Genomic DNA, 60948 nt, shown 5'->3' on the forward strand with positions numbered 1-60948 from the left:
CTCCCTAATCCATGTGCATGCGTTTCCTTGAATCCCTACTGTGTTCAGTTTGAGAATTAATCTTGTATGCAGGACTTTCTCAAAAGCTTTCTGGAAATCTAAATAAACCATGTCATATGCTTTGCAATTATCCATTGTCAATGTTGCATCCTCAAAAAAATCAAGCAGGTTAGTTAGACTCCCAGGATACTGTTACCATATAGGTAATTTTCCATTTTGGATCTTATTATAGTTTCCATAAGTTTACATATAATAGAAGTCAGGCTTATTGGTTTGTAGTTACCTGGTTCAGTTTTGCCTCCCTTTTTGTGGACCGGTATTACGTTTGCAATTCTCCAGTCTGTCGGTACAACCCCTGTGTCAAGAGACTGTTGCATGATCTTGGTTAGCGGTTTGTAAATAACTTCTTTCATTTCTTTGAGTACTATTGGGAGGATCTCATCCGGCCCAGGGGATTTGTTTATTTTAAGAGCTCCTAGTCCCTTTAACACTTCTGCCTCTGTTATGCTAAAGTTATTTAAAACTTGATAGGAAAAGGTCAACATGTGGGGCATGTTGTCCGTATCCTCCTTTGTAAAAACTTATCATTTAGTATATTTGCTATTTTTTTCTCTTCGTCTATGATTCTGCCATTTGTATCTCTTACTTCTCTGCAGTGCTTTGCCGCTGTAGTTCTGAAATATGCTTCTTCTTATGCTATTACACTGAGCACTTACAATCACGGGTAATGTATAGTATAGAGAAGGGTCTAATTAAGTAATTGAGAGCTCAGTTAGAATGAAAACCAGCAGACACAGGGGGTCCCCAGGACCGGTTTGAGAATCCCTGGTATAGATGGCCTCTCTTGCCCCTTATAAAAGAGTACAAGAGTAAAAGCAGAGCAAACTGTAATAAAGCACAGTGAAAGCAAGGTAGAATATAGGAGGGAATGAGGGAGGGATGGAGGGAGGGAGGAGAAGGAGGGAGGGAGGAGAAGTCTCAGTCTCTATGTTTGCAATGCTTGTGTCCTGCTTGCCTCTGGAACGCTGCTCAGTCTGGATCTCCACAGTTTGGTCGGAGCTACTCTTTAAAAAGATTGGATTTTACAAAAGAAATCCACAAAGCGTACCTGCCACGCACGAATGAACTGTGCAGTTCTGAAAGAAACACATGCTGTAATGAGCAATGCATTTTCATTTAAAACATGATCCACACTTGGCTGAAGAAATCTCTGTTTGCAAGCCTTGCTTTCAGGTAGTCTCGCACTTCCCTGGTTTAATTCCTAGAAATATTATATAAAAGCATAAAGTACATAAAGTATTGGCTGTGTATTTTTTTTTAATTATTCATGTCATATTTTAAACACGTTATTATTATTATTATTATTATTATTATTATTATTATTATTATTATTATTATTATATGGAGGGAATATTGACAGCTATATAAATGTACATTCAATTATTATTATTATTATTATTATTATTATTTTTACACTCACTATGCTCTCACAAGACTTACAAAGCAGGACCCGGTCTATAAAACTAGTGGATAGTGTTCATAACAATAATAACAGAGATGTTCAAGCAGTTGGCCGTTTCCTACAGAATCTGATTGTACTTCCCCACAATGTCCGCCAGAGGTCAGTAAACCCTCGCCGGATCAGGAAGGAAGGAAGCGTTCATGTTGTGTAACTCGTGTCAAAACAACAACAACAACAATGATAATATAATGCTCAATCTTTGGCTCTCTACATGAAAAAATCTCCTTCTCAATTACTTTAAACCAGGGATGGAAATAAGACTTCCATTGCATTTTAGTTTGCACATTCATTTATTCCAGCACACTCACTTAAACAAAAAAGCCATTGGAATACATTTTAATGGAAGAACGAAACCCAGCAGGACTTTACATAGATTACCCTTAACCACTGCCGCTCCCTTTGTTGCACTGCGTCCAGTTGGACGCCCCTCTACCAGAGTTTCAATATATCAAATACAGTAAAGCACAGTAATGCTACATTATACAGATATGTATTGTTCTTTTATTTAAACCTGATTTCAAATGAGTTTGTACGCACAGTTGACCAGGTCTCTTGTGGTGGAAGCACGTCTTCTCGTTTTGCACTTTGGATTCAGCTTCACAGTCCTTTTGTCCAAATGAAGTTCTCACAAGATGATGCTCTCATACCATCACAGACATCCGGCCCACATTAGCAAGCAACAAGTTTGCTAAAGCTTACCCGAATTGTCCGTCAGTGGGTTTGTGTTTGTAAGAAGTGAAGCAATCTGTACAGGGTCCTGGTAAGTTTGTACTGCTTTAGAATAGCTTTGTTTTAAGCTTCTGTTTTGATTGCAGTAAAGGCATCACCAAGTTTGTTTTTGCATTGACTAGGCAAACACTGCTGATTGTAGAGGTCTCATAGAAACTGCAGTTTACACAAGGAGGTGCTCAACCCAACCCAACATGCAAACAAGACATGAAAGCAGTACCACCAGCAAATGTTCCATGTGTATATGGTCAGGAAAGCCATCACAAGACTTGCCACAGCAGCGAGAGGCCATGCACCTTTAGTACAAGAAACAAACAAGTATGTGTTTTTACAGCGAGGGTTCCACAATCTTCTAGGGGCCCCTGGTTTAAGAACTGTGTTAAACCACTCGCTTGCTCGATCCTCAAAACTATTTACTCCAAAATCATTGCAATACATTTATGAAACCAGAAATAACCAACGTCGGGGCTTGTAATAAAACATGTCTTATTTTTTATTCATTTTGGAATGGTAATGAGCATTTTACTTTCAGCGAATCACAATTTGAAGTAAGCAGTGAGTTGCTAAAACATGAGAAAGTGGCTGAAACTGTAGCACGATTAAAACTAGGGGTGTGCGGTTACTCGTGTTCGAATTGCTTTTAGGAAGTATTTATCTGCAGGTATTCAATAACGTGTTGATTTCAAAACAAGAAAAGCTGTCCTTCGCTCACCTTTGCAATAGAGTATCAATCAATCAATGGCAGTTAACTTGTGCAGTGAGTGTTTTAAAAGCCAACTGGAAGTGAATTTTCCTCTCATCCGGGGTGCTGAGATTGTTTACTGTTTACATATCATCACGTTAATGAATGGCATTGAATACTTCTGTAAAGAGAACGAGTATCGGCACACCTCTAATTGATTGGAACCCGGGTCTCTAGAAGCTGGGACAGTGCATCCCCATCACAGATCTGCACTGAGCTTTGGAAATTTGATTTTCTTGTTGTTGTTGCAAATAAGACTTAAGTAAACATGAAACAAGCACTCCCATCCAAGGACACCCATTCGCTACCAGCTATATTACATTCAACAATAGTCTAGGACACAAACACAGTCAAACATTACTTGACACCCCACCGCCCCCACAACAATATATATGGCTTTTTTATATATATCTTTGAACACTCAATCACAATTAGTATGGTTTTTCAGTGTTTGACTAGTGTTTTTGTTTGTTTGTTTTAAATATGTATCTTCTGCTGGTCTGTAGGGAATAGCAATGTTATATATATATATATATATATATAACAAACTTTGTGATACTTTTACTAAGGTTATTCTTTCACCAATTTTCTACATCTTTAAAAAGGTGCACAAAGCAAAACTTAAAAACAAAAATCGCTCTGTTCTCCCGAGGCACTTCTAGTTTTGCTTTAGAGCTTTTTTAAATTTTCCAGACAACTTTCACTGTCACCGATTTATCTCCTGCAAAAACCACTCCTGTCCAGGACTAACGTTATAGAGGACAAGATAGTGTGAGATTCACAGAGCCCGGGTCACAGGCTCCTGTGTTACAAATCGGAGCCTCCCATCGTCTGAGCCTCACACTTGGGTTCCATCCTGCACACACGAGCTTGTATTTTCAATAATGATTCAAAGCAGGAAAACGCCTGGACACCAAAAAAAAAATCAAGAGCCATACGGACTTGTGCAAATTGTGTTTGAGTACCTCGGTGGAATAGCTCAATTATTCTTATTTTACATAACCATACAATTGTGTGAATGCTCCGAGGTATAGGTGCACTTATTTTCCATATATAAATACACATATATATATATATATATATATATGGTTTTTGAATACAGACTACTTAACACACGCTCACTACATATAACGTGTATCGATATTGTATATAATAATATTGTAGGATACAGTAGAATTATATATTATATAATAGAGACTGCATGACACCGAATACTGTACGGTTCAGTAAGCAGAACTTTTTAATACAAGTGCTGAAAGTTCAGCCGTTGGATCTCACTTTTGGTGTCGAGTTCAATCAAACCCGATGACAGAACGACTGGGCGAACAGCACCGTTACAAATTCCATTGCTGAGCAGGTAAAGAGCTTGATCTAATTAAAGTAATTCCCCAAATTCAGTTTCTTTTATTTAGGATTAAATATACAGCGATCCCTCTTCATTTCAACTTGAGAACCAGCGAAGATTCCTTGTAGAGTACAATAAGATAATACAATTTACTATCCAAGAAATCTCCATATGTGGTTATCTCCTGCTTGCTATATAAACAGAATACTCTGTGGACATACGCAGCGCTAGGTGTGGAACTATACACTACTGTCACGATATGGTGTGTATCACAATATGCAGTGTGCTACCAATCATGATACGATACGTATCACAATATGAAATACGAAACGTGTGATGGTCCCGATTGGCTACTTGTACGACGCACAATAAGATCAGATGGTGTAAGGAGTTAGGGAGAAGATGTATTCTTACCAACTATAAAACACACGTGGTCTTCATTTTGAGAAACAATTGGTGAACTGCAATGAACCATGTTGTGCTTTCGGTCTTGAATCATGATACAGACTTCTATTACCATACGATATATCATGCAAAGAAAGAATCGTGATTCACTGACAGGCGGTGAGTCTTTACGCCCCTAGTTCAGCCATGTCACTTGAATTATCAATTATCTTATACAACACATAAAAAATGCACGCGCACCCACATCACAACGGCCACGTATCTGGGAATTTTTTGTTTTGTTTATTATTATTTTATTTTTTTTCTCACATAAAATTCAATCACTGATCATTTTTAAATAAATTGCTGCTTTAATATTTCTTTAATCTTGAAAGCTGACGCGTGTCGCAATGGATGTTAACAGTGACGAGAATCAGTCTGAAGCACGCGGAGAAGTACGTTGGTAACGACCAGCTTGGGTGTCTCCAGTGAGCTTGCTCGGTTACTTTTCAGGTTGTTCTGCATACTGTCGTCCGCTTGTTAAAAGGATGACGCTGCCTTTTTTTTTTTCTCCTTCGGTTAGAACAGGCGAGACAGTTGAGAGACGTGCTACACATCTTTCAGCAGTAGAAATATACCGGAGCGCCGTACCACTGCAGAAATGAACAGGAACATTTGGGAAATGGAAATGTAACACAAACTAATGCCACAGGGGTGTCTACACTGCCTGGTCACTTCATTAGGGCCACTGGGTGCCCTGATCACAATGTGGCATAGACGCCACAAGGTGCTGGAAGGTGTCACATGGGGATCCGTTAAGGGAATGGGGTAGCCCTGGAAGATACCTGCAATTCGGGCACGGTAGAGGGCACATTACCCTTTTGAAAGTAGCCACCAGGGTACAAGTGCAGCATTGTTGGGAAGACTTGATCCACAGCAATCCTTAAGTAAATTATTCATTTAGCCTTCCAGAGTAATGAAGGAACCCAAGCTATGCCAGGAGAAATCCAATAGGGGAGACTGCCAAGTCCTAATAAAGTGACCAGGCAGTGTAATCACAGGGCAGGAAAACATCTCCCTCGCAGTGAAGATCAGAGACGCTTCAGGAGATAACTTGAGTCTTCCATGCAAACAGTGATCTACTGTGAGCAAAGCAGCAAGAGAGAAAGGCATCAAGAGAGAACGGCATCGAGAGAGACGGAGAACATACACAACACAGGATATTAGATGGGTAAGTTTAGGACAATGTAGCAGATAGAGTGAAGAGTCCCGCAGTCAGGTTCAGTGATGCTAATTAGCATGTCGTTGACACCAACACACCCCCCGCCTCATCACCATGACCTACAGCCACTGTAAGCACATGGAAATAAGTATGTTTGGCACAGATACAGCTCGGTACACCCCCTGATCATGATGCACTCAGCAGCGTGTTGCTAAAGAAGGTTCTCATAAAGTCATCACATTCAGACAAGCAGTTCGATCCAATACAATACAGCACACTGTCCAGTCACCTAGAGCACAGTACGTTCCAGTCTCTACGATACCATGACACACTGAGAAAGATTTAAAGTTTGTCAAAGAATATTTTCTTCATCACTACAGTCCAGTCTTTTACAGTTTAGTCAAAAATAGCACAGACCAGTCCAATGCAGCCTAGTCCAATACAGCAAAGTCTAAGATCAACCCAGTCCAATACAACAGCCATCAAAGACTCTGGTCCTAATCTCCTCTAGTCTGCCTTGATGGTCTTCTTGCTGCTGCGGCTCCCGCCCTTGATGTAGGTCTGATAGAAGAAGGAGAGGAAGAGGAACAGGTAGCTGAGGTACATGAGGGAGGCCCACAGGATATTGTCTAGGTAGGAGAAGCAGCGTCCGTCCTGCATCCAGAAGAAGACCAGGCCGCTGACCACCAGCCCCATGACCATCTGTGCGATCTGCGTGGTGGTGATGAGCATGGCGAGGGGGCGGGGCACCCGCACACCGGCCGCCCGCGCCGCATAGTAGCTGTACATGAGCGCGTGGGCCAGGTAGTTCATGGTCATGAACCAGCCCCCTCCTGCCACGCGGTCCTTGTAGGAGTACCAGGAGTACAGCAGCACCGTGATGTGGTGGTACCAGTGCAGGAAGATGAGCCGCTGCTTCCGGAGCACGATGAACACTGTGTCCCCTGCACAGAGAGAGCGAGAGAGAGAGAGAGAGAATCCTAGCAGGGTAAAAGACCCCAAACAAAGACAAACCCTAACGAAGTACAGACTACACAGCCTGGCCATCGAAATAGGCTGCCATAAAGAGCTGGCTGGCAAAGTTTTAACAGAGGTCCTGCTGTCCTGCTGAAAATACTGCCAAATAAGGGACACATACCTCCCTAAATTCTCGAGTCAGTTGACCCAGTTTCCATACCTGCCTGACCCTGAGAAACTGCGGATCCTGTGGGAGATGAGGTAGCCTAGTACGTGTCTTCCTGTCACAGCCTGAGGGACAGTGTGGAGACACTCAACAGAACTTCACTGTTTATTATTACATTAGACCCGGGGGGGGGGGGGGGGTTATATTGTTTACATTCTGTTAAGGAGGGAGGGAGGGAGGGTGATATTATGTGTTAACATTGTATTTTATTTTATGTAACATTTGTGTTGAAATGCTTTGGCAACACTGGATCACTCCTGTCATGCTAATAAAGCCAGTTTCGAATTTGAATTTGAGAGAGACGGGGGTTGGAGAGGGAGAGGAGGGGGATTAGAGTGGCTGAGGGACAGGAGGAGAGGGGTTAGACCGAGATAGCGAGGCAGAGAGTGACAGACAGAGAAAGGGAGCGAGGGGTTGACTGGCAGAGAGAGAGAGAGAGACAGAGGGAGAGAGAGAGAGAAAGATAGAGGAAGAAAGGGAGTGCAGTGCAGGGGTTAGGCTGGGGAAAGGGGAATTCTTACCCAGCTCGGGAGCCTTGCTCAGCACGAAGGCGTACGCCCAGAACTTGCTGACAGGACCGCTGTAGAAGCTCTGGTCACACACGGACTGCTTGAAGCCACTGGTGTCCAGAATGTAGAGCATGTACCAGCCGGTCCGCACAGCCCCGATGATACTGCAGAGAGACAGACAGACAGACACAATGTACAGCATGTACCAGCTGGTCCGCACAGCCCCGATGATACTGCAGAGAGACAGACAGACAGACAGACACAATGTACAGCATGTACCAGCTGGTCCGCACAGCCCCGATGATACTGCAGAGAGACAGACAGACACAATGTACAGCATGTACCAGCCGGTCTGCACAGCCCTGATGATACTGCAGAGAGACAGACACAATGTACAGCATGGACCAGCCGGTCTGCACAGCCCTGATGATACTGCAGAGAGACAGACACAATGTACAGCATGTACCAGCTGGTCCACACAGCCCCGATGATACTGCAGAGAGACAGACACAATGTACAGCATGGACCAGCTGGTCCGCACAGCCCCGATGATACTGCAGAGAGACAGACAGACACAATGTACAGCATGTACCAGCCGGTCCGCACAGCCCCGATGATACTGCAGAGAGACAGACAGACAGACACAATGTACAGCATGTACCAGCCGGTCCACACAGCCCCGATGATACTGCAGAGAGACAGACACAATGTACAGCATGTACCAGCCGGTCCGCACAGCCCCGATGATACTGCAGAGAGACAGACACAATGTACAGCATGTACCAGCCGGTCCGCACAGCCCCGATGATACTGCAGAGAGACAGACACAATGTACAGCATGTACCAGCCGGTCCGCACAGCCCCGATGATACTACAGAGAGACAGACAGACACAATGTACAGCATGGACCAGCTGGTCCGCACAGCCCTGATGATACTGCAGAGAGACAGACACAATGTACAGCATGTACCAGCCGGTCCGCACAGCCCTGATGATACTGCAGAGAGACAGACAGACACAATGTACAGCATGTACCAGCCGGTCCGCACAGCCCTGATGATACTGCAGAGAGACAGACACAATGTACAGCATGTACCAGCCGGTCCGCACAGCCCTGATGATACTGCAGAGAGACAGACACAATGTACAGCATGTACCAGCCGGTCCGCACAGCCCTGATGATACTGCAGAGAGACAGACAGACAGACACAATGTACAGCATGTACCAGCCGGTCCACACAGCCCCGATGATACTGCAGAGAGACAGACACAATGTACAGCATGTACCAGCCGGTCCGCACAGCCCCGATGATACTGCAGAGAGACAGACACAATGTACAGCATGTACCAGCCGGTCCGCACAGCCCCGATGATACTGCAGAGAGACAGACACAATGTACAGCATGTACCAGCCGGTCCGCACAGCCCCGATGATACTACAGAGAGACAGACAGACACAATGTACAGCATGGACCAGCTGGTCCGCACAGCCCTGATGATACTGCAGAGAGACAGACACAATGTACAGCATGTACCAGCCGGTCCGCACAGCCCTGATGATACTGCAGAGAGACAGACACAATGTACAGCATGTACCAGCCGGTCCGCACAGCCCCGATGATACTACAGAGAGACAGACAGACACAATGTACAGCATGTACCAGCCGGTCCGCACAGCCCTGATGATACTGCAGAGAGACAGACACAATGTACAGCTAGGGATGTCACGGTATCAAATTTTGACGGTATGATAATCGTTAAAAAAAATATACCAAGGTTATCGTCGTACCGCAGTACAACGTCATCCGTTTGTAATCCATTTTTAAATGGCTATTTAAAGAAATACACTCAAGTCAAGTCATTTTTAACAAGAAAAATAACTTTAAATTTAAAGTTCTCAAACAAATACAACACACTGGTACTACAGTTCTATCAAGCACTACCTAACTGGAAGTAGTGTTCACTCCAGCTCACACAGGCTCAGCAAAATAATGCTGCTTCTTTATTAGTTAAGAGAAGCAAAGTGTTACCTAGCAATAGCCAATCGAGTGTGTTTTAAGACATGCAGTGCCCGCCCACTGATCTCGAAGCAAAGTGCAAAACTTAATGATGAGAAGACGGTGCCTGCAAATTGTTTTTTGTTTGTTTGTTTTGGACTAACAGCAATGAACACAAAAGACAGAAGAAACGTTCAGGTGGGTATGGCACCGTGGCAAAGTTAATCGGCATCTAGGGGACTTTTTTTTTTTTTAAATGGGAATAAAATTGTATTCATTTTTAAATACATAAAACCAAAACCCCTACAACACTATCAACTCAAGGAGACGGCAACATCTTTACAATACCGTTTAAAATAAAAAATACAAATGCCTGTAGCATCTCAGACTTAGTTATACAGCAGTAAACAGACTTTTTGATTATCTGCATTGGTGTGTGCTTACTGCGTTTCTCTTGACCAATACGACAGATAATAGCTACTGTTACTACTTTTGTTTGGTAAATGAATATGAAGGCAGTGATGAAAAGTTCCAGTGCCTTGTTCTTGCTGATATTTTTGAGTATTTGTGTTTCATTTACCTGACAATCACGTTTGCTAGCGATCATTGTTTAGTCGGGCGGTTTATATTAGACGTCACTTATTTAATATCCTACTCAGATAAACTCATGCATGGCAGTTTTAAGAACTTGAGAAGTATGTGTTCATTAGTTAGTTCTAATGAACACAGTGGCTCACTGATGGACAAACTGTGAATGAAAAACGTGCCCATATCACCTTAAACCGTGTGAACTCAGTAATCAAGGTATAGAAAAATGGTGGCGGTTTCAAAACCGTGGCAGTTTATACCATGGTTTACCGTAAAACCAGTATACTGTGACAGCCCTATGTACCAGCCAGTCCACACAGCCCGATGATACTGCAGAGAGACAGACACAATGAATGAATACTGGCTGTAGATCTGTGACATCACCAGAATGCAGATTTGTGCCCATTAACACACCTATAGAACTGTTCACACTCAATTACTGATGACATTTTATCTCATTATAAAGCAGGTGTGTCACTAAAGCACAGAGAAATCTAGTGTTGCTGACTTCTGCCTAATCACTGCAGCTTGGGTGTGGGTTCTTGAATGAGAAACGTTAATGTGAAATCAATTGTTAACAAGTACAACATAACATAACAAAAAATAACAAAGTTGTCAAATGATTTAATAAAAACGTCAACCCTCACACAAGCAAAGTCACACACAGACAGGTAAAAACGCACACTGAGACAGACACGCACACAAAAAGAAAGACAGACAGACACAATGAGAAAGACACCCAGACAGACGGATAGACAGACATACACACTGCAGGGATGAAAATAAGAGTCCCATTGCATAGCGGTTTGATCCATTCCCTTGTTTTACTCACAGTTTAATAAGACACGCCCAAACTTGTTATTTGTATGGCAAATCAAGCTTGTGGTAAAACTGCTATGCAAACAGGAGTCTTATTTCCATCCCTGATCGAATGTATGAAAGCTCTTGCTACCTGAAGACTGCCAGGCTGACAGACCACAGGACCAGGGGCTTGCGTAGCTCCAGTTTTTGCCTCTCCTTCATAAACTGCTGCCCCCCGAAAATCACAGCGGCGTAGAGGGCTGAGAACACAAAGGACTTGCTCCTGCAAACACAGCAAAAACATGACAAGACCGTCAGTGATGTACAGCACCTATTGCCATGGCTGCAAGTTCAGATATCACAGCTACGGCAGCACAAAGCCCATTATTTGGATTGAGCGCTCCACAGAAATCAGGCGCTGGCAATCAGGCAAGGGGCATTGCTGTTGACTTTACCATTCAAAGTGCCAAGTTTTTCCCCCCATATGGAAAAGAAAAAATAATTGAGCAAGTGTGGCATACAGATATACTGATAGACAAACACTCATTTTTAAATGGAAACCACATTTTTAAAAGCTTTTCAGAATATTGAATTTCTCACTTGTTGTTTATCATGCAATGTGTTTTGCATGTTCAGTATAATTCTCTGTTGTGGTTTCTTATACCAGCAGTTAACCAGCCTACCAAGTAAACAAACTTCTTCAACCACAGAGGTGGGACTGCTTCTGAAAACATTCCAAAAAGCCGAATTTAGTTGGAAGCTTCAGAAATGTCCTACCCTTGTAATACTGGCCGACATTTTCCTTTCCCTTTCATTGAACCCGCACCCCTGTGCTAGGGCTGCACATCAGTTGTGCACACAATGTGTGCTGAAGGATTTTCTTCCAGCTAGAATTATTTGGGAGCTGACAGGAACGTTATCAAGGTCAGCAGCAGCATCAGCAGCAGCCGCAAACCCACTTCTTAGATAACAGAAATATTAAGCAGAGTCTATAACTTGTCTTTTCCAAATTATGAATAAATAATTATTTGTCCGGAAGGTTTGGAGTTTCCAGGAAGGTTTGGAGTCTGTGCCCCGAGGTTTCTAGATATCCTGCTACCCTGCCTTGCACCTCTCAGATGGCAGAGAGAACCAAGGGGGAGGGAGGAGAGGTGGAGGAACGGAAAGGGACAGAACAGGAGGGAAGAGGGAAAAAAGAAGGGAGGAGAAGGAGGAGAGGGCAACAGAGGGAGCTGGAGAGATGGGAGATTACAGAGAGAAGGGGAAGAGATAAAGATTGAAAAAGATGAGGAGGGAGGAGAGAGAGTGAAAGCATGATGGTGGAGTGAAAGGGAGATGTTAAATAAAGGAGACTAAGAAGAGTGGGGAACAGTGAGAGTAAGAAGGGCAGAGAGAACAGAAAGACGGGAGTCAGAAAGGAGGGGGAGAGAGTGAGAGGAGGTCAGATGGGAGGGAGGAAGACAGAGGTGCAGGTATTTTCTTTGCTGATCAGCGTTTTAGAGGCTGCTGAGGTAGCTCAGAGAAGCTGTGTCCCACTCATCACGTGACTGGGGTTGCTGTGCATCTGAAACACTACCAGTACACACATCTGCCTTGACCTTCAGAAAAGACCCTGAATGTGTTACAGTGCCTTGAATGATTCTCTTAAAGCTCTTGACAGAAAGCTGTCATTTCTGTCCAATCTGATTTTTGGTATACAGCTTTTCATTACTAACTCACATTTGACACAGTAGCATTGGGAAATAAGTCTCCCATTGCATAGCAGTTTGATCCATTCCCTAGTTTTACTGTGAGTTTGCTACAACACACCTGAGCTTGTTACCTACAGCATACACTAATCAAGCTTGTAGTAAAAACTGGAATGGGTGAAACTGCTATGCAATAGGAGTCTTATTTCCATCCCTGAAGTCCTGAATTCATTCTCTCTACATTCCTTTCTGCAGGGCTGGATCAGATTAACTTTCTCGTAAACATTATGATCTGCTCTCATATTAAGATTGTTATCATTTTCCTGTATTGCTCAATTTTGCACTTGCTTTTTTCCCCTCACCCTTCCTGGACTTGAGAAGAATAATAATCACATTGCATGATATTTCTCAAGGAAGCAACTTTTTTTTTTTTTTTTTATACAAAATTACAAAATATAAATCTGAGATTCGTGTTTGATAATACTTGCATACTTTGTATCAACGATTGGCGAAACGCCTTAGAAATGAAAAGCTGTTATCGGATTAGTCAAACCACTGGGCTGATTTTACTGTGTTCTGCTTTTGATTTAAGTCAGTGAATTAAACAAGACTAAAGTGGACACGGCGCTGCAATTCTAGATAGTGTACACGTTAAGTACAGGTTGATACAGGTCCGGTGTATCACCGTGCACGCCCGCCTCGCCCAAAGCTCAGCGGCTTTCTGCGAAACTAACCAACGAAAAACCTCCTACGGGGCTAGAGAGTCTGGCAGGGAGACTGACAGCGGTGTCATCCCGGTGTGCCTACTTACAATGTGTCTCAAAGATACTCTTATCTTTGATGTAGCGGCGCAACTTACACCTCCAATATAGAACCAGACGAACCCGTTTCGCCAGAACTATACTCTTGCTGAAGCAGAATGAGTAGTTCCTGGGTGCCCGAGGCTGCTACAGTACATGTGCATGTTAGAATATAGTCTAACTGTTGTGTGCTTAGCCCAGTGCAGTACTGTGGTGGTACAAATACACGTGAAAGAAGGATTCAATTCCACTGGACTATTATTAATGTGTACGTCACCAACATGAGGCATTCCACACCTTGCAAAAAATATCCATATTGGGTTCAGCATAATTTTCAATGCCCGAGTCTCATTTGAACTAGCAACACAAACCTATTTTTACAAAAAAAAACAAAAAATGTATAAAACAATTGATGTACACGGATGAAATAAGGAGGACAAGACGGTCTGCTTGAGAACACATTGGTTGTCTCTTACTACATCATGATGTATTTTTAGCGTGTGAATGATTGTATTGAAATATTACACGGTTTACTACGACTACTACTACTACTACTACTACTACTACTACTAATAATAATAATAATAATAATAATAATAATAATAATAATAATAATAATAATAATAAATGCAAACACCAAAGCATTTTTTGAATTTATTGTAACCATGATTCAATAGCACACACAATGCAGCAGGCCTACCGTATCCAACAGTAATACTGTACCCTACTAGCCGGTAAAAAAACACAAAAAATCAACACAACACAGTGCCGTGACAGCATCACGATCAATCCGGTCAGGACAACATACATTAGGATCAATTCAGAGACGTTTGGCTAGCCTGCAGGGCTGGAATACTGTACAGAATCTCCATGTTATTCCACAAGTCATCTTATTAAATACCCGTTCCGGGTACTCACCAGTTTTCCTTCATCCATTCGATCGCCGGTCGCTCATCAAAGCTCCGCTCAAAGTCGTATTCCAGCAAAGGTGGAAGGTGCTCGCTTGCATTCATTTCTGTATCCGAGCGGTACAGTGTTTTTTAATGCTGTTGTGTTAATAATAATAATAATAATAATAATAATAATAATAATAATAATAATAATAAGTATGTCTTCTGTGATCGTCCCCCTTTATACTGAAATGCAGAACTAGGTTTCAGAACATATACAAAAATTAAACGACGTACAGTACCGGTAAATACAAATATCAACCGTTAACCCGGTGACGAATTAAATGGCTTGCACTTTTGTAATTATTAACCATTACAATTTCCAATATAAAAACCCGAATGAATGGGTAGCATGTACGGATGCAGACAGCTTGACTGTACAGCACACACGTTACGCTACCCTATGCTATGCTATGCTATGCTATGCTGTGCTGCACCACCAGACCGACACACTGCTCGTACCGCAGACAAACAGACCAACCAACCGAGCACCATTTCAACTTGGGTGGGGCTGGGCACCGAGACCTCCCACAAGGGTGCGATGTTAGCTATGACTATAAAAAGAAGTATAGGAAAATGATGTCACAAGTGGGCGGAGTTAGCAAATAGTGGAGCCGCCGTAGAGCACTTTCACAGCGCACTCGCAATGCTTTTATTGTATTCGCGCTTGCCCTGGCAAAATGTTTCTTGACATAATCAAGCTTTTATTCGCATAAATAACAGTCAGTCACTTTATATTAACGATATTTTGTATTGTTATTAAAAAAATACCGGTATATCCTGACGCTGCAACACAGCATCACCGCAATGTATTCAGTACAGAGTGGGCTCCACAAATGGCGCCTGTAATTGAGTACCGAACGTACCGGAAGACGATTTCCACGGGGCACTGAATTCTATGTAACACAGGTTTTCTGAAAATGGGCTCCCGGTAGCACAGATTAACAACAGACTAATCTGAAAAATAGCGCCTTGCCTCCAAACGGACTACCTCAATTGAACAATAGGTAGCTCATTTGGAGAGGCACAAATATAATAATGAAAAGGTTAACCTAATGAACCAAGTTTATTATACGACGAATAAAAACAACTGTACATAATGAAACGTATACAATGAATGAATTTACTCGTGAAAAGCAGAAAATCATAGCTCATTTTTTTGTAGGCGTGTCGCAAAAGAGAGTGAGGGGTGTTTTAACTTTTTTTTCAAAAATACTCTTCGTGGTATTTAACTAAAGATAGTTACAGTACCATACTGAAAGTTAAACAGTAATTAGAATCTAAGTGAACAGTAGTTATCGTAGTTGCTTTGTCTTTTAAAGTCATTAGTAGATCAGCACCGCACCTGTATAAATATCCTAAAAAAATAAAAATAAATAAAAGTCCAGGTTTTGTGACTGGATCAGACATAGGCCTTGTTTGCCTTTCTGACTTGACACACGAATATTATTATTATTATTATTATTATTATTATTATTATTATTATTATAACAATTGAAGCTGTTACTAATACAATTTAATTTGTATGTTGAATTATGCATTTTAGGAATGCGGAAATAGCTGAAAGAACTTCATTTTTTTATTTTTATAGATCCCTGTTTTTCTACAAAAAATAGAAAGCAAGTTCAATGCTGCTGCTTCCTAAAATCCATTAATGTGTCCGGGTTTTAATGTGTGTCTCTATGTACATTTAGCCTACAAAACGAGGTTAGAAGACATTAGTAAAGTTTGTGAATGCCGCTCTGCAGCCTCAACGTGTTGATCTATTCGCTTTCTTTATTTCGCTATCGACTTTCACATTTTAAAACATTGGCAATATTGAAAACTGAATTAACAGTAAATAAACCAAATCACTGAATTATCGAATGGTGAAATATCAAGGGAGCGCTGTATAGGAAACTGTCAACGAACTGGTCTCTGGGGATACCCGATCTTTTTAATCATACACACACAAAAAAAAAATCATTTTTTAATTCAAAACAATAAAACTACACAGAATTTCAAGGCAATAACCATCTATCCAATTTGATCCAAACAGATACAACATTTATTTCCTTGCACTAACAGTATCCAGTTTTCTTAATTATTTTGGAGCGCTTCCAAAGTTTTTTTTTTTCTTTAATAACAGCAGGTGATGTGTTGCAACGCTCTCGTGCAAACAAGGCGTCTTTAACTCTGGGTTGTCAAGAGCATTTCCATGGTAACATGACCCTGCTGTGTCAAACACGTCGACACTTGGCAAACGGTCAGAGCAAAAACGCGGCATTATTTCTGTAATGAAAAGGTCTGTCAGTTTAATCTGATACAGCAACGTTTGTAGTGTCCTTAGTTGTAAGTGATAGAACAATGCCATTGTTTCAGTTGAATCACGGCTCACCCAGAGGACTGCGTGTAAACGCGTGGATGTTGTTTTGTTGTTGTGTGGCGTTGTGTGCGTTTTTTAGCCCGGCCGTTTCGGGTCACACGCTCCATAGGCTGTCCCGAAGCCAGAGGAACGGGCCCGAAAATCACGAGATGTTAGGATTTCAGAAACTGCTCAAGCAGTTTAAGAGTCTGTTAAACGCAGGTAAGGTTTCTAAGTATAGGTTTCTAAGGGCAGCAGTGTGGAGTAGTGGTTAGGGCTCTGGACTCTTGACCAGAGGGTTGTGGGTTTAATCCTAGGTGGGGGACACTGCAGCTGTACCCTTGTGCAAGGTACTTTACCTAGATTGATCCAGTAAAAACCCAACTGTATGTAAAAATAATGTGATATCTTGTAACAGTTGTAAATTGCTCTGGATAAGGGCATCTGCTAAGAAATAAATAATAAGCATTTATCCCAAGTTTCATCAACTGGAATGTCAAAGAAAACAACATTGGTTAATTAAAAATTATATCATTTACAACTTCAATTAACAACCCATCAATGAATGGGATGTACATACAATCATATGTTGATAATGACAAACGTCACTTTATTATATCACCCAAAACAGTGATATTTAAGCTCCTTTCACTCAGGCGCTACCCCGTCACAATCCCACGTAGTGTGAAACCACGGTCGGCAGCAACCCACCTCAAGATGTTAAGTCTCATTTTTGCGGGTTGTGCAGTGACTGTCGCGGGTCTACTGCTTTTAGTGTCTTTAAAGGGTTTTGGGTTGATGATGTCAGCTTGCTTGTTGTCCACTTGAATGACCAGGTTTACCGTGCAATGTGTCTCCTGCCAAACCTGCTTCGAGCTGGTTAAGGTGAGATGACTGTCTTTCAATAGCTGCCAGGCTCTGTGAATTGAACCCCCACTTATTTAAACCACTCTGCCAAAAGTAAATATTAAAAACTTTGTTCAAAACCACATCTTTTTTCATTACTGAAACAAGCCTAACAGGTAGATCTAGTGCACTGCTAAGGTCTGCTTTTCTAACAGTCCAGCTCACTGTTGTGATAAGGTTTACTTTTGTGAAAGACTGAGAATTAGAGTTGAGTTTATCCAGGTACCTTTTTAAACTTCAGTATGTTTGAAATGTTGATAACAAATCAGATAGCCAACAGTACAATATTAAGGTCATGTACTGTTTAGATCACTGAAATAGAACCATGTGTGTACAGCATTTATAAAAAAAAAAAAAGTATTGCAACTTGATATTTGACATGTGTATTTTTTGACAAAGTGGCAAGGTTCATTCGAGGCAAATTAAAAAACAGTCCAGGGGGACCATATTGCACAGGCTGAGCTATGAACAAAAAAAATACAATACAACAAAAACAGATTAAATAGTCCTTTGGGCATCATTTCTTTTGGAGATAGTGTTCTAAACAAATTTATTAGGTGATATAATCTTTATTTCATATAGAAAATACTATTACCTTTTTCAATATAGGGGCCACTGCCAGCATTGATATGTATTTCTACAAAATAGTTAACTAATATGTAAACAGTTAACTTCTTATTTAGACTTATTATCTTTAAACTAAAACTACACCATGTTTTTCTTTTTGGGAAAATCTTTATCAGGGATCAATTAGTTGAAGATATAGGCTAGAGAAATAAGAATGTTTCTGTGAGGCACAAGACTTTATTAGAAGCTGTGCTGTGTGTAGCATCTGAGAGTAATACTTCTAAGGATGGATTTTCTTGTTCTGATTGTTAAATGGCTAGTATTTGTAGCTTCAATACGTTTCATACTGTCATTCTTTTCCTGTATTTGCCTGTAGTTGATGCTTTCTCCTTGGGTGAGTTTGCCGCTGGTGAGCGGAGCCAAACACAGGGATCCTCCAATCACACAGGGTGGAGTGCAGAGGGCCCCGCCCTCCAGGACCAGCAGGTGGTGGATCTGCTTGTGATACTGAAGAAGTTTAAAGACGCAATGCAGAAAGGTAAACCGTTCAATCCTGGCTCTGTTTTTTACTGATTCACAGTAAAAAAAAAAAAAAAAAAAATCCTTTTAAGGTCACATCACTATAAAGACCACCTTACAATGAAGGCCTCTTTCACAGTCCCTTCAGCGTATCAGATCCCTGTTAAATCACCTCTCTGTTAAGACCAACATGGTGTAAACTGCCAAACCATCTGAAAACCTTCTTGGAAAACAACTTTTAGAAACTAAAACAGTATATTAGAACAGTTTGCTTAAACTACAGTAATAACATATTATTAAAATTCCTTGACAAATGTTTAAACTCCGTAGCTTCTGTAGTAAGGACACCCCCCTGTTAAGTCCACATTAAACACTTAAAGTGCAGCACAGCAACCAGGACAGAGGACACACAGTTGGAAATTAAGTAGAGCTAGACTTAGGACAGACTTTGATAATCAGACATCTGATTGTTTTGTTTTTTGTATCGGGTAGTTTGTGTCAGATGGAAATTAGGTCACATCAAAATTAACTAATGTTTATTCTAAAAAAGAAAGTACAGCTACTGTGTAAGATACAAGCTGATTTTCACCCCAATATGGTCAGAGCGGTCAGAAAGCCCATGCGGGACAAAGCCTGGAGTAGATAACAACTTGTATCGTACAGCAGCCTAGAGCATATTCTGTATGTATACTGTATGCATCACATTGCATTGTGTTGCAGGGTCTTGGTCCGGCCAGTATGTCTGGTCTGGAAAGGATGCGAAGAACAATCCGGAGGTGAATATCCTGACAGACCCCTCTTACTCCCAGCCCATTCTGCAAGTCAATCTAGTGCTGGGCCTCGTCTTCTTTCTCTTCATCATCATAGGTACAGCACATGCACTCAGTACACTGAGTCTCTAACAAGTATTGGGAAAGTATTGGAAACTCCCATCTTGTGCTATTTGGCTAAGATTCATTACAATATTATGTTGTTTGTTTTAAATATGTTTTAAATAGGAGTAATAATTGACCCTCAATGCAGGGAGATTCAATTACTTGTTTGATAAAATATGCATGTGAAAAAAAATAGGTAATCCCTTTTAACAGCAAGAATACTTATCTAGATGGGCTGGTCTTCGACGATCAAATATATTTTGTTTCTAAAAAGAATAGTATTGTTTAATTTCAGAAAGTTAAATAACTACTTTGTTGTCCACTCCCTACCCCCGAGAGTGCCATGCCAAAGAATATTTTTGGACCTTAAGTGAATCTATTTTTATCTAAACCTAAACCCTTTATAACAGTACATAATTGCTTTGGTGACATACAGGATTGAGATCCTTAGATGGAGTAGCATGCTAGTCATTGTTTACACTGAAACATGAGTCAGTTGGATATAAGTGATGCCTATCAACAGTTAAGAAAGCGTTGGTGCCTGTATTAAATTACATTTCTGTTATTTACAAGACAGTTATCTATACCGTGTTTACCAATTGTTAACAGAAATTGCCTAATCTTTTGCTGGCACCTCCCTGTGTGTGGAAACCACATACTAAGCAGTAGTGTCTAGTCATGCAATCTGTGCTAAAGGTCGCCCGTATCTCAAGCCACCAGAAAAACTTAATTCCAGAGATTCTCAAACTTTTTTGTTTGGGCGACACCTTTTAAAAACAAGAACTTGAAAGACAAATTGTACTGCAGTGAAAGTAAACGTTTAATGTGTATATTATCTGCGTAAGTGTCACAGGGCCTGTGTTAGACCATGAAAGTGAACGCATACGTTAAATATGTGTAGCTTTACAAAAGATACCTGAAGCCCAGTTTAAGACCCAGAATATCTGATTTCTCACCTGTTAAATTCCATGTTCCCAAAGTGTGTAACCATTCAGCTGGGTGTACAGTAGGTTACTCGACTCCTTCATTTAGTTGTGGATGAGTTTGTTCTTCTGATTACGCTGCCTGTGTTTTGTCTGGCAGTGCTGCTGTACGACGCAGTGTGCATCTCTAAAGAGGCGCGCAGGAGATTAGCCGCCATCGCCGCACTGCGAAGTAAAAAGAACCACGCAAAGCATAACCGTCCAGGTATTGCAATACTCATATTTCGGTGTATACAGCTTTTACATGTTTCTTTGAAAGCTTGCGAGGTGTGTAACTTCTGAACCCTGTTTGTTGGATTGATCTGAAAATATGAAATACTGCTTCATAGTGGTGGGGAAACAAAACAGGCAGTTACAGTTTTTTTATACCAAAAATGTTTCCCCCAAAAACACCTATCTGCTAAATATATAGCTCTGAGCATAATCATTTGCAATTGTGTTAGCCTTCTAGTTCAATATGAATTGGATTCAAATGCATCCAGGTTTTGTGAGTTGTATTTGTTCACATCCAGATACTGCTGAAATACTGGGTGTTGTTCACTGTTTCTTTCAGATCCTGTGTTTTTTACAACGTTTGCTGCATCAGGTGTAGCTTCTGTCCCTAATGTGGGAGAGGTACCTGTGTCAAAGGTTAGTTTTTATTTTACTGTCACATTAAAAGTTCCCATTACCGAAGGCCATTCTCTGTTTAAAACAGAACTGTGTATGACTAGGTGGAGGCAGAGGGGGGAAAGAGAAAGAAGGGTGGAGAGAGTGAAGGTGAACTTCCAGGTACAAAAGGGTGAAAGGAGATATTCTTTTTTGGGCAGACAATCCAAGGCTGTCCTTATCTCACCTAAAAGACATTTTTTGTACATATATATTTAAGGTAATGCTGTACTTAGTAATACTGTACTTAGCTTCAAATTTTCTCTAGGCGCCATCTAGTGGTGAAGCTGCACCAGTGAATGCAAGGAGCCTTAGGGGTATTTCAGAATGGGAGCCCCTGGAAAGTAAGTGGTAGGAACAGAGACTAAGCAAATGTTCAAAGGGGTTCTAGCTTTGAAATAATCCATAAATCTTACCTGTGCTGCACTTGCATTCCCTGAGAAGGTCTGAAATGTGCAGCTTGGAAAAAAAAACACATGCAAACATGTACTGTAGTCATTGATTTATTTATCTTAAAGAGTAAGTTGCTTCAGAAGTCCTTTTAGTTTACACATCCCTAACTATTTTATAATGTCTGTAATCATTCTTTGTTGCATTTCGTCCAGTATCCTGGAAATTCAATAGGTCGTCCAGACTATGTGTTTTTTTATTTGTTTGTTTTATTTTCACTGTATTTTTGCAGTTTTACCATGTTTTTTCATGGCTTACTAATGCATTTACCATAGTTTACCTTGTTTATTAATATACTTTACCGTACCTTGCTATTCTTTACAATGCTTACCTATGCTTTACCGTGCTTTCACTATGCTTTATTACACTTTGTTATGCTTTTACTGTGGTAAACGGTTTGAAGGGTATGAACAAGTTGATAGTAAGATGTGCTTGAATACTTTTCAATCTTTAATCTTTTTTTTAAACATTATTTACTTGTTTTATTTTATTTATTTATTTGGGGGGGGTCACCAATTTTGATCAAGTTTGCTGTTTTGTTTTTGAATTATGCAAAGTAGGGTTAAAGGGAAGTCCACTATAACCCACGTTTCAGAATCTACCTGCTTGTTTTGTCCAAATTGGATTTGCCCCGATGTGCAGCATTTTACACCTGCAGTGCTTTACACTGTTTAACATTCTTTGTCTGTGCAGGTATTCCAGAGAAAGCAGCTCTTGACCAGCACTTGGTATGTCTATAGTACATAGTGTGATTGTTATAACCAGACAAGTAGTCCCTTATAATGTATGGATAAGTACAATAAACTTCAGTTATTACTTCATATATTATGTTTAAGAAATCAAATATATAATCTAACACCCCTTATATTAACAATACATCTTTTTGTTTATTTGTTTGTTTGTTTAACTCCTCCAGACCCTGCCAGGTTACCCAATCCATTTTGCCATGGGAAAGGGCATTGCTAAACACTTCCAGAAGCGCCAGGGCTCCGATAACTCTGTATGCTTCCCAGGGCTGTCTGATGCCTCTGTGGAGATCCTGCCAGGGTTCAACCCCTCCCCTGTCCAGTCCAGGGAGCTAGAGAGCGTGGCACACTCCCTGGTGAAGAAGGCTCTCAGCACCTCAGCTGTGATCATGCAGGACGAGGAACCAGAGTCACCGTGCTAGTGCACACACTCGCTGTTACACACACTCACATACACACGCACTGTAACAAATACACACAATCGCATACACACACACTGTAACAAATGCACACACACACACACACAGTAACAAATTTTTATCCAAATTGAATGCTATTTAAACAAAATGAGTAAAAAGAACTATTTTCAAAAATAAAAATGTTATATTTAAGAGTGCAATCGACTCCACTCTCATGTTCTTAGATCAAAGCAAACTAAGACTGGGGGGGGGGAGGATATTGCTGTTGTCTAAGTAAAACTTATGGGAAACTTAAGTCAAGTAGACAAATATTTCGGCTAGCGCTTAATTGGTAATGCTTAATTGTCTACTTGACGAATGGGTTGATTTTATCAACAGATACCTGGCCACAGATACAACACCGAAGACTCACTCTGGATTGCATCAACCACCTATCCATGGTTATCACTGGAATACCCCATAAAAAGGGTTGATGCAAACAGGGCAATTCTCCAGTGCTTTGAAACGCTTTAAAAAAAAAAAGCTTTTCCCTATTGCTTATCCCAGAGGGAGGTACAGGTAGGTTGAATAAATCGATCCCTAGTTTTTTTGTAAGTTTAGGATTTATGGCGTTAAGTTACAGATGTGGTATTTTCAGTCACCAAAAAAAAACTTTCTGCATGTTGTTCACCCAGCGACAGTGCCTTTGAAACCTCCCAGCTATGATGGATTTGGCTCAGTGACAATAATATCATTGGCAGCACTAACAGCGCAGGTATCTGTGGAATCCATTTCCAAGCAGGGGAGTCATTTGGGGGGGGGGGGGCGACAGTGGTGGCTGCCCCTGCCAAAATCATTGGTAAAAAAAAAAAAAACTTGATTTTGATGTCTGTAAAAAATGTTTCCAAGGCTGGGCCCGTATTCACACAAGGCAAGAAAGATGTAAGTGCAGCTATCCTACAGACTGGTCTTCCTCATCACCAGGGGTGAAACCATTTTTCAAGCCAGCCATGGAAAAAGAAAATAGCCTTATTGCCATCCTGTAATTTGCTCCATAATGATACACAGTAAGTAACAAGAGCAGTACACCTTAACTGCAAAACTATTTGTAAACCTTTTCCCAGAGTTTGTTCCGTCTCGGTCGAGGGCCAAATCAATTGCATTTCAACACAAGCCTGTCCAACCGGTTCTTCTCAGTGTGGGAGCCTGCAGGAATGTAGATGAGCCGGAGGGAGCCTCCACTGTCCCTCTACCTCATTGACAGAGTGTGAGGGAGAGAGAGTGCGTGCACTTGCACCAGGTGTCCTTTTTAAAAACTTCACTTCAGTAGTTCTGCAGGATTGTTGGATGGGGAGTATTGTATCACATTGTAACAGACGCCCATGGAAACGTATGCCTCCGATTGTATCTCACAGCAACACTATTGAGCAGAAACATAAAAAGTTGCAGAGCAGTGTGCGCCAGTCCAGGTTTTACATTCATTCTGTGAGCTTCGCATTCCACCTACAATGACAGTAATAAATCAATAGCATTTAATCGATCCTTAATCAATCAATCTTTGTTTTATATAGCACCTTTCATAGTGGACCACTATCACAAAGCGCTTGATCAGGATCCATTTATTTTTAAAGTAAATGTATCGTTTTTTAAATAAGTCTATAAAATGGGACTACCCATAGTTTTGTGAATATACAGGGTCCATCGCTGCCAAGAAAGAGAGAAAAAAAATGTGTTTTCTTCGGCAATACTTGTAAATATTGTCTTTCCAACGCAGCAATGCAGAACTTATGAATTGAATGTGAGTTTGTGTGTGGAGGAGTGGGGGAGTGTGTGAATGGAAGTGTTGTATGCATGCGAGAGGGAGAAACGTGTCCCTGGGCCCGTTGTCTCTCCTTCCTTCCTGTGAGTGCGGAGCTGGGAAAGAAAGAAAGCAAGGAAGAAAGAAGGGAACCGAGGGAAGGGAGAACGAATACGGAGCTGTCCATTTCAGAACCACGCACGGAGGCTTCGGAAATGACCACATATTCGCATTTTTTAACCCGGTTCTCCCGGGGAACACCGATGTTTAATTAAGTTGGTTTTTCATCGCCAGTGTTTATGTAGATGGGATATTCCATCAATGACTAATAATATCACTGCCTGTTTTTAAATCTCCCCAGCTGTAATTCACCGGCTGTAAACTACGAATACTGCTTCCGAATTGCTCGTCGCTGTCTGTCTGGTAGGATTATATTTTTTAATATATAACCTATATATTTTGTTTCTGAGTCGTAGTAAATAAGAAGCCATGTCTCCTTTTCGCCGATATAATAATGTTTGCATCGCTGCACTGGAATTTCGCTCTAAACGTCTGCTGCTGAGCCTGGCGCTCTGACTGTGTGTTTCCTTTCCCTAGTGACATTTGGCTGAGCTTGTAGTGTGCACAAGCGTCCAGTATCTAAATATTGAATCGTGAATGAAAAACTGTGTACAGCATCTATCCACCTGTCTATCTATCTATGTTTCTGTCTACACCTGTCTATATCTATCCGTGGTATGTCTATACCAGTCTGCCTGCATGGAAAGATGTTTATTTTGGTGTTTTTTATTCCAATATGCAGCTGATGTAATTAAATAATAATGTGTCCATATCTTGAAAGGGGTGCTAGCAAGTGAAATAATTCTACCTAACCTGCCCAATCTTGTATGTATCATTTCTGCAGTTTTGGAAGAAGCACATGTTATAGCAAACATAGTGTACATGGGGGACCATACTCTAGGCTATGGGAAGTTCTCAGTTAGCATGGCTGAATTCCTTGTACTTTGTAAAGCATGTTACTGGCTGCAAAGCACGTCAGTCAAAAAGGAAAGCAGCAGCTGGTTGGATAATGACAGAAAGGAGGGTGTTGAAGAGGATGGGGATAGTTCCCTTTTCCTGGGATGGTGCACCTGAAAGTAAAGCTTGCAAAGAGGGATTTATTTACCCAGGCACAGTGAGCAGGGTTAGCTGTATAGTCCAGTCACAGTGAGCAGGGTTAGCTGTATAGTCCAGTCACAGTGAGCAGGGTTAGCTGTATAGTCCAGCAGTCACAGTGAGCAGGGTTAGCTGTATAGCCCAGCAGTCACAGTGATCACGGTTAGCTGTATAGTCCAGCAGTCACAGTGAGCAGGGTTAGCTGTATAGTCCAGCAGTCACAGTGAGCAGGGTTAGCTGTATAGCCCAGCAGTCACAGTGATCAGGGTTAGCTGTATAGCCCAGCAGTCACAGTGAGCAGGGTTAGCTGAAGTCCTCAAAGTGTGGAGTGGAATTGACTGTGTCAGGGATGTGTGATGGGTTTGTTTAAATTCAGACCAAGCGTCATTGTAGTCAGGGAGTTTGAGTGAGCAGCTGATAGGCACGCTGGCTTTGCCCTGAATTCAGTGAGCTGCATTAGCATTGCACAATCCAGCTGCTTCCACATAATGATGGCTCTGCTCCCATAAAAATTCATAGCGCTTTTAATTTATTACAGACAGAGCCTCTCTCTACAGCAATTGATGACTGATTTTATTTTCTGTGTTTTGTGACACAGTGCTTGCTTGTGTTGTGAAAGACACTTACCTTCTATGAGTGCAATTTTCACCTCTCCTGTGATCATTGTGGAACCAACAATGATGCTTAGCGCCGTGGTGGTGTGATTTGGTGTGATTTGGAACAGTACGATTCGCAGGCGGCTGGCCAGTAAGGTCTGCTGTAGAGCCTTGAGGAGAACCACTCCCTGCTGGTTTTGCCTCCCAAACTCACGGGAGTGCCAGAGCCAAAACAGTTTGCTAATAAGAATTTGGAGAAGAGAGCTTTGAGAATTCCACCCAAACCACATTGTTCTTAATCTGTTATTTAACACAGAAACTGTGTTAATGGCCTTGTCACAGAACTGGAACTGTCAGAATAAGCAAGGTGCTGTCTGTCTGTCTGTCTGTCTATCTGTGTGTCCTTTCACGCACTCTTGAAATAGAACTCATCTGAATTGCAGGAAATGGACACGACTATTGATTTGATTGAAGAAGAAGAGACTTGTTAATATTTTAATGCTTTCAGAAAGCAGAGCAAGGCACAAGGAGGCACAGGGACTTCAAAACACTGACCTCTTAACGGTGACCTTTGACCTCTAACCCACCTGGCTTGCCTCCACTCCAGGTCCCGGAGCTCAGAGAGGTTGGAGAGAGGGGGTAGCATGAATCACTGCTAAGTTTCACTCAGATGGTACTGCAAGTTTCATGATCATGAAATTTCGAAGGTTTTGAAGTGGTTCGAACGTTGCAAACATTTTTTCAGATAGTGTGTCTGTGTGTGGACGTGTTTTGTGGTTGTGTGTGTCTCAGTGTATCTGTGTGTCTCAGTGTGTGTGTCTCAGGGTACATGTGTCGCAGTGTGTGTGTTTCAGTATGTGTGTCTCAGGGTGTGTCTCAGCATGTGTGGGTTTCTCAGTGTGTGTTTGTGTGTGTCTCAGTGTGTGTGTGTCTCAGTGGGTGTGTGTCTCAATGTGTGTATGTGACTCAGCTTGCTTATGCAGAGTGTTGTGTTTTGTTCCTAAGTACACGTTTACATCTGCTGCCTGCCCCCCCGTCCCTTTCCCCATGCCTGGGGGAGCCTGCAGCATTAAAGCTTCCCTCTGACCTCCTTCCTTGAAGCAACAGACAACGTGCAGCAGCTCAACTATTGCTGCCATCTGCCAGCCTGAGCAGAGCTCTTAACACCACAAAGGGGGCGGGGCTGTGCTCCATGAGATTGGTGGAGCTCTGACAGGGGGCAGGCACTGTGTCAGGCAGGCAGAGCAGTAAGGTGCTGAGATTTGAGTCAGGCAGGTCAGAGGACCTGCAGGGGGAAAGGAAATGGAATAAAAAGACAGAATAAGTGTTGTGGGACTCAGACATGCAGCATGGACGTGTCCGCGAAGGGGGACACAGCTACTGCACTGAGAGAAAGAGAGACTGAGAGGAGAGAGAGAGAGTCACTCTGCTAGTGCTGCAGCTGATTTCTGTGGATAACTAATTTTGAAGAAGATGAGGCATTCTCTAATTGTCTAAGCCTCTAAGGTAATATGCAAATATCTGTTCCTGAGCTTTGTGTGTGTTGGAGGGTGGGAGGGCATTGAATCCAATTAGTTAGAACAGTGAGTGTGCGTGTGTGCGTGTGTGTGTGTGTGTGTGTGTGTGTGTGTGTGTGTACCACACCATACCAATTTCATTCATTGAGCACTCTTAATGTGCAAGCATCCTGGGGCGCTTTACAAAACAAATAAACAGCAAGCCAAAAGAGCTCCAAACTGCTTTCTACTGAAAAGCCAAATTAAAGAAATATCTTTTGAGCTTACATTTGAAAATACTGACAGATTCTGCACACTTACTGCATGCTGCTTGCTGAAATGGTATTTTTGTAAAAACGAATTAAAATAATTCAAGCAAACTTCATATTATTCATCCACACACAGTAATTAAATAACTCCTGAAGGGAGTAAAACAACCAGACACGTGCTGAGGGTTTAACGAGTCCACATGAGGATGAGTTCGACACTCATTTGTATCCAAACACACAGGTACAGACCTCCAGTGGTGCAGGGAGCATTAAAGTCACATGCTGCGCCACCCAGCTCCCCTGCTCCTTGATTCTGTCATCACCATCGCTGGTAACGAATACCACAACTCAGTACAGTGCAGTACAGTGTTCAGCAGTGCAGTTCTGTGCTGTGTTGTACAGTGTTGTGTCCTGCCCTCACTCTTCGCTCCTCCCCCAGCACAGCTCTGTGCTCTGGTTGCTCACAGTGTAGTAGTAGCTCGCTCAGGGATTACACCTCGGCCTGATTAGATAAAGGGATAGAGATGCTTGCTCAGTCCCTGCCCCTCACCCCTGTCCTCCCTCCTTTATTCTCTATCTTCCTCTCTCCTGTCCTGGCACTCTTTCCTTCCTTCCTTCATTCTAAATGTAATTCTGTTCCAGGTGTGAAGAACAATGTGTGTCCAGAACTGGAGAAGAGCAGCTGGCACTGTCTCCCTGGGCGTCATGATGCAACAGAATCACACGAGCAGGGGGGGAGAGGGGGAGCAGTGCTAACAACAAAGAAGAGAAGGAGAGAGAGAGGAGGAGGACAGAGAGAGGAGGAAGGCAAGAGAGAGGAAGAAAGATAGAGATAAAGAAATACTGCAGCCATGACCCAGACGGGTAAGATCCTGCACCTCTACGTGGACGTGAGATCGGTCCCAGAGGAAGGGGGGCGACCAGTAGGGGAGGTGTTGAGGGGTACAGACAGAGGGGGGGTCGTCAGGACAGAATCCCAGCCAACACCCCCCAAACAGAGACGGCCAGCCCCCAGCCCCTCTGTCCCATCAGAAACAGCGCTCAAGAACAGCACCCAGAACACTCCCAGCAGCTCCAACAAGCCCCAGGCTCGACTGACTGCATCCCCCCAGCAGCCAGCCAGCCCCAGGGAGCAGGCTGCACTGCAGAGACAGAGTCTGCTTTTCGATGGGCCCAGGCGAGGGAGGGTTCGGGCACCGGAGCTGGCCAATCACAGGACAGCTCCCCTGCAGCGCACGAGATCAGAGTGCGAGCCGTTCAGAAGGGACTGCAGCTCGCCCATCCCAACAGGCAGGACCACCGCTCCAGTGACGCCGAGCAATGGGAGGAGGGGAGGGACGGGGGAAGGGGGATGCGAGGGCCGGAGGTCATTGGTCACCTATGGCTACATCGAGAAGGCTAATGTGAAGACCGTGTCCAGCCCCTATCTGTCGAGCCGGCACCCTGACAAGAAGCTGCAAGAGGAGCCGGTGTGCGTGGAAAACCAGGGGCTCTCTCCCAGCCCCAGCCCCAAACTGGTGCACCCTGAATCAGCCAGCAGCCATCCAGCCACCTCCCCTGGGCTGCTTTGCAAAACCCTGACCTCCATTGCTAAGGCAGCCACCAGCCGAGCCCTGGAGGAATTTGGGTCACCGCAGCTAAGAAGGAGAGCAGCGACCCAGGTGGGTTACCAACAAACCCAGCAAAACCAGCAGCCGCGGTGCCAGTCCTGGACTGGGAGCCCAGTGTTGTCGGAACACAATAACCCAAGAATGCCCAGGTCATCTTGCACCTTGCCTAGGAGCCCGGCCAGTGACCAGCTCTCTTCCCAGGGCCAGGGTGCAGACAGCCAGGAGCCCCCCTTCCAAGGCATGACCCTGCCGTCCCAGGTGCAGCAGTGTTGGACGGGCAGAGAGAGCCCCAGACTAGCCTCCAAACTTAGCTCAGCCCTGGAGACAGGGCCAGGGAGTCCGGCCAGCATCCTGCACCACAGCCCCCAGCTGCAGGCCAGCAGCAAGAGCCCCAGGCTCTGCCACAGAGTCAACTTCAAGCTGGGGGATTCAGGGCCCACTGAGGGAAGAGAGGGACACATTTCTCCAGCCAACAGCCCTGAAGTGGCTCGCAAGCTGGCTCAGGAGGCTAGCAAGCTGTCCTCCATTTTTCAGGCTAGGAACTCCCTGTCCCTTACTCCTCCCCTAGACAGCCCTAGGATGGACGCTTACAAACTGGGACGCCCTGTTTCTCCTGCTGCCGGTCCCCAGCACTCTCAATACTCCCAACAAAGGGTAGACCTTCAGAAGACAGAGCTAGAACACTCTAAGGATTCAGCAGTGGGGTCACCCAGCTTGAGACAGCAAAGGAGCGACGCCCAGGGGACAGACAGTCTGAAGCCTGGACACAACGCAGGGACTGTGTACACGGTCAGGCCTGCAAAGAAGTCCCCCGGTGTGAGCGCCAGGCAGCAGCAATGCTGCAAAAGACTGGAGAGGGACAGTCTGAAATCACGGAGACACCCAGTTGGACATCAGCTGGGAGACACGGGGGGGGCTGACAGTCCAAATATCCAGAACCAGTATGTGGAGGACAGGGGCTCATCTGGCGCGGGAATGAGACAAAGAGAGGACGCCCCCAGTCCAAAAGCTGGACAACATGTTGGACAGTGTCCTAGCAGAGGGTCCCCTGTGATGAACGCGAAACAAGGGGACTCCCTCAACCTGAGGACAGGACAGGAGGGACAGAGGGACAGCCCAAGGCTTGGACATTGTCCTGGACAGTGTGAGGGTCAGGTGTCTCCGCGACGTGGTGGGAGAGACAGTATGGTCAGCTCAGGGCAGCAGACTGGACAGACAGGGGCCCTCCACATTTCACAAGAGTGCAAAACCAGCAGAAAGAAGACAGGGAGAGAGGACTCTGACTCTCAGGTACCACGGGGAGGGGGTGTGTGTTGCTGTGCTGTGCTGTGCTGTGTTGTGTTGTATTGACAATGTCTCTCTGGTTGTGTTTCAGTCGGTCAGCCTGTCCTGCTCGCCTGTCCCCTCCATGCACTCTCAGAGAGTTGCCCGCGCAAAGTGGGAGTTCCTGTTCGGGACCGTGTCTGAGGACAGCGCAGCCACGGGGGTCAAAGGTCAGTACAGCGCTAACAAATCCCAGCCACTTAAAAACAGCAGAACGAACTGTGGTGTGAGAAACATGGGACCCGCACACAGAGCTTGTATCTCTTAGGCACGCGTTATTTGTTTTAGGTAAGCTAGAAACCTGTGGTCACTATTTTTTGTGGCGTATTCATAAAGTAGAACCCTACAGAAGAGCAGTTTGAGAGCAAGTCGTTCACTCTGCTACTTTGAGGCTTTGGGCCGGTGCTAGGGCCTCATAGTTGACACTTACATTTAATTTAGAAAGCAAACAAGACAGCATAAAAATCTCCCCTTTGCACCCCCACCTCTCTTCTGTCCACTCTCCTCCCGCAGACCCCCAGTACTCCACCACGCCTCCTTGTGTCGACTCCTCCAGCGATTCTCGACCCGCTCTGGCGCCCCCCCGCTCACTGGCCCTGCGGGGCGGAGGTGAGGCTCTGGCCAATCACAGCGTGCAGCATGTGGAGGTGGAGCTGGTGACCCCACCCCCTGCGGTGGGAGGGTCCTGCCTGCGCACAGGGATAATCCGGCGCACGCTGCAGTACTCAGAGACCGACCTGGATGCCGTGCCGCTGCGCTGCTACCGCGAGACCAACATCGACGAGCTGCTGGCGGAGCAGGATGAGGCAGACTCCGCCTTCGGCAGCAACCGCAGCGTCATTGGAACCAGCGAGGAGGAGGAGGGGGGCTGGGGGGACAGGAAAAACAGGCGCGCTGCCCCCGAGGAGGAGGAAATATTTACCCTGGGCCTGGATCGGTAAGACTGTGGTGTTGTTTCTAACCCCTCTATCCCCCTCTCTCTCGCTCTCTCTTTGTCTCTCTGAGCCCCTCCTCTCAGTCTCCGCTCGGCCCTGCTTTCAAATCCCTGATCGCTGTTCCCTGTTATCTCCCCCCTCTCTCTCTCCCCCCTCTCCCACTCTCCTCTCAGTCGCTACCTCACTCTCTCTTCTCTCTCTGTGTGTCTCTCTCAGTCTCTCCTCTCAGTCTTCACTGGGTGCCACTCTCAAGTCCCCAATTGATATTCCGGCTCCCCGCCACGCCTCGGAGGAGGGTCTGGACACGTTCAGCCGGCACTTTGAGAGCATCATGGAGTCCCACCGTGCCAAGGGCACATCCTACAGCAGCCTGGACAGCGAAGACCTCCTGTCCTCGAGCCAGACCGTCTTCACCTTCGACCTGACCACACTGACCCCCGAGATCCAGGGTCTGATCTGCCAGAGCGCTCGCCTCATCGAGCTCCGCTTCGCCCCCCTGGCCCCCGGAGAGACCCCCGGCATGTCCACCACAGACTCCGCCCACACCCGGACAGACTCCGCCCACACCACCGCCCCCGAGAGCAGCGGGGAGGAGGGCACCGCTGGGAATACTTCCAGGTCAGTGGCAGTGACTGCTGATCATATCCACTCAGAACTGCCTTGCATTAAATAAATCCATGCATTAATGTGTCGATTTGAAAGCAATTCACTTCCAAGCAGGGTGTTTAAAACGTTGTAAATGTGAAATATTAGTTTTCTGTATTGGCTTCATCAAGATCAACCCTTCACTGGTACACTGCTGCCATCATGCAAGGGTGTAGTAAGCAAGGGCGCCAGTAGAGGCTGCCAAAGCTTGAATTTCCAGACCATTTTTCGCCCCTACAGTGCTTCAGTATTATAAAGAATGGCAGATGGTGAGCGGTGTATTAGAACACTCAGATCCCAGGGGATTATACAGCGGCAATTACTGTATAGACTTCCTGGTTGCAAGACTAATAAATGTGATTGATATTAATGGAAGTGATAATATTATCAGGAGCTGGCTTCATTAACTCTCATTATATTCAACGTGGTGAAGACTCCCATTTCAAAGCAGTTTGATCCATCTGTGGTTTTACTATGTATTTAAGAAGACAAACCTGAGCTTGTTAACTATACACTGGGGCTAATCAAGCTTGTAGTAAAACCTGGAATGAGGGAAACTGCTATGCAATAAAACTCTTATTGTCATCCCCAGTAAGTAAAATACAAGCGATTCTGAGAGATTGACACAGCGCTTGAAACAAAGTTTTAACTCAACAACCTGCTTAAAGCAGAGCTGTCCACTTTTGTAAATGTTTACTATGATATTTTTGCATTGCATTTATTAAGCTTTACCATACCTCGCTATTCTTTACAATCCTTACCTATGCTGTATGATGCTTTTACTTCATTAGACTTTGCTGGGCTTTTATAAGGGGGGGGGGACTTTGAAGAAAAACTATCACTAAAGAAATCATTTAGTTTACTAAAAAGCTGACTAGATAATAGCAACTACACTCAGACATCGCATGGTAAAGCATAGGTAAGCATTGTAAAGCACAGAGAGGTATGGTAAAGCATAGGTTAGCATTGTAAAGCACAGAGAGGTATGGTAAAGCATAGGTTAGCATTGTAAAGCACAGAGAGGGATGGTAAAGCATAGGTAAGCATTGTAAAACACAGAGAGGTATGGTAAAGCATAGGTTAGCATTGTAAAGCACAGAGAGGGATGGTAAAGCATAGGTAAGCATTGTAAAACACAGAGAGGTATCGTAAAGCATATTAATAAACATGACCAACCATGCTAACTAGTATGACCATGAGAAAAAGCATGCTGGAAAACTCCACGTTTAACAACGAGAACAGCGTCCCATTGTTTAAAAAAAAACAAAGACCTTTATAAAACAACCCCATCTTTAAATAACTTGAGGGCGTGTCCCCTGGGCCCCTCCCCTCCTACTATTTCCTGCCCTGCCTGCCAATCAGACCTGGCTTGTAGCCAGCCTGTCAGGGAGCAGTCTCAATCCGTTGCCATTGGAAGTCGCAGGTTAACTTCCTGGACCTCTGATTTCAGGGTTAAAAATAGAAAAAGAGTGGAGAGGCTGGAGTTCACAGAGAGGTCAAACTCCTGAGTGCATTAACCCTATAACTGCCAGGCATTAAAGAACCCAGGGAGTGCTCAGCTATTTCCTTACCTCTTATTTTCACCCTTTAGTCGATATAGTGGCCGCCAGTCTGTCTGTCACCCTTTTAAGTTCTGTAAATATCTAGAGAACCTTTGGTCTGATTGTGCTGAATCTTGCTAAGGATCTTTTTCAGCAAAAGTTATATAACATTTCATTATCTGGACATACATTAGCTCAAGCTATAGAGGGTACATGAAGTCCTTCTTTTATATAGGAAAGTGAGAGCGCCACAAGCGATTAGGTATTAGGTAAGACTTACTGAAATAGTTTTGTCAGCTCTACATACTTTAAATTCCTATGAACTAGAGATCTTAATATGCTATTTGAATGATCTACATACACTGCAGGTGTGAGAGGGAGAGGGAGGGGGAGGGAGAGAGAGAGAATAGTGGCACATACCTTGCCTTGGTAAACAGCAGAGCTATACAAAGTGCTATTGTGTGAGAGAGAGTAGAGGGAGCGAGGGAGAAAGAGAAACAGAGAGAGGAGCTGAAATAGGAGCCGTCTGGAATTGGGCAGTACTGGGAACCCAAGGTCAAAAAGAGAGAGCTCACCAGAGAAGAGAAAGAAGAAGAGAAAGGGAGGGAATGAGAGCAATTGAGAAGAGAGGAGGAAGAGGGAGGGAAAGAGGGGGAAAGAAGAGGGAGAGAGAGGAGGGAGATTGAAACAGTGGAGGGGAAATTAAGGAAAAGAAGAGTGAAAAAAGGGAGAACGGGTGAAAGACAGGATAGAAAAGAAAGGTGCAGTGGAGAGAGAGAGAGGGGGAGGGATTGTGTACCAGGGTGGTACTGTTTAATTTTGGGTGTTCAGTTGGGGGTGACCAGTGAATCTAGGTGACAGTTCTGAATTTGGGGTGACTGCTAATTCTCGGGTGGCTGTTGAATTTAGGGTGTGTGTCAGTGTTGGTTTAGTGGTAACTGTAGAGTTGTGGTTTGACTCTCGGAATGGCCCAGCCGCTGCTCTGCTGGAAGGGGGGCTCAGGAGACAGGCTCGTTCGTCACCCCAGGGGGTGGTGAGTATCCTGCTGTCAGTCTTCCTCTCAGCTCCAAGGCTGGGTGCTGTATTGTGGTCCTGCAAGCATTGCCCTGTGTACAGTACTAAATACCAGGCTAGAACTTTATACAGACACCATGTTGCGTAGCTGCTGTCGTTGTATACAATGTTTTATAGTGTTATATAGTTGACTGTGGTTTTGGTTTTTTTATTTGCTTTATGCTGTATTATACTTTGCTATACTTTACTGTGGGAATCTTTAAGAAGGGGCATCAATGGAAGGATGGTGTAATTAATCCAAAGTGAAGGGTGTCATACATTGGCCTCAGCTTTTAACTCCTTAGTCAAAGTCTAGTTTTTTTTATCAATGCAATAGTTTGGGACTCAGACAGACTTTGAATAAAGATTATTTAAATAGCTCCTGTGATAAAGACATCGGTGGATGCTGCCCAGGGTGCTGATTGAAGAGCTCTTCTGTGTGTTTGCATTGAGCTTCTCAGTTTCACCTGTCTATCTTCCAAGGGAGTAGCCAGGTGCCTCAGTGCTCCAGCTGGGGGCTGGTGAGATGAGACTGGGGGCTGGTGAGATGAGACTGGGGGCTGGTGAGATGAGACTGGGGGCTGGTGGGATGAGACTGGGGGCTGGTGAGATGATGCTGGGGGCTGGTGAGATGATGCTGGGGGCTGGTGGGGTGATGCTGGGGGCTGGTGGGATGAGACTGGGGGCTGGTGAGATGATGCTGGGGGCTAGTGGGATGAGACTCGGGGCTGGTGAGATGATGCTGGGGGCTGGTGGGATGAGACTGGGGGCTGGTGAGATGATGCTGGGGGCTGGTGGGGTGAGGCTGGGGGCTGGTGGGATGATGCTGGGTGCTGGTGAGATGATGCTGGGGGCTGGTGGGGTGAGACTGGGGGCTGGTGAGATGATGCTGGGGGCTGGTGAGATGATGCTGGGGGCTGGTGGGGTGAGGCTGGGGGCTGGTGGGATGATGCTGGGTGCTGGTGAGATGATGCTGGGGGCTGGTGGGGTGAGGCTGGGGGCTGGTGGGGTGAGGCTGGGGGCTGGTGGGGTGAGGCTGGGGGCTGGTGGGATGAGACTGGGGGCTGGTGGGGTGAGGCTGGGGGCTGGTGGGGTGAGGCTGGGGGCTGGTGGGATGAGACTCGGGGCTGGTGAGATGATGCTGGGGGCTGGTGAGATGATGCTGGGGGCTGGGGGTGAGGCTGGGGGCTGGTGGGATGATGCTGGGTGCTGGTGAGATGATGCTGGGGGCTGGGGGTGAGGCTGGGGGCTGGTGGGATGATGCTGGGGGCTGGTGGGATGAGACTGGGGGCTGGTGGGGTGAGGCTGGGGGCTGGTGAGGTGATGCTGGGGGCTGGTGAGATGATGCTGGGGGCTGGTGAGATGATGCTGGGGGCTGGTGGGATGATGCTGGACTCGGAGGCTGGTGGGATGATGCTGTGTGTGTGAGTGTGTGTGATTATGTGTGTGAGTGCCTGTGTTTGTGTATGAGTGTGATTGTGTGTGTGTGTGTGAGTGTCTGTGTGTGAATGAGTGTGATTGTGTGTGTGTGTTGGTGTGTGTGTCTGTGTGTGAGTGTCTGTGTGTGTATGAGTGTGATTGTGTGTGTGTGTGTGAGTGTGTTTGTGTGTGTGTGTGTGTGTGTGTGTGTGTGTGTGTGCGTGAGTGTGAGTGTGATTATGTGAGAGAGTGTGTGTGAGTGTATGTGTGTGTGTGTGTGTGAGTGTGACTGGGCAGTTTATCCCAGGGAGTCAGTCCTTATTGTCCTCAAAATTACGAACAAAGATCCAACCCTGCCCCGTGATGGTGTGCTCGGCTGAGAGGGGGAGGTGCTGGGAGGGCTCTTGGGACAAACCAAACCCAGTGATTGGGTGGGGGGGGGCTGGTTTGAACAGTGTTCAGTGAAGCAGGGAATGTGGTGTTGAGAGTTTGAGCGGAGAGGAGAAAGGGAGAGAGGAGAGAGACAGAGAACTTTGACAAAGAGGGAGAAACTGGATTTAAAATCTGAGAGCACTTAACCAGATCTGACATGCTGATACACAGGTAGGGACAGGCAGGGGGGCTCCAGCAAGGAGAATCTCGAGATATAACTGCCTGTCTGTCTGAGCGTCTGTCTGTCTGAGCATCTGTCCCTTTGTTTCTCTGTCTGCCTGTCTGCCTGTCTGTCTGCCTGCCAGTCTGTCTGTCTGTCTGTCTGTCTGTCTGTCTGTCTGTCTGTCTGTCTGTCTGTCTGTCTGTCTTTCTTTCTGTCTGTCTTCCTATCTATATCTGCTTGGAAGCCTGCCTGTCTGTATCTATATCCATCTGTCTGTCTGTCTGTCTGTCTGTCTGTTTGTCTTTCTGCCTGTCTGCCTGCCTGCCTGCCTGCCTGCCTGTCTGTCTGTCTGTCTGTCTGTTTGTCTTTCTGCCTGTCTGCCTGCCTGTCTGTCTGTTTGTCTTTCTGCCTGTCTGCCTGTCTGTCTGTCTGTCTGCCTGCCTGCCTGCCTGCCTGCCTGCCTGCCTGCCTGCCTGCCTGTCTGTCTGTCTCTCCCTCCATGTTTGATGTGGATTACACGTTCCATGTTTTTAAGTTCATGAAACTCATTTCAGTTGACCCTGTTTCTTTGGGTGAGTTTTTGGGATCTTTCCCTATGAATGTGTGAGTATATGTGCATGTGACATTTATAGTGCTAATGGGGTCAAAACAAGTCCTTACAAGGTAGGCAAACCAGATAAAACCTACCTTTATGAGTATATAGACCCTGTTCCATAATGTTTAAACATGGATTTTGAACTGATTTTAAAGTGTTTTAAAAGAAAGTGCAGGAGCATTGTACTTAAGTAACTTTCATTATTGTGTAGATCCCTCTCCCCAGGCCCCTCTGGGGTTTAGAATAGGAAAATTGCGCTGAATAGAAGTCAATGAACAGTCCTCATAAACACTCTAAACAAACGTGTGCTTTTTCAAATGAGTGTGTGTGTGTGTCACTGTGAGTGTGTGTGTGTCAGTGTGAGTGTGAGGGTCTGTGTGTCTCTGAGGGCAGAATCACTTTCAGCTAATCATTTCGTAATTATTATAAATTTGGAATACATGTTTTATTAAAGTATGGAGTAAACACTTTTATAAACTTCTGAAGTTTCACCTCACTAGCTTTTACTGAGGACTGGGTGTGGGGGGCAGCAGTGAGGAAGGGAATGTACACAAGCTGGACAGGGCAGCGAAGCAGAGCGGGAGGCAGACAGGCGGCCTGGCGGTTCTATTCTTAGAGGAGGCAGGATATCCTGCAGCTGCAGTCCTGAGTGAGGAGTCCGGTGCACAAAGCACAGCGCTGGGGATGCAGTCCCATGTAAATGTTTTCCACTGTATTTTGTTTTTCCTGTGGTTAGACTGTGCACTTATCATAGGTTCCCCTGGTTTGCCCTGTTTATTAACATGCTTTACCATACCTCGCTGTTCTTTACAGCGCTCAGCTATGCTTTATCGTGCTTTCACTTTGCTTTTACTATGGGGCACTTTGCTAAGGGCTGGCCTGGGTTGTGGACGTTGCCTCGGGTACTGGGTTGTAAATCAGGGTACAATATAGTGGAGGCTGTAACAGGACCTACGTCATGCTTTGCATACTTCCATACATCTGGGAAATGGATCACTGGACGCGAGAACGGCCTTTGGCTGTAAACCGATACACTCTTGATTTCATAGTCTCTCTATAAACAGATGAAATATGTTGCTAGCAGCTTTTTGTCTGTTTTTGTATTTTAAATGTAGATTTAATGACTAGTAGTATGTTTCCTCTAATCAAGCTGAGAGTGTTTCATTCTCTTGCACTCTTTGTATGACAGAGCCCTGACACAGCAAGACGTGCAGGAGACACACTGTACACGCTCAACATGAATAGAGGGAGCTGGGCCTTGTTTTCAAGTGATCCTGAGAGGGATAAAACAAGAAACCTGTTAACTGTGTCTCCCCTCCCTTCGTCTATCTCTCCTCCCTCTCCCCCCCCCTCTCTCCACAGCGAGCGCCCCCCCACCCTGGACTCGGACCCAGAGTCGGACCTGATTGAGCGGATGTGCCTGGGCAGCACCGACACACTGACCAATGGGAGAAGGGCAGACAGGAACTCTGCCAAGCGATTGGCTAAGAGACTATACAGCCTGGATGGGTTCAAGAAATCAGACGTGGCCAGACATCTGAGCAAGAAGTAAGGGAGAGTGTGAGAGGAAGGGGGAGAGGAGGGAGAGGGATAGAGGAGAGGTAGGGGTGGGAGAGAGGGAGGGGAGGGGGATGGAGGAGAGGAAGGGGGAAGGGAGAGGGATAGAGGGATAGGGGAGAGAAGGGGAGGGGGAAGGGAGAGGGGAGAAGGGAGAGGGAGAAGTGGGTTAGAGAGGGAAGGGCAGTGTTTGGGAGTGTAAGAGTCTTTTTAATGATGCAGTAAATCTTTCCCCCCCCTCTCTCTCTCTCCCCCCGCCCTCTCTCCCTCTCTCACAGTAATGAGTTCAGTAAGATGGTGGCGGAGGAGTATCTTCACTTCTTCAACTTCACAGGAATGAGTCTGGAGCAGGCGCTGCGGTGAGGCCCTGTCAATGAGCTCAATCAACCAGGAAATCTATCAATCAATCAATCAATCAATCAATCAACCAATCAAACTGCACTTCACCAAAACAACGCTGCCTTATACCAAGGTTCTTCAAGTGCAGTAATGTACTGTATGTTCATAAGTGTTCGGTGGCTACCTCTAATCAAGTTGAGAGTTACAGTATTTCTCACACACTCATTGCTATGTCAGTCTGTGTCAATCATATAACGAATGATGCTAATGCAGTTCCTGTGCCTGTGTGTCTCAGAGCCTTCCTGAGGGAGTTTGCTCTGATGGGTGAGACTCAAGAGAGAGAGAGGGTGCTGGCTCATTTCTCACGCAGATACCTGGCCTGCAACCCCAACATCATCCCCTCTGACGGTAAGAGAGGCTCTGTGTGTGTGTGTGTGTCTGTCTGTCTGTCTGTCTTTCTGTCTGTGTGTCTATGTGTGTCTGTGTGTCTGTTTGTCTGTCTGTCTCTGTCTGTCTCTGTGTGTGTCTGTCTGTGTGTGTCTGTCACAAAGACGGCCGGAGTGGGTGGCGTCAGACCAGACAGGAATTCAAACAAAGAGACGGTGGTTGTGATGAGCTGAGTGCAATGGCTGCACTCAGCGTTTATTAACAAATAAAAGGTTTGAACAACGGAATACAAAACAGGACACGGCACTATACGCCAAAGTAAAAAGACAAACAAAACGCACTAAACACAAACGGTGCACGGAGACAAACAAACACGGTGAGTACAAACAAAACACTTATTATATTTATAATTACGCTTTTAACTCTCCTTCTCTCTCACCCGTTCTCCACTCTCTGAACACCTAAACCACGAGTGCATGCTACGTGTCTCTATATATACTATTGTGCTGGGATTCAATTACTAATTAATTATTCACTTGAATCCCAGCACGTGAATTAATTCTGTGCAACCCCGTGCTCACATATTACATTTAACCAGCACGTGAAGTGATTTGTGCTCTCCTCGTGCCTAAATACAAATCTACACTTTAAACACACGTGAAACACAGACCCGTTTATATCCCGTGTACCAATCTATACACCAACATTAACATACGCACGCATACATACATACACATAACACAAATGCACACAGGGGCGGGGCGCTTTGCCACAGTGTCTGTGTGTGTGTCTGTCTCAGTCTGTGTATATGTGTGTGTCTCTGTGTGTCTCTGTGTGTGTGTCTGTCTCAGTCTGTGTATATGTGTGTGTCTGTCTGTGTGTCTCTGTGTGTGTCTGTCAGTCTGTGTAAATGTGTGTGTCTGTGTGTGTCTGCGTGTGAGTTTGTGTATTCTGACTGTCTGTACTGAGAGCTGCCTTCATCTGTTTCTGTGTCTCCGTGATGGTGTGTTGGTGTATAGGTGTGTTGGTGTGTGTGTAGATGTGTTGGTGTGTAGATGTGTTGGAGTGTTTGTGTGTAGATGTGTTGGTCTGTTGGTTTGTGTGTAGATGTGTTGGTGTGTGTGTAGGTGTGTTGGTATGTGTCTAGATGTGGTGGTGTGTAGGTGTGTTGGTGTGTGTGTAGATGTGTTGGTGTGTAGATGTGTTAATGTGTTGGTGTGTTGGTGTGTTTGTGTGTTGGTGTGTTTGTGTGTTGGTGTGTAGATGTGTTGGTGTGTTGGTGTGTTGGTGTGTAGATGTGTTGGTGTGTTGGTGTGTTTGTGTGTTGGTGTGTTGGTGTGTAGATGTGTTGGTGTGTTGGTGTGTTGGTGTGTAGATGTGTTGGTGTGTTGGTGTGTTGGTGTGTTGGTGTGTAGATGTGTTGGTGTGTTGGTGTGTTGGTGTGTTGGTGTGTTGGTGTGTAGATGTGTTGGTGTGTTGGTGTGTTGGTGTGTAGATGTGTTGGAGTGTTTGTGTGTAGATGTGTTGGTCTGTTGGTTTGTGTGTAGATGTGTTGGTGTGTGTGTAGGTGTGTTGGTATGTGTCTAGATGTGGTGGTGTGTAGGTGTGTTGGTGTGTGTGTAGATGTGTTGGTGTGTAGATGTGTTGGTGTGTAGATGTGTTAATGTGTTGGTGTGTTTGTGTGTTGGTGTGTAGATGTGTTGGTGTGTTGGTGTGTTGGTGTGTTGGTGTGTTTGTGTGTTTGTGTGTTGGTGTGTTGGTGTGTAGATGTGTTGGTGTGTTGGTGTGTTGGTGTGTAGATGTGTTGGTGTGTTGGTGTGTTGGTGTGTTGGTGTGTAGATGTGTTGGTGTGTTGGTGTGTTGGTGTGTTGGTGTGTAGATGTGTTGGTGTGTTTGTGTGTTGGTGTGTTTGTGTGTTGGTGTGTTGGTGTGTAGATGTGTTGGTGTGTTTGTGTGTTGGTGTGTAGATGTGTTGGTGTGTTGGTGTGTTTGTGTGTTGGTGTGTAGATGTGTTGGTGTGTTGGTGTGTTTGTGTGTTGGTGTGTTGGTGTATTGGTGTGTAGATGTGATGGTGTGTTGGTGTGTAGATGTGTTGGTGTGTTGGTGTGTTTGTGTGTTGGTGTGTTGGTGTGTAGATGTGTTTGTGTGTTGGTGTGTTGGTGTGTTTGTGTGTTGGTGTGTTGGTGTGTTTGTGTGTTGGTGTGTTTGTGTGTTAATGTGTTGGTGTGTTTGTGTGTTGGTGTGTTTGTGTGTTGGTGTGTTGGTGTGTTCTGACTGGCTGTATTTAGCGCTGCCTTCACCTGTTTGTATGTCTCTGTGTTTCAGACGGAGTACACACACTGACCTGCGCGTTGATGCTGCTCAATACAGACCTGCATGGACATGTGAGTGAGGGAGAGGAATGACGGGGGGGAGGAATGACAAGACAATGACAAGAGTGAGAGAGAAAGTGGAGGGAGAGGTGGAAGGGAGAGGGGATACAGCCATGTGAGTTACTTAAATTAATACGAAGGAAGGGGGTAGAAGGGAGGAGGGGAAAAAGATAATTATTACAAAATGCAGACCTCAAATCCCATTCCTTCCAGTTCCAATTCTCGTGCCCCCTGTCCCCCCTTGCAGAACATTGGGAAGAGGATGACCTGTCCTCAGTTCATCTCCAATCTAGAAGGGCTCAACGATGGAGTGAACTTTCCCAAAGATCTCCTCAAGGTAAGTGGGAATTATCCCAGGAATCTTATCTTTCTGCTCTGCTGGGTTTGAAAAGCATATCACTGATATCTGACCAGAGGATAAAACAGTGCGGAAATGAAATGGTTAATTTCTCATCAGACACCACATGTAATACAACTGTATTGAGAGAATCATAGAATGCAGCAGGGTACCAAACTTAAGACAGCAACTCAAAGTGTACTGTTCCTATGCAGCATGAACTTCAAAAGACAGAAGCCATCTATATGTCAGGTCAGTGTCAATGCCAGCGACACGTTTATCATGCAGGGTGTATATAATACTGCAAATATGAAGTCACTATCTCAAATGGTCTAAAATATATCAGGTTCTGAGACCATGGCAGTAGCTTTGTAAAATTTTTGACACCAGTGTGTGTATCAGTGTGTGTGTCTCAGTGTGTGCATTTCAGTGTGTGTGTGTTTCAGTGTGTGCGTGTGTGTCAGTGTGTGTGTCTCAGTGTGTGTGTGTATCAGTGTGTGTTTCAGTGTGTGGGTGTCAGTGTGTGTGTGTTTCAGTGTGTGTGCGTATGAGTGTGTGTTTCAGTGTGTGGGTGTCAGTGTGTGTGTGTTTCAGTGTGTGTGTGTGTATCAGTGTGTGTTTCAGTGTGTGGGTGTCAGTGCGTGTGTGTTTCAGTGTGTGTGTGTATCAGTGTGTGTGTCAGCGTGTGCGTGTGTGTCAGTGCGTGTGTGTCTGTGTGTGTGTGTCAGTGTGTGTGTGTGTCAGTGTGTGTCTCAGTGTATGTTTCAGTGTGTGTGTCAGTGTGTGCGTTTCAGTGTGTGTGCGTGTGTGTTTCAGTGTGTGGGTGTCAGTGTGTGTGTGTGTTTCAGTGTGTGTGTGTATCAGTGTGTGTTTCAGTGTGTGTGTGTATCAGTGTGTGTTTCAGTGTGTGGGTGTCAGTGTGTGTGTGTGTTTCAGTGTGTGGGTGTCAGTGTGTGTGTGTTTCAGTGTGTGTGTATCAGTGTGTGTTTCAGTGTGTGGGTGTCAGTGTGTGTGTGTGTTTCAGTGTGTGTGTGTATCAGTGTGTGTTTCAGTGTGTGGGTGTCAGTGTGTGTGTGTGTTTCAGTGTGTGTGTGTATCAGTGTGTGTTTCAGTGTGTGTGTCAGTGTGTGCGTTTCAGTGTGTGTGCGTGTGTGTTTCAGTGTGTGGGTGTCAGTGTGTGTGTGTGTTTCAGTGTGTGTGTGTATCAGTGTGTGTTTCAGTGTGTGTGTGTATCAGTGTGTGTTTCAGTGTGTGTGTGTTTCAGTGTGTGTGTGTCAGTGTGTGTGTGTTTCAGTGTGTGTGTGTTTCAGTGTGTGGGTGTCAGTGTGTGTGTGTGTTTCAGTGTGTGTGTGTATCAGTGTGTGTTTCAGTGTGTGTTTCAGTGTGTGTTTCAGTGTGTGGGTGTCAGTGTGTGTGTGTGTTTCAGTGTGTGTGTGTGTATCAGTGTGTGTTTCAGTGTGTGTGTGTGTATCAGTGTGTGTTTCAGTGTGTGTGTGTGTTTCAGTGTGTGGGTGTCAGTGTGTGTGTGTGTTTCAGTGTGTATGTGTATCAGTGTGTGTTTCAGAGTGTATCGGTGTGCGCAGTGAGAGTGCAATCAGGTTGGAGTGAAAGAACCATGTCAGGTTTAAATAAAAGTCAAGTCACACAGCTAGTGTGCAACATAACAATTCACAAGGGAAGAGGACAGAGGGGAGGGGAGAGGATAAGGAAAGAGGATAGAGAGTGTAGAGGAAGGAGAGGAAGAGCAGGAGGGAGAAAAACAGATAGGAGATTAAGGGAAAGGAAGAGAGAGAGAGATGCATTGTATATATATACATGTCTGTATTGTATAATTGCTTTGGCAACACCTGCTATTGTAAGTCATGCCAATAAAGCACCATTGAATTGAATTGAATTGAATTGAGAGAGGTGTTAGAGGGAGAGAGACACACACTAACTCCTCCCTACCTGTTTCTCCTGTTAATCTCTCTCTATCGCTCCCTCTCTCCCCCTCTATTGTTTCCCTCCCTCTCCCTCTCTTTCTGCTAGCTTGCTGAAGAGACTAGTTCTGAATGCTAATTGGCATCTAAGGGTTGTAACTCGCTGCCTAGAGACAGGGAGGGAGGGAGAGAGAGAGAGAGAGAGAGAGCAACTGAGAGCAAGAGAGAGCGAGAGAGAGCGAGAGAGAGAGAGAGAGAGAGCAAGCTCGGCTTCATCAGTTCTGTTATTCAGTGCGATCAGGGCTGCTTTCATCTGCAGAAGAGGAAAAAAGCAACAGCTACTGAACGAGGGAAAAAGAAAGAAGAAAAGAAACAGAGAGAGATATGGAGATAGGCCACAGAGGAGCCATCCTTTAGCAGCTTCGAAAGGAAAAGGAGGGATTGAAAAAAATAATTAACGAAGGAAAAAGAAAATATAAAAAAACAGCAACGCACAGAAACGAGGGAACGAGGAAGAAGAAGAGAGAAAGAGAGGGATCACTGGGGAAGGATTCTTTAATCTGAAACAGAAAAAGGATTGAAAAGAGAGAAGAAAAATCTATTATACATATAAAAAATATATATAACTATTCTGCTGATAAATTTTCTACGGCTCCAACTCTGTCTGTCTGTCTGTCTGTGAGACAGAGACTGACAGAACAAGGACGTCTGCTCATTTGTTTATATTTCAATCTTAATATATGTATTTCTAGTGGCAGACATCTGTTTCCTTCTTGATTTTCCAGTCCAGACGCCTTGCACGGATTTCTTTATTCTCGTGTTCCGAAATTCCCGGAATTCGGTTTGTTTGGTTTTGCAGTTCAACGTGGCGTAATATCGCGTGGAAATTGGGATCCCAGCTTCGAGTGGGAGGGTGTCTGTCTGTCTGTCCGTGCCTGTGTGTCTGTCGATTTTATTATCTAACTGTCTGTCTGTCCGTCTGTGTCTTGTGCTAATCTATCTAGCTATTTATCTCTCTATCTCTCTATCTATCTCTATCTATCTTCCTACGTGTCGGTCTGTCTGCTTGTCTGTCAGTGTGTCAGTGTGTCTGTGTGTTTTGCAGTCGTTCCTCTTGTTATGAAATAGCCTGTTTAATATCTGACAGGTTAGTGAAAGGGGAGAGTGCTGATCTAGAACCTGAGGAAGGAAAAGGTCAAGAGGAAGAGAGAGAGAGAAAGAGAGAGAGAGAGAGAGAGAGAGGGAAGAAATGTAAAGAAGATATTATACAGTGAGTTTGTTTGGCTAGCTGAGGTGAGAGGGAGAGTGGGGAGGGATGGCCGGAGAAAAGAACCAGTCCGTGTGAGATCCCGTCACAAATTACTTTTTATAAATATTTTTTTCTCTTTATTGTGTCTTTTCTTTGAACTGGAAATTGGCTGAAATGAAATGCAATTGGCAGACTTTATGCTAAAAAAATCTATATCTATATATATATATATATATATATATATATATATAATAATTCATAATAATATAATAAAACGGCCTGCAGGATAGCCTGTTCAAATATATATTCTTCTACATACACCCGATCAACTAAGGGCTGGCAGGATCAATAACCAATTATCAGTAATCTATAATCACTGATGAGATGGGGAGTGCACTGCAAGCAGCAATCTGAAGGAGTTACTACACTAACACAACTAAAGAACCTTTGAACTTCTCTACCTGTGAGCTGAAGGAGTGTCTACACTCGCTCAGCAAAGAGCCTCAACCGTCGTCAATCTGGGAGCTCAAGGCGTGGCTTTGCTATCTCAGCTCACCAGATAATCACTGAACCCTGCCAGTACTCTGCCTGTGTGCTCAAGAAGTGGCTCCAGTAACACATCTCTTCAACAGATCTCCCAGTCCTGTCTGCTGCACCCTACCCGAAATAACCTGCTCCCTTACCTGAGGGCTAAAGCAGTGACTCAGCCAAGCAGCACTCTTCTTGTGGGCTAAAGCTGCAATATCTCAGCAGAGATTCTCTTAGACACCTTAGCAGTACTCTGCGTGTGAGCTGAAGAACAACCTAAACTAGCTCAGTTCATCAGAGACTATCTGAACCATATTAGTACTCTACCTGAGTCAAATAATAGACAACACTGTCTCAGCTAAGAATCCTGTTCTACCTGCGAACAAGTGCTTTACAAGTGACTCTTCTATCTGGGCTCAACAGACAACCTCCCAAGAATGGCAATACATAATCTGCAAGCTAAAAAAAGTGACTACTAGCTCAGCCCATCAGATAATCTCAGAACTTTACCAGCATTTTGTCTCTGGAGCTCCAGAAGTGGTAACTCAGCTAAGAACCTTCCCCCTTCTCTGCCTGTGCTCTGAAGAAGAGACTGCACCAGCTCCGGTCTCCGCAGGGATGATCGGTGTGAACAGCCTCCACTCTGCGGGGCGTCTGCGCTCTCGCTCGCTTTGCTCGGTGCGGTACGGGCGAGACTTCCGTGTGATGGACCCCTTCCGCTACCCACGTGCCCCCCGCACACGCTCCCTCAAGCCCCTGATGTACCCGGACCTGCTGGGCAAAGAGCAGCAAAGCCACCCTGCGCCACGTGAGCACCACCGTGAGCATGGCCAGAACCAGCACAACCAGCGCAAGAAACAACAGGTACAGAGGCCAGAGGCACTGCTCGCTTACCAGAGCAAGGAACAGCAGGGACAGAGCGCTTTCAGTGTCCCAGCTTCTTCACTTCCAAATTTGATCTGGAATGCTGAGTTTGCCAGTATTTTTAAATCTAAACTCAAAACAAGTTTGATTTGGCCTTTCACTAGCGAGCAGTTTGAGCTCCTTTGGCTTGCTGTAAAGCACCCTGGGATGCTTGCACATGAAGAACGCTATATAAATTAAATTGGTATGGCGTGGTATGTTATGGTAGGCAACACGTCCAGCTCTCTAACCAGAGAGAGACACTGATACAGGGCCCAGCTCTCTAAGCTGGGTGGTCCAGGGGTCCCCAGGGTCTCCCCCAGTAAAGGGAGTGTTCAGGGTGAGTCATGCAATCAGGAACTCATTGGTTTGAATCCCAGTGGTGCCGAGTTGCTGATCTTGACTGGGAGGCCCACAGGGAGGGCTGCCATGGCCTTGCTCTCCTGTGGGGTTAGGGAGGGACGGGGAATCGACTGATAGTTCAGCTCATTACACTGGTTTTATTAATGACACCTGCTTCCCGAAGCGCAGTTTTAGTTTATATAGAACATTTTAAAACCGTTCAGAATCAACCTTGAAACTAGGATTTCGATAAACTCTGTGTTCAGGTTCTTTCAGCAAAATTCCCTGCTGCCATGCAATGCTGTTTACTTGCATTTCAGATTTTCTCGTAGATGTTCTCTCATTAGTCCCACACCAGAAGTGCTGCCATGCTTTAGCAGTCCAGTTCCTGTAGATGTGTGTCACATTTTTACACAGACTGTAGACTGCTTATCCCATAGCAGAAAACTTGCTAAGGTAATTTTTTGGCACAGGTTATCGAGAGTATCACAGTCTCGGAATGTTGTATGGAGGCTGTCTGACTGTCTGGAGGTTTACATAACATCTAGAAAACCAGTTGTTTAAACCAGTTGCGATTCATATATTTGATTAATTTTTTTTTTCTTTAAGAAAATAGTCTGTAGGATTGTTTCAAGAATTCCAAACTTATTATAGTTCATCAAAGACTTTAAGTGTATTTTAAAATGGTTATGTCAATGTATATATAGTTGCCAGTAATATGCTCGATATCATTGGTTGCTTGGCTGCAGCAATTTCCTGTAGCATTGTGCTTGAAACTATAGGGCAATCTGGCTTTAGCTTTCAACATTTAGCATTGGATTATTGGGAAAACAGCACGGCACAGGTGTGTTTCTATGTCAGCTTGGCCGGTTTTTTAACAGACACTTTTACACAAAATAATCACTTGTGTTTTACATGGAGAACATCGTCAAATCTCAGTTTCAGAGTCATTTGAGTGTTTTTTTTCTCCTTTTTTTTCCTATAGTGGTCATTGATTTCCTCATTCCAGAAGGTCATGAGTGGAGGTGACCTTTCAACTATGTGCAGTAAAATCTAGACACTGTCTGACCATCTGTCTGTCTGTCTGCTTCCCTCACAGGCCCTGTACAGCGCCATCAAGTCTGAGAAGCTACAGTGGACAATGTAAGATCTTTCTTTCTTTCTTTCTTTCTTTCTTTCTTTCTTTCTTTCTTTCTTTCTTTCTTTCTTTCTTAATAACATGTAAAACACACTAAGAAGATGGATGGCTGTGTGGTCCAGTGGTTAAAGAAAAGGGCTTGTAACCAGGAGGTCCCCGGTTCAAATCCCACCTCAGCCACTGACTCATTGTGTGACCCTGAGCAAGTCACTTAACCTCCTTGTGCTCTGTCTTTTGGGTGAGACGTAATTGTAAGTGACTCTGCAGCTGATGCACAGTTCACACATCCTAGTCTCTGTAAGTCGCCTTGGATAAAGGCGTCTGCTAAATAAACAAATAATAATAAGACAAATGTGGTTTTCAAAATAACTTGTATTGAGAAGTTAGTTGAGTTTAGGTTGCAGAGTGTGTGTTTGTATCTGCGAGTGTGTGGAGGGGAAGTGTGATATAGAACATGTTCAATATTTTAGAGGATTTTAGAAATCCCTGAGAAATCCTGGTGGTGTCTGCAGACCACAGCAGACCACAGCATCGCCAGCAATGCCACCTTCACAGTGGACTGGGAACAGACATATTGCAAAGCACAAGCAGTAGCCCTGATAGGGTAGCACACTGTCTGTTGGTACTGATATCATGTCACTATAATTAACTATGTGCATGTGTATAGTGTCTGTGTCTGTGTCTTTTTGTTTGTTTCTGTGTGTGTGTGTGTGTGTGTGAGTGTGCATGTTTTTATGTGTGAGTGTGTGTGTGCGTGTGTGTCTTTGTATTCGAGTCTTTGTTGTGGTTCCAGTTCTCAGCCACATAATTACAGAGAATACACAAAGAGCCATTTCCATGGCAACGAGATACGGGAAGCCAGAATTTTAATTAGCGGCTCAGAACATCACAGAATAGAGACAAGAATAGAAACACACACTCTCACACACTCACACACACTCTCACACAAACACACTCACACGCTCTCACACACTCTCACACTCACACTCAGGCACTCACACACACTCTCACACACACTCTCACACTCTCACACACTCTCACACAAACACACTCACACGCTCTCACACACTCACACACTCTCACACTCAGTCACACACACACTCACACACACTCTAACACATACACTCTCTCACACTCTCACACACACTCTCACACACACTCTCTCTCACACTCACACACTCTCTCACACTCTCACACACACTCTCACACACACTCACACTCACACTCTCACACACACTCTCACACACTCACACACACACACTCTCACACAAACACTCTCACACACACTCTCTCACACTCTCACACACACTCTCTCACACTCTCACACACACTCTCACACGCTCTCACACACTCTCACACACACACACTCTCTCACACTCTCACACACACTCACACACACTCTCTCACACTCTCACACACACACTCTCTCACACTCTCACACACACTCTCACACACACTCTCTCACACTCACACACATACTCTCACACACTCACACACACTCTCTTACACACTCTCTCACACTCTCACATACATACTCTCACACACACTCTCACACACACTCTCTCACACTCACACACACACTCACACACACACTCTCACACATTCTCACACACATACTCTCACACACACTCTCACACACACACACACTCTCTCACACACACACTCACACACACACTCTCACACACACACACACACTCTCTCACACTCTCACACACACACTCACACACACACTCTCACACATTCTCACACACTTTCCTTTTCCATGGTTATTCTATGTTGTTTATTTATAGTTTACCCAGGTTTGCCATTTTTTTTTAAATGTGTTTTACCATACCCTTCTGTGCTTCACAATGCTTACCTATGCTTTTGCATGCTTTCACTGTGCTTTATTACTTTGCTTTGCTTTTAGACTGGGCAATGACTCACACATACGAGACATCGACATTGTCACACTGACGCACTGACTGTCATACACAGTCAGATCAATAGGGACATGATCAATACCTGTTCCCCATGCAGTGCTGGGACTGCTGTGGTCTGTCAATGGTGCTGCAAGCTAGTTCAAGCTGAAATCCGCTCTACGAGACGTCAGAGCAGCTACCCACGAGTGTGCTTACTGGCAGCTCTGACCTTGAGTGGGTGGGAATCAGCTTGTATCTCACTCAGCCCCCTGGACTAGATTTTTCATTTTATATAGTTAAATAACAATGGTTAAACAGTATAGCTCAGTGAATGAGGCATCATTTTCATGTGATACAAGACAGCTGATACAAACTGTGTGATATAATGACATTTCAGATAGCTATATCACATCAATATCATGGTCTACTATATATTATAAAGACATTTCAGATGGCTGTGCCACATTAGTATCAGGGTCTGTATATTACAAAGACATTTCAGATGGTTGTATCGCATCAATATCAGGGTTTACTATATATTATAAAGACATTTCAGATGGCTGTGCTGCATCAGTATCAGGATCTGCTATAAATAAATGTTAAGGGTCTGTGTGGTCCTTCACACTGTGGAGTGGTGCGTGGGGAGGGGAGGGATGTGAGAAGCATGAGTCCTCTCTAATTAAGGAGCCGGCTAATGAGCCAGTGGCTGGTTAATTAAAAAGCTGCTGATTGCAGGCACAGCAGCTCCCTCGCTGCGCTGGGATACTCTCTGCAGACTCATACACTCCGGAAACAGAGAAATCAAAGCCTAGTCTCCCATTAATAATCCATTCATTTGAATCCCAGACGAAACTGTGGGGATCATTAAAACAGACCGCTATGTGCACAGCGTGTCTTCGGAGTATTGTGAGGAGTATTGTGATGTGAGTACAGTAATGATTATAGGGAGGAGTATTGTCAGAACAAATTTGTGATATTTCTGATATTTGTTCTGCATTCTTGAGTATGTTGAGTATAGAGATGAGTATTGTAACACTGTCATTTTTCTCTCAAATTCAGATTCAAATGGTCTTTATCAGCATGATGACTCATACAAGCAGCACATGCACAGAAAAATTTGACATTATATATATATATATACACACACACACACACACACAGTGGTTTGCAGAAGTATTCACCCTCTGTAAAGCTTTCACATTTTGTTGGCACCTGAGCATACTCCACGACGCTTTCAAATTAGACTTTACATGTAGAATCTACACAAACTACTCCACATTGATAAAGTTAAAAAATGTATATAGAATACAAATAAGTAAGATTTACAGAGAAAAACAGATTAATCTCAGTTGCATAAGTATTCGAACCCTTTGCTACTGCAACCCTAAATCAGCTCAGGTGCAAATTATTTGTTTGAAAGGTCACAAAATTAGTGAAATGGTTTCAGCCTGTGTGTACTCAAAGTGGTTTAACTTGTAGATAATTTCCCTCAGGTATATAAAGACTTTCAAACTGCAACTCACATAGTGATCCAACAAAGCAACCATGAAGACCAAGGAGCTAGGGATAAAGTGGTAGAGAGGCACAGAGCAGGAGAAGGGTACAAGAACATTTCAAAGGCGCTGATTATCCCTCTCAGCACAGTGAAGTCCATCATTAAGAAGTGGAAGTTTGTTTGAAAAACTGTGCATACATTATTTGTAATTCAACAAAATGTGACATTATAGGTAGGGGGTGAATACTTCAGCAAACCACTGTGTATATATATATAAAAAAAATATATATATATATATATATATATATATATATATATATATACATACTGTATATACTTATCACTTATATTTGAGCATCAAAAGAAACTTATCAATCACTTATATTTGGATAAAATTCATTAGATGTGATTGAAAAGTGACAAACTCTGTTTTAGAGCAGGTGCAGTGACTTTTTATTGTGCTGATTAACAATTGACATCACGAAGATGCTGCAAAATGATCTGTCGACCTTGGGCAGGTGTTGTGACTCTTGGTCTCCCAATTCGTGGCCTGTCATTGACAGAGTGCGTCTGGTTATACCGTCTCGCCAGGTTTGAAATCACTGGCTGTGAGCAACCAAGATGGCAAGCCACAGTACACTGCCCTAATCCAGCCTCCAACATGCCAATTGCACGAAGGATCTGCTCTCTTGACAAACGTGGCATATTGGACTTTTTCTGTGATTTTCTCTGTTGCTTTTATTCAAGCCTGCAATTCAACAGCTGAAATCACTCCATATCAACTGTCTCACTAATTAGGTGATTAAGTGCATATGCTTCAGTCATAGTCACTCAAGTGTGTCACGGTCAAGGATGAATGATTGAGTGATTAAAAAGAAACCAAAAACATTTTGTCAATGTCCATCATTTATATACCTTATTTTTTTCAAAAATAAATGTGTTATAATAGTGATACGTTTCTTTTGATGCTCTCTCTCTCTCTCTCTCTCTCTCTCTCTATATATATATATATATACTAGCTGAAGTACCCTCCGTTGCCCGGGGAAATTCAATATTTCAATATTTCATCCATGACAAACTGGGGAACGGTAGCTTTATGATTTTCTATAAGTTTCCGATCTTGGGTGTTGCACAATGCGCTCGCACCCCTTTACCTTTTTTTTGGTTTTTGCCATTTTTAATTTAATTTTTTTATTTTTGTTCTTTTTATTTATTTTTTGGTTTTGTGGGTTTCCTTAATTTGAGATACATGGCTACTATAGTGATCTAGCAATGGGGTTACTAAATAAAGTACCCCGGGGTTCAAAATTTTGGATCCAGAAATAGCCCTCGACCTTCCCCTGGATGAAAGAGGAGGCCATGCAAAGTGTGGTTGCACTGGCTCCTGCGGGGTCCGAATGCATAAAGGAACAGACAGACACACAAACTTCCTTCTTTATATATTAAGATATATATATATATATATATATATATATATATATATATATATATATATATATATATAATGTCTAAAAAATAAGTAAGAGTAGATGCATCTACACTGCCATCTCACTCTTCAATCTCTCCTGTCTCTCTCACGTCTCTCTCTCTCTCTCCCTCTCTCCTCTCTCATCTTTCTCTCATGTCTCTCAGTGACGAGGAGGAGCTCCGCAAGTCGTTCTCAGAGCTGGCTGACAGTCACAGTAACTCCACCTCTCGCACCATGAAGCGAATCAACAGCTGCGGAAACCCCTTCCTGAGCGCGTCCCAGCCGGCCAGCACGCTGACCTACAAGCAGGGCTTCCTGGTGCGCAAAGTGCACGCTGACCCCGACGGCAAGAGGAGTAAGAGACACGCTGCTGGATTACAAATATTACTACTGTTATCATTACTGTTATTATTACTGGTATCATTACTGTTATCATTACTGTTATTATTACTGTTATCATTACTGTTATTACTACTAGTCTTATTATTATTATTATTATTATTATTATTATTATTATTATTATTATTATTATTGTTACTATTATTAGTAGTAGTAGTATTATTAGTAGTATTAGTAATAAGAGTCTTGTGATGATGAGTATAGTGAGGAGTATTGTGGGAGTGCTTAACTGTCAAGTACATGAGTGTTTCAATAAGTATCAATTTCTACAAAATACATTCTGGATGAAGTATTGTGTGGATGAGTATAGTGAGGAGTATTGTGTGGATGAGTATTGTGAGGAGTATTGTGAGATGAGTGTAGCAACGGCGCCAGAGCCTTTTTAAAAGTGGGTGGGCAAGGTCGGGGGGGAAGTATTTCTATGAAGAAATGAATCCAATTTAACAACTATGACAAATATTGAAGCAGGTTAAATATATATAGTCTACTGGTTATTTAAAGTTTGCAACAACAATACTACTACACTACTACACTACTACATGACTACTAATAACAAGCTTGTTATCTGAATGTCGTGTAGTGAGTGGTATCCCACAAACATCGTTTAATTTACTTCAAAATAAATTAAATGTTTGTTTTGTAAAACAAACAAAAAAAGAAAATGACCATGTACAGCATTTATATTGATAAAGAATATTAAACAGCTGTCTGCAACATATTTGTTTAGCTTTATAACCTATGTAGCTATTGTTGTTGTTCTACAGTTATTTGTTAAAAGTTTCAATGTTCCTCTGTACAGCTAAACATTAGGATTATTGTTTATCAACACAGTTCCGGTGTCGTCTTAATTTGTGGATTTATTTGACTTATCTGTGTCACTGTGTTTTGGAAGAGCGATGAGATTCAAGGCATTAATATATAAATATATATATATATATATATAAAGGCCCACCTGTCTCTGGCGCCTATGGGGTGTAGTGAGGAGTATAGTGAGGAGTATTGTGATGAGGACTATGCTGTTGAGTAATGTTGTTACTGCTCATATTATTGCCATTCCTGTTATTATCACTGTTTAGTATCACAATCCTCTCCTCAGAATAATTTTTCATATTTTGTGTTCTGTATTAATTCTCTGTTGGTTGCTGTTACTGCTCAGGTCACAATTACTCATTCACAGCGGAGTGACTGTGCACAAAGATTTTTACATTTACTAACTCACACTCAACAGCAGCACACCCCCTAGTGGACATTTTTACTACTTCAGAAAACCTTTCCAGAAGCAGGACGTTACTGCTGGGGTCGTTGTTTTATAAGCGAGAGATGTTATCTTGTGCAATTTGGGCTGAGAGATTCTGCCTGCTCAAGCTGTGCGAAAAAGATTTCTGTTCTCTTTTAATTCGAAGATGACTGCCAACAATACTTTTGGGATATGCCTGCTTGTCAGGTATTTGCTGAGCATTTTATATCAAAGCTGCCGATAGGCCCCTCCGTGGAGTGACGTCCTCGGTCCCGCCTCCTGAGGTAATAAATAGTCACTGCATGGCGACTTCAGTCTCTTTTTTGCCTTTCACGAACAGGTAGGTAGGGTGAGTATAAAAACTAATCTCTTCCGGTTGTGTGATTGACTCTCTTTAAGAGCTCTGTAGTTCCCTTCCCTCGCCACTTCCCTGGAATCAGAAACTCGGCAGCTGAAGGCTGAGCTAACGCTACGCAATTGCATTTCGTTTAAAAAAGAAATATATATATATATATATATATCTTCAACAGCCTACATCGCGTAGCGATCGTAGTCTGCTTTTCTGACCCTGCAGCTTGCTGCGTGTGTTTTTTCTGTATTTTTCCTCTGCTTTTTGCAGCTAAAAAAATGAAGGAACACAACCCTCCAGCGGGTCCAGCTCTGGGCGACCTCGGCACGCCCACTCGCTGTGCGTGGCCTAGTGCCCCTACAGGTTGTTCATTACTACTGTTTTCTGGTTACTGCTTACAGTAAAAAAAATGTAAAAAATCCTCACACTCCAGTTTACTGCCTTATTATAAATAATAATAAAAACCTTGTGCTTCCTCCATTAGGCCCGATATTTGGTCCTATTGTTGAGCAGACAAGCACATTAATCCACTCACCCATAAAGTGGTGAGTAGGTATAAAAAAAGAAAAAGTGTTTTTTCTTCTGTCTCTTTTTTCTTCCTTCTCCAGGTCTGTAGGCTGTGCCACCCAGCTGCAAGCTACGTGGTCCAGACGCCATCTTAGGTGCTCCACTCCACTGCAAGCTTCACACTGCACTGGTTGTGTGACTGCACTGCAACTGTCTGTAGGCTACGCTCCACACCGTTGCAAGCTACACGCTGTTCCTGGTTGTGTGACTGCAAGCAGCCCAGACACAGACCCGCAGCCCAGTACCTTGGTGCTTTGCCCTCGTACTTGTTGCTCGGTGCTTCAGCGCCCAGTGTCTAGGCCTCGACACCTGCGGTACCCTCAGGTCCTCAGGTCCTCAGAGCCTCAGAGCCTCAGAGCCTCGGCTCTTCGGCGCCCTTGGTGTTCAAGCGTTTCCCGACATCAGTGGCTTCGTGCCTCGGTGCTCCATAGCCTGGGTGCCTTGGTATTTCGACATCCTCGGTGCCTAGAGAGCTACACGCCTTGGCGCTTCGACACCTCGAGGCCTTTCCAACCCTGTGCATCAGTGCCTTCGGTGCCACTCTGCTCCAGAGCCTCGTTACCTCAGTACTTTGATACTCTCTGCACCTCGAGGACTCGTTGCCTCGGTGCTTGATGCCTGCGACGCCTCACAGATCCCTACAGCGGTGTCCTTTGTGTTTTTCAGCACCCTCGCCCCCCAGTACCCCGGAGCCTCAGTGCTTCGACACCCTCGGTGCCCCAGGGCCTTGACTGAGGATATCCCAAAAGTATTGTTGGCGGTCATCTTCTCTTTCAGGGAACTGCGGTTACATCCGTAACCTATCGTTATAATAACAGAAATACTGATTACAGAGCTTCTCTATAATTGAATGATAAGACGTTCCTCTTTGAACCGCATGGTTAGCGGTTTGTGTCCAGTCCTTGCCTTTCCATTCAATTCAATGGGAAGAGGTGCCAGTTCGTTACACCTATACACAATGTATTGGCTTGTTAGGAATCACAAAAACTGAGACTGTACTGCTGGTAAACATGAGAAAGAGTTGCTGTTTTTTCAGCTTTAGAATTGGATTGCATGCTCTTATATCTGTACAAAAGATACTAAGATGTACTGGAAGTCTGGGTAATCTAAGCAGCAACTGGTGGGTTTCTTGTATGTGATTTCTAACCCTGACCTCTGACCCTGTGTCTGTGCCCCCAGCCCCACGAGGGAAGAGAGGCTGGAAGAGCTTCTATGCTGTTCTGAAGGGACTCATCCTCTACCTGCAGAAGGTACAGAGTGTCTGTCTGTCTGTCTGTCAATCTATCTGTCTGTATAACTGTCTGTCTGTCTGCCTGCCTGCCTGCCTGTCTGTCTGTCTGTCAATCTATCTGTCTGTATAACTGTATGTCTGTCTGTCTGTCAGTCTATATGTCTGTATAACTGTCTGTCTGTATAACTGTCTGCCTGCCTGCCTGTCTGTCTGCATGTCTGTCTGTCTATATAACTCTGCCTGCCTGCCTGCCTGCCTGTCTGTCTGCCTGCCTGCCTGCCTGCCTGCCTGTCTGTCTGTCTGTCTGTCTGTCTGTCTGTCTGTCTGTCTATCTGCATGTCTGTCTGTCTGTCTGTCTGTATAACTGTCTGCCAATCGACAGGAAAGAGACCAATTAGCTGCTATCAGAGAAGTGTGAGATTTTGCACATGCCAGTGTTTTGCGCAGTGTGTTTTCACACTGAGGGTTGGTTAAGTTGCACTCTTGAATGGGAGCACAGCAGAGGGGCCACAAAGATATGCATTGGAAGAGTGGAGAGTTGTTTTTGCTGGGCCTTGTTTCAGGTCTGCTAATACCCCTGAAATAACTTTCTCTCTCTGTCTCTCTCTCTCAGGGGGAATACAGGCCTGACAAGCAGCTCTCAGATGAGGATCTGAAGAACGCTGTCTCCATCCACCACTCCCTCGCCATGAAAGCTGCCGACTACAGCAAGAGACCCCACGTGTTCTACCTGCGCACCGCGGACTGGAGGGTCTTCCTGTTCCAGGCACAGTGAGTGAGAGGAGAGGGAGAGAGAGGAGTGAGGACAGGGTGTAGTGGAGGGTATGGCACAGCTGAAGGATTAACCCCGCGCTTGCTGCTCTTGCTCCCTCAGAGATGCTGATCAGATGCAGTCGTGGATCACGAGAATCAACACTGTGGCAGCCATCTTCTCATCTTCGCCTTTCTCAGCGGCCATCGGCTCCCAGAAGAAATTCAGCCGCCCCCTGCTCCCCGCCACCAGCACCAAACTGTCACAGGTACCCTACACCCTTGCTCCCTACACCCTACAGTCTGCATCCTGTTCCCTGCAACCTACACCCTGCTCCCCACCACCAGTACCAAACTATCACATGTACCCTGCTCCCTGCACCCTAACCCTAACCCTACACCCCACACCCTGCACCCTGCTCACCACCACCAGCACCAAACTATCACATGTTCCCTTCTCCCTATACCCTGCACCCTGTTCCCGACACCCTGCACTCTGCACCCTACCCCTACTCGGTTGGTTCTGGTTCGGGTTCTGACCCTGGTTCTGATTGGATCCTCAGGAGGAGCAGGTCCAGTCCCACGAGGCTCGGTTCCGCTCCACCTCGGCGGAGCTGGCAGAGCTGTGCTCCTACCCCCCCGAACGCAAGGTGAAGGGGAGAGAGTTGGAGGAGTACAGGCAGAGGAACGAGTATCTGGAGTTCGAGGTGAAGGGAGAGGGGGAGAGTGGAGGGGAGAGGGGAGAGGGGAGAGGAGATGAGGAGAGAGGGGGAGAGGGGAGAGGGGAGAGGAGATGAGGAGAGAGGGGGAGAGTGGAGGGGAGAGGGGAGGGGAAGGGAGCTGAGGAGAGAGTGGGAGGGGAGAGGGGAGGGGAGGGGAGGGGAGAGAAGAAGGGAGAGGAGGCGAGGGGAGGAGAGAAGGATGGGCAGAGAGGAGGAACGAGGAGATTGGGGAGGGGAGAGAGGATGGGAGGGGAGGGGAGTGGAGAGGGGAAGGGAGGAGAACAGTTTGAAGGGGAGAGAGATGTGAGGGGGTGGTTATTGTTATATATACTATATATGTGACTAAAGCTGTCTTATCACCCCACCGTCTCCCTCTTACCCTCCCTCACTCCTCTGTCCCTCTCTCTACAGAAAACTCGTTACGGTACGTACGCGATGCTGCTGCGAGCGAAGCTGCGCTGTGGGGAGGAGGATCTGGCGCGATTCGAGTCACGGCTGTTCGAGGGACCCGAGGCCGAGGACAATGGGCTCCAGAGAGCTCACTCCAGTCCCACCCTTCCCCATGACCCCAGCCAGGGAGGGGCCGCGGGCCAGGGCAAGCGCAGCGAGGGCCAGCGACACAGCTATAGGCAGGCAGTGAAGCACTGAGGGGAGAGGGCCACAGGAGGGCGCTCTTGCACACGGGAGGGGAGGGGCTATGCACAGTCCTCACTGCTTCTCCCTTTCATCGGCCAGTGGGAGCCATGGAGGTCACCTGATTGGCAGGCTGACTGATGCGCTAACCAGAAGTGAACTGAATCAGTGAGCTGTCTGTCTGTCTGTCTGTCTGTGTGTAACTGGTTTGAACCTGCAGTAGGAATGTGAAGCTACCATACTTCAGTCTCATCGCTCGCACGTTACTGTTTCATTCAGGAGGTTCGCTTTTACGGAATTATCCCTGAAACGCTTGGAGGCTCATGTCTGAATGACCTTTTTTTTTCTTTATGAAAATCCAAAATATTTCCAAGCAAAATTTTCATGGAAGAAGTTGTAAGCTAAGCTCTGTGTTTCAGTGAATGATGCTGCTTGCTCTTTTCGTGAAGCCCGATTTGTGTTTTTTAAAAGACTTTATCAAGCCATTTAAAGCTGCTGTCAGATTGACACTGACCGAGAAAGACTTCTTCTAGGAAGCGATCGCTACCATCGGAATTGCTTTCGCGATCAACATTCCCATTTCCCATGAATGCTACAGCGCTTGGTTCGCCTGATTTCAATCCAGCTCCTCAGATTGACTGGCTACAGCAGGAGAATCATGCAGCCAGATTTCGCAGCCTTGGAAACTTCCTCTTAAACATCATCTTTTATAGATAGGGTTTAAAAATGTAGATATTTTGCAACATAAAAACCCCTCCCAAATACAGTATATTTATCCAAATTGATTTACTATTTTATTAAAATGTTTGGAGCATACTGTGCAGTGTAATACTGAGATCAAAACAATTAGCAGCTTCTTAGAAATGAAATGTGCATCTTTTATATTATATGCAGGAGACAGCATTGACATTGACAGAGTCCTGCAGTTATATACAGAGGAGACAGCATGGGGGTTCAGAGAGTCCTGCAGTTACTCCACCAGTGAGGATGAGGCTGAATAACCTGGAGGAGCCCCCGAATGGGTCCAGTGTGTTGTTTACGGCGATCCTCACGAGTGAAAGAGACCACAGCACTCTGTGCACCTTCATAGAGTACTAAATAACAAGGATGACTATGGAAAATAAGGTATGCTTAAACCTAAATTAAACAAGAATCGCTTTCTCTAGATCAAGCTCTGCATCTGCTTAGCAACGCGCGGG

At 44.6% G+C, this 60948-nt stretch overlaps 4 protein-coding genes across 8 annotated transcripts; 3 read left to right on the top strand and 1 right to left on the bottom strand.

The window, feature by feature from the left end:
- Window positions 1–2720: 2720 nt before the first annotated feature.
- On the bottom strand, window positions 2721–15269 carry LOC117415005 (elongation of very long chain fatty acids protein 6-like). Its single transcript, XM_059026274.1, has 4 exons — window positions 14429–15269; window positions 11174–11305; window positions 7649–7800; window positions 2721–6888 (listed from the first exon to the last, which is right to left on the bottom strand). The coding sequence occupies exons 1-4, from the start codon at window positions 14521–14523 to the stop codon at window positions 6452–6454; spliced, it is 816 nt and encodes a 271-aa protein (XP_058882257.1). The 5' UTR covers window positions 14524–15269; the 3' UTR covers window positions 2721–6451.
- Window positions 15270–16606: 1337 nt separating this feature from the next.
- Window positions 16607–23409, top strand: LOC117415740 (uncharacterized). The gene is made up of 8 exons (XM_034922137.2): window positions 16607–17026; window positions 18654–18815; window positions 19517–19663; window positions 20755–20859; window positions 21208–21284; window positions 21571–21646; window positions 22446–22480; window positions 22669–23409. Exons 1-8 carry the CDS (start codon window positions 16807–16809, stop codon window positions 22918–22920), a joined length of 1074 nt encoding a protein of 357 aa, XP_034778028.2. The 5' UTR covers window positions 16607–16806; the 3' UTR covers window positions 22921–23409.
- A 1155-nt stretch (window positions 23410–24564) lies between these two features.
- Window positions 24565–29851, top strand: LOC131737569 (uncharacterized). Its single transcript, XM_059027817.1, has 3 exons — window positions 24565–25117; window positions 28853–29727; window positions 29810–29851. Exons 2-3 carry the CDS (start codon window positions 29062–29064, stop codon window positions 29849–29851), a joined length of 708 nt encoding a protein of 235 aa, XP_058883800.1. The 5' UTR covers window positions 24565–25117; window positions 28853–29061.
- LOC117415006 (PH and SEC7 domain-containing protein 1-like) lies at window positions 29568–60563 on the top strand. 5 transcript variants are annotated; one of them, XM_059026262.1, is made up of 16 exons: window positions 29568–31110; window positions 31196–31313; window positions 31657–32080; window positions 32295–32696; window positions 39289–39474; window positions 39762–39842; window positions 40118–40230; window positions 42535–42593; window positions 42829–42918; window positions 48959–49002; window positions 54026–54216; window positions 57593–57663; window positions 58258–58415; window positions 58519–58663; window positions 58958–59101; window positions 59528–60563. In XM_059026262.1, exons 1-16 carry the CDS (start codon window positions 29962–29964, stop codon window positions 59762–59764), a joined length of 3612 nt encoding a protein of 1203 aa, XP_058882245.1. In that variant the 5' UTR covers window positions 29568–29961; the 3' UTR covers window positions 59765–60563. The 5 variants fall into 5 exon arrangements, with proteins under 5 accessions (XP_058882245.1, XP_058882246.1, XP_058882247.1 ...); XM_059026263.1 differs by having other exon boundaries at window positions 58958–59044; XM_059026264.1 differs by lacking the exons at window positions 29568–31110; window positions 31196–31313; window positions 31657–32080; window positions 32295–32696 and adding an exon at window positions 34945–35297.
- Window positions 60564–60948: the final 385 nt, after the last annotated feature.

The sequence above is a fragment of the Acipenser ruthenus genome, chromosome 7, assembly GCF_902713425.1.
Source record: "Acipenser ruthenus chromosome 7, fAciRut3.2 maternal haplotype, whole genome shotgun sequence".
In the NCBI taxonomy this organism is placed as follows: Eukaryota; Metazoa; Chordata; class Actinopteri; order Acipenseriformes; family Acipenseridae; genus Acipenser; species Acipenser ruthenus.

What these genes read in the sequence shown, in the direction of transcription:
- LOC117415006 (XM_059026262.1), top strand. Translation starts at nt 29,962, where the DNA reads ATGCCCAGGTCATCTTGCACCTTGCCTAGGAGCCCGGCCAGTGACCAG. An exon ending in GAGAGGACTCTGACTCTCAG is followed by an intron (nt 31,111 to 31,195) that starts GTACCACGGGGA and finishes GTTGTGTTTCAG; the next exon opens with TCGGTCAGCCTGTCCTGCTC. An exon ending in AGTCTGGAGCAGGCGCTGCG is followed by an intron (nt 39,843 to 40,117) that starts GTGAGGCCCTGT and finishes TGTGTGTCTCAG; the next exon opens with AGCCTTCCTGAGGGAGTTTG.
- LOC131737569 (XM_059027817.1), top strand. Translation starts at nt 29,062, where the DNA reads ATGACCCAGACGGGTAAGATCCTGCACCTCTACGTGGACGTGAGATCG. An exon ending in CCAGCCCCAGCCCCAAACTG is followed by an intron (nt 29,728 to 29,809) that starts GTGCACCCTGAA and finishes TTGCTAAGGCAG; the next exon opens with CCACCAGCCGAGCCCTGGAG.
- LOC117415005 (XM_059026274.1), bottom strand. Translation starts at nt 14,523, where the DNA reads ATGAATGCAAGCGAGCACCTTCCACCTTTGCTGGAATACGACTTTGAG. An exon ending in GTCAGCCTGGCAGTCTTCAG is followed by an intron (nt 7,801 to 11,173) that starts GTAGCAAGAGCT and finishes GTCTCTCTGCAG; the next exon opens with TATCATCGGGGCTGTGCGGA. An exon ending in GAGCAAGGCTCCCGAGCTGG is followed by an intron (nt 6,889 to 7,648) that starts GTAAGAATTCCC and finishes CTCTCTGTGCAG; the next exon opens with GGGACACAGTGTTCATCGTG.
- LOC117415740 (XM_034922137.2), top strand. Translation starts at nt 16,807, where the DNA reads ATGCCATTGTTTCAGTTGAATCACGGCTCACCCAGAGGACTGCGTGTA. An exon ending in TAAAGACGCAATGCAGAAAG is followed by an intron (nt 18,816 to 19,516) that starts GTAAACCGTTCA and finishes ATTGTGTTGCAG; the next exon opens with GGTCTTGGTCCGGCCAGTAT. An exon ending in CAGCTCTTGACCAGCACTTG is followed by an intron (nt 22,481 to 22,668) that starts GTATGTCTATAG and finishes TAACTCCTCCAG; the next exon opens with ACCCTGCCAGGTTACCCAAT.